The sequence below is a fragment of the Puma concolor genome, chromosome D1 (assembly GCF_028749965.1).
Source record: "Puma concolor isolate L17-30 chromosome D1, mPumCon1.1.hap2, whole genome shotgun sequence".
Taxonomy (NCBI): Eukaryota; Metazoa; Chordata; class Mammalia; order Carnivora; family Felidae; genus Puma; species Puma concolor.
The window spans coordinates 14826885-14892401 of record NC_141676.1 but is presented as its reverse complement, the minus strand read 5'-3'; the positions used below and the strand labels follow the sequence as shown (position 1 = coordinate 14892401).

The following is a 65517-nucleotide window of genomic DNA, read 5'->3' as shown; positions in this document are numbered from 1 at the left end:
GCAAAGCCACATGAAGAAGGTGACCCATCATCCTCATGGCTGCAACTGAATTGGGAAGTGGGAAATGCTGAGTAAGTTAAAATTCCACAATGTTTTCTTCCCAAAGCGTATCAGCTTCTTTCTTCATGAATCATTCCACTGGATGTGGTAGCTTTTAAATAGGTTTAATAGTTCCTAAACTTTGGGAAATCCTAGGCAGTGATTTAAATAGCTAAACAGACACCTAACATGTGGCCCAGACAGTCCGCTGGTATTTATGCAAGAATAACAAAAACGTATGTGCATACAAAGACTTTAACTTGGGCTATTTGTAATAGCCCAAAATTGTAAATAATCCCAAAATTTACTAGTAGATGAATGAGCAAATTGTGACATAGCCAAACAACAGAATACTAAACAACAAATTAAAGAAAATCTTAGTTGCTTGATATTTCATTATCTAATACAAGTGTAAATCATGTCTATTTTAATTACATGTCTTATTGTTTATGGATGGCAAATAGACATGTATTTGAATATTGTATATTAATCTTATGGTTGGCACTATGCAGCTCTGCTATTTCTAATCATATCTATAAAATTTTTGGATTTTGATGTGAATGATCATGTCATCTGCAAATAATATCAACTTTATTTCCTCCTTCCCATTACCTGCATATCAGATTTCTGTCTTACTGCGCTGCATTATAGTGTTGACTAGAAATCGCGATAGAAATGAACATTTTTGTCTCATTCGTTTTTTTCTACGTTTATTTGTTTATTGTGAGACAGAGAGCACAAGAAGGGGAGAGGCGGACAGAGAGGGAGAGAGAGGATCCCAAGCAGGCCCCGCGCTGCCAACATAGAGCCCAGTGTGGGGCTAGAACTCACAAACTGTGAGATCATGACCTGAGCAGAAACCAAGAATCCGATGCTTAACTGGCTGAGCCACCCAGGCGCCCCATCGTTTTGTCTCATTCTTGATGTAGGGAGAATGTATCTAACTTAATCCCTTTAGGATAATGTTTTCAGTAGAGCTTTTAAAAATCATTATTTTTAGCGTCAAGAAAATTCCTTTATATCATTAATATACTTTTGAATTTAATACTGGTAAACATTTATATGATAAACACGTAACTTTATCACGTACTTTCTCTGCATCTGTTGAAATGACTATTTGGGTTTTCACTTTTAATTTCCACTTTTGTGGATATATTTATCAAGTTTCTAATAATAAACCTATTATAGAATGGATAAAACTTGGTAATGGAATGTTAATTTTTATACACAGTTAAAGTAATTTAATATTTTGTTAAGACTTTTACAGTCTTAATTTCAGGAGGAAAAGCACCAGTGAACAATTGTATTTCCTTGAAACCTAGTCTTTCACAATGAATGGATGAAAGTTTGATTTTTACTCATCTATGAGAAACTCTGTAAAAGAGTGGAGTAATCTATTTTGATAAAATGTTGTAAATCCATTTGTGACTGGTACTTCTTTTATGGGATTAATTTTAATGAATTCTGTTCTTTCCTAGTTATAGACTAGCCATCTTTTGTAATTCCTCTGAAGTTAGTTTGGGTATAATTTTTTGTAGAAACATGTTTGTTTGTTTGTTTGTTTGTGTATGCCTTCAAAATTATTGGCATTTAGTTGTTGATAATATTTTATAGTTTTCATCTCCAGTTTTATCAGTAGTTATGTTATCCTTCATTAACATTATATATTTATCTTTTTTATTTTATACTGATCCATATTGATAAAAGCTGAACTATTTTGAAAGGCTTTTCCCAAGACCCCACATTAAAATTTGTTGCTCTTTCTTTTGTATTTTTTGTTTCCTTTTAATTTCTACTATGATTTGCCTTATGTTTTTTCTTATTACTTTTTAAAAATGTCTTATATTTATATTTCATTTAGTTAACATACAGTACAATATTGGTTTCAGGAATAGAATTCAGTGATTCATCACTTCCATGCAGCACCCAATCCTCATCACAGCAAGAGCCCTTTTTAATACCCATCACCCATCTAGCCCCTCTCGCACCTACCTCCCTCTACCAACTCTTATTAGTTTATTCTCTATCATTAAGGGTATGTGGTTTGTTTCCCTCTCTTCTCTTCCCCCCTTCCCGTATGTTTATCTGTTTTGTTGCTTAAATTCCACACATGAGTGAAATAATATGGCATTTGCCTTATTACTTTTTTATGTGCTCCTGTCTTCTAAAGATAGCATCCTTTTCAGATTTTCTTTGTTTCTAATGAAAATGTTAAGGTTATAATTTTCTTCAAAAGCACCACTATCCCTGCATCCTATAAACCTGGAGAGGTAGTAGGTTCCTTATAGTTTAAGTCTAGGTAGTTTTTTTAATTTTCCAGTATTATTTATTTTTTAACATGTTAGCTATTTTGCAGAATATAGATGTAATTTCCTAATAGCATATATGTGTGTGTGTTTATATTCGGAACCACCTATATCTAAATCTAGGACTACTTTTACTATTTATTGTGCTCAGAACGTTGTATTGTTTCCTTCTTTACAATATGGTGAGACTTTTAAAAATAATCTAATAACCAATTTTATGCATATTCTATCTATGCATGCAAAAATATATACTCCTTGCTAGATGTGTAATTTTACATACATTTCTATATATTTTAAGTTCTGTTGTTCAGATCTTTCAGACCCTCTGAACTTCCTGCCTTCTGTCCTCACCAATAATTGAAAAAGGAACATTGCCATCTTCCACTGTGAAGGTGGATTCATATTTTTCCTCATGTGGATTTCTCTACCCGTGTTGTCTGCATTTAGAGGCTACATTATTAAGTGCATGCATGAAGCAGGGTCTGCAGCCGGAAGACAGAGGCAACTACCATTATTTAAGGAGTGTTGCGAGAGGTTATTTTTACGACGTGGACAATTAGAGGAAAATCACAAGGAATGTGCAAGGTCCTGGGGCTCATGGAGTTGACTATGATTGAGTACAGTGGGGGCACAGAAGTGGCAGGCAGACGTGGAAATGAGCAATGCAGAAAAAATAAAATAAAATTAGACCTTAGATGGACCTAGCGTGAACTAAGGGCTTCAATTTATTAAACCTGATTTACTCAAAGTAAAACAAAAATAAACTAATATAAGGAAAATAACTAACGATGCATTGTGGCACTTTCCAAGTCCTAACTTGTACCCTAATATGATACCTGGTAACACAAAACAATGTGCATGACTTCTAAGTTTCCAATGGGTGTAATTAACCATTGAGGATAATTTCAAAATCTTCATGCTAATGGCAATGATTCCATGTTGATGAGTAAAATATTACTACTCTTCTATACTCTCTTTGCATATCTACCTCATTAGATGATATGAACAATTTAAAATCTATATGTGTATGTAATACATATCTCCAGGCTTTGATGAAATTATTCTAGGAGAAGGGGGAGAGAAAAATAGATGCCCATATTACATCAGTATTACAACATTCAGAAGTATTGAATTACTAGAGATAAATGAAGTAAGCCTCAAGGTCGTCTATATGACCGCTATAATAACATGGGCTGTATTTTTAAAATTCTAATCACACACACATCGGCTCCTGTAAAATGCCTGTGGGAGATTTCCCCTCAGGACCCTCTCATGCTTTAACTCAAGGTATTCCCAACAATGTTTTCGTGAAAGGCTCTTTGGATGGAAGATTCACAGGAGAGTTGGAGATGCTCCATGTCTGCTGTAGTATAACACAGACACAGAGAGTAAAGGGAACCGCCAGAAGGATCACCTTGACATTTATATACAATATTACATATAAAAATACGTATAATATATAAAGATGAAATCATTATGATTTCCACAAGTCTTCGTTTAATACAAAATTTGATGTCATAATTAAAATTTTTAATTTCTTCTGTAATTTCATTGGTGTTTTTTAAAGTTTATTTATTTATTTTGAGAGGGTTGGGGGACAGAGAGAATCCCGAGCAGGCTCCTCACTTTTAGCACAGAGCCCGACACAGGACTCGAACTCACAAACTGGGAGATACTGACTTGAGCTGAAATCAAGAGGCAGATGCTTAACTGACTGAGCGACCCAGGCTCCCCTTCTTGGTGGCAATTTTGAGAGGGCATTCAGGAGAATGCTGGAGTGCAACTGATGAGGGTTTTAAGCCTTTATTTTCACTTCGGAGAAGACACCTAAGCATAGATGAGAAAAAGCATCAGCTTCCAAATCATACAGAAATGGTTTAGATGGAGATCTCCCCCTTAGGATTTATGTAACCTTGGATGCAAGTTCCCTTATTTGCAAAACAGGGGCAATAATACAGCAGTCCTCTTTACCCATGGTTCATGTTCCATGGTTTCGGCGACCTTCTGTCAACCACGGTCTGGAGGCAGACGATCTCTATCTGATGTACTGTGAGAAGGTCAATAGTAGCCTAACCCTACTTCCCTGTGCCTATCTCATCCACCTCACTTCCTCTCATCGTGTAGGCATTTTATCATCTCCTATCATCACAAGAAGAAGGGTAGGTACACTAAGGGTGAGTATAGTTGATATTTTGAGAGTGAGAAGGAGAGAGAAAATGGGAAGGGAAAGGAAAGAAACAGGCACAGGGAGATTTTGCGAATTCGTTTTTTTTTTTTTTTTTTTTTTCCCCAGAAGATTCCTGGCACAGAGTTTATGGGAGCTGCTTGGAAGGATCTTTTTCTATACCGATCTCTATTTTTACAATTGATATTTAAGCATTGTAGGTTGAGAAGCACTGGACCATCTGTTAGATGTTGAGGCTTATGCCAATGTCGGCAAACATTCTAAACCAAAAGTTGCATTTTCTATGGTTTTGATTCTCTAGTTCTTATTCTACAACTTTAATGAAAACCTACTCTGGGATTTCTATATGTCCTTTAACTGATCATATTCTTCCATATAAACAAACATTCATCTTGGATATTCTCAATTTATACATAAAAGTACTTTGCTAAGCCCTATGTGGAAATCAGAACAAACTTACACCGACAGAATGTTTTTTCCTTAACCTCAATGTATGTCGAATATAAGTTCTTCAATCCGTCCCGTTGTGGCAGAAAACAAAATCCACAGGTAAAGGCAATCAGCTGATGAAAATGCTGGTATGTATCTTCTTATATAACCATTTGTTCCTCTTCAAACATTGTTGGGGGTACTCTTCTGTGGACCTGACAAGTTGGAATGATAAGGCCTTCTACTGTATATTCTTAAATGGACTTCATTTTGCTCTTGGATCCAGAAGTTTTAGTCCCATGTACCAGCTGAAGGGGGAGGATCAGGGAGAATGGATTGCTCAGTGTGAACAAAAACTAGTTAACAAGACATGGGAGCCTGGATGCTCACCTTCATGATCATTAGATGAGGGATCTGTCCACTACATCATATTGTTCCGCCGTTGGTACCATTAAAGTAATTCCGAGACGTCAGTAGTCTTTTAGGCAAATCATGATTTTGCTGTGGAGGACGCTTGGTTATGGGTAAAAGGTGATGTTTCCACATATTCACTCTCTGCTCCTGGGTCTACTGCGTCTAAGTGGTTGCACTGTTCTAAACGCATCGCTAAATATGCAGGACATTCTTTAATCACACTGGGTTCTTCAGTATGTACCAGACAACAACTACCTGTCCTCAGTGTTTCTAACATGTTAACAGCAACCTCTAACATGTGTATTTAGAATGATTAGGAAAAAGGGAAAGCTTTTATATAACAAGAACCCGTGTTCCTGTTTTCAGATGCCCAAATAGTGTTTCCAAATACCTATATTCTGTATCTCCATGTCCTGACTCTTGACCAAACTGCCAAGAAGCAGAGTCACTGGGTTTGTTCTCAATGAATTCAGGTTATTTATCTGCTACAATTAAGAACCTTGATTTTGCTTTCATTTGAAGAAATATTAATTCCACTCAATGCACAGAATGTGGTGTTAGGTTGGGATTTTATAAATTATTATATGTGGCATAGAGAAGGGGAGGGGATTACTTACAGTTATTTGTGTGTTAATGCTAGAGATGAAAAAAAATCATACTATTTAAGGAAGTGGAAAATAGACGGAAGTCCATTTGGTCAGTGGATAATGTAGCATAGCTCTCAAGAGCATACAACTTAGCATCAGATACAAGATCATATCTTAGGTTGCTACTTATATCTGAAAGAATTTGTATTATTATCCAAACCCACCCATTTTTGTTCCCCCACTTGTCAAATGAGTATCAGAATAGTAACTATTTGGATATTATGAATTAAATGCATGCAAAATGTTTGTAAAACCTCCCAGCATAAAGTATGCTCTCATTAAGTATCATTTGAAATATAATAATGGCATCAAACCAGAGGGATTTAAAAGATTAAATGCAATAGTTCCTTTGTGACCTACATATTTTTCAGTGTAAATATCCTCCAAAAAAGCAAAAAGTACTCTTAAACGTGTCGTATGTTCTGTATCATTTCAGATGAATTAAATTTCTATTGTGTCCCTGGACTCACCTCAACCTCATGGAAAATCAGAACAATGTCACAGAATTTGTTTTCATGGGTCTGTGGGGAAATAAGCAAATGGAGCTCCTGTTCTTTTTCTGGTTCCTGCTCTGTTACCTGGCTGTCTTAATGGGCAACGTCATCATCTTGCTCACGATCACCTGCAGCCATCTAATCGAACAGCCGATGTACTACTTTCTCTGTCACCTTTCCCTCATGGATCTCTGCTACACCTCCACCGTGGTCCCCAGACTACTCAGGGACTTAGGCGCCGCAAGAAGAAACATCTCCTATAACAATTGTATGACCCAGCTCTTCGCTGCCCACTTGCTGGCGGGTGTGGAGATATTCATCTTGGTGTCCATGGCTTTTGACCGCTATGTTGCCATTGTCAAGCCCCTGCACTACACGGTCCTCATGAACCGGCAGAGGTGTAACATGTTGATCTTCACGGCCTGGGCTGTGGGTTTTTGGCACTCCGTTGCTCTGTTGCTCATGGTACTCAACTTACCTTTCTGTGGTCCTAATCAGATAGATCACTACATATGTGATGTGAAGCCTCTTTTGAAACTGGTGTGCAGAGACATTCGTGTTGTTAGTATCTTAGCGATTGCTAATTCAGGGATGGTGGTGGTTGTCGTTTTTCTTGTCCTGTTGGCTTCTTACATACTCATATTATATAACCTTAGGACCCGCTCCTCCGCAGGGCGACGCAAAGCTCTCTCCACCTGCAGCTCTCACGTGATGGTGGTGGTTTTATTCTTTGTGCCTTGTATCTATATCTATGTTCTACCTGCGGGGAGCGAGAACAAGGATAAGGAAATCTCCGTGTTTTACACTGTGATTGCCCCCATGCTGAATCCTCTCATCTATACCCTGAGAAACACGGAGATGAAAACCGCCATGCAGAAGGTGTGGTCTAAAATGGCACATTCAAATTTCCAGTAAAGGTGGTATTGACTGCACTTCGACTTTGTGTCCCCAGAGCATATTATTTCAGGTGTTATAGAAAACATATAACTTTTGGGGGGAAGCTGGACCAAATGGCCTCTAACATAGTAGAGCCAAAGAAGGAAGTCGCTGCAGTTCAGATTGTAGTCTGCACTCTAAACTTTCCAACTGGTTCCAGATATGGTTGCATGGGTTTGAGGAATGCTAGAAATGCCTTTCTAAAACACATGCCCAATCATATCACTACTCTCTCCAAAGATATGCAAGGAACCCTATATTCCTTGGAACAAAATCCAAACTTCTCGCTGCTGTGAAAATTTCTCCTGGCCAAACTTGCTAATGTTGAAGTCACTACATTGGTATAAAGCATGGTGTCACAATGACAGATATTGGGGCCAGGGAGAGGTGGGTGATTATTGACTCTGGTGTGTTTTTATCTCTGTGTCTTGTTAATTTGCTTCATATATGCATCCTCCCCACTTTTTAAATATTTAGTTAATTTTGAGAGAGAGTGAGAGATAGAGAGAGAGAGAGAGAGAGGTAGTGCAAGCGAGGGAGGGGCAGAGAGAGAGGAAGACACAGAATCCGAAGTAGGCTCCAGGTCTGAGCTGTCAGCACAGAGCCAGACATGGGCCTGGAACTCATGAACTGTGAGATTATGACCTGAGCTAAAGTCCAACGCTTTACCGACCGAGCCACCCAAGTGCCCCATATGCCTCCCCTTTTCTCAAATATCTACGAAGTGAGTACTATTGTAATATTACTTTGACTAACACATGTGAAGATTTAGCAGGCCATATGGCTGCTGGAAACGTTACATATTTTCGTTCTTTCTCTACCTTTCTTCCTTTATTCCCTGTGCTTGGATGCTTTCAACCAGCTGCACTGGACTTCTCCACATTCTCCAAACATACTCTAAAGTCTGTCAGCGCTATGACTATTTCTTCTCTCTTCTCTGCTTATAATGTTGCCCCCACTATGCCTTAGTGTTCATGTCTTACCTATAAGTCAGACTCTTGATGTTTCTTATTCCAGAAGATTTTGCTGACTCATGGACAGACCAGAAGCATTTCTGATTTCTTCCCTGTTCTTTTGTTGATATGAAACTGTACATCTACTCCTTTTAAAATAATCCGGTGCCCCATATCAATGTTTCTTATGTGTTTTTCCAGTTTGATTGAGGCAACTCAAAGAAGTGGTATATATTTATTTTCTGTTATCTGTTTTCTAGCAATAACCCCGTGCAAATTAAGAAGTTAACAGGAAGTGAATTACTTTCAAAGATCCTATCTTCTCTTTTTATTGGCCTTTATCCATTGTTCTCACATATCCAGCACCTCCCCTTATGTTATGAGCTATCACGCATTAATAATAAAATGTGTAATGTCAGAAAGGTTAGAACTTCAACATACATTCCCTGTAGCAATCAGGGATGAAGTCCAACAGAATGTCAGCCCCCTATAATATCTTTTTTCTTATTTTCTGCATTTTGAGGTACTACTCTTTTAATTTTCATTTATTCCTTGCCCTCTGAATCACATAGCCTGGGTCTTGGTTCCCATTTGTGTAGACATTTCTCTCTGTGAAAGTATTTGCCTTTCTCAGCACAACGATTGCATCCTTTTCACAGTTTCCTCGATTGAATTACTCCTGCCCAGAGCCAAGGAGAAGTCCAGGACAAAACATAAATGAGATAGTGTTTGCTCTAATGTCAGGAAATCTTCCTTTGATAGTTCTACTCTTAGGACTTTTCACACATTGAATTACTTTTTTTTTCTTCATGGATCCAGGAAAACCTGTGGATTATCAAAGATAAACATTCTATTTCATAGGAAATCAAGTCTGTCTAGTCATAGTTTGGTTTGAACTGGCTTAATATAGTAATTCTCCAAAGAATATTTGGATTATTTTTAATATAGAAATGTAGTGTGTATATTTGTTCCTGTGTATGTGTGATAATTCTGTGTGTGTGTGTGTGTGTGTGTGTGTAGTAGGGGGCAGGTTGATGGTCTTGAGGACGGGTCAGAGGAAATACGCGACCCATCAGAAAGAATACTACACAGCAAAACCAAAACATTTTCTTATTTGTTTTTTTCTCAAGAATTCATAAGATTTTATTGGCAAAAAATCATGACTATTTTATATAGTAAGCCCATCAAAAATATACTGAGCTAAGATTAGTTATCCAGTTGTAAGTTGTTCTTTCTAGAATTCTCTTTCCAGTCTATAGAACAATACTTAATAACTTCAAAAATACCTGGAATCTCGTTTTTTTAAATCTTTTTTTTAAATGTTTATTTATTTTTGAGAGAGGGACAGTGTGAGTAGGAGAGGGGCAGAGAAAGAGGGAGACACAGAATCTAGAGCAGGCTCCAGGATCTGAGCTGTCAGCACAGAGCCCAACGTGGGGCTCGAACTCATTAACTATGAGATCATGACCCGAGCTGAAGTCAGACACTTAAGCAACTGAACCACACAAGCACTCCTAAAATCTCGGTTTTATAAATAAATCCATGTACTCCCTAAAACAGAAGGTTTTAGAAGGTGATTAGAAAAGAAGGATAAAAAGAACAAAATCAATTCTCAGCAGAGAACTGAGACAAAATCAGGGATTGGGGTTGTAAGTGAGTCACTTATACACATGTCTAATAAGGATGATCCTGTGTTTTTGTGTTATGGGTAGAGATATGACTAGCTACCTCCTTCTGTGTGGTGACACAAGCCAGCTTGAGTGAAGCTTGGTCAACAAGATGCCTTATACTGAAATGGACAACCAGTAAAACATGAGCTCTGATATCCATCATTCTGACATGCTAGAATCTCTCATTTCCTCAGGGTTACTCTACTGTAAAAGGCTGGAAGCCAGCAGTAAACACATAAAAACCTGTTTCTTTCACACACAGAAGGCACAGCGTTCTTTTCCTTATGTGCATTTGGTAGCTCTTTGAGTGAATCTTTTTAACCTCTGGAAGCTCGTGTTCTTATTGGAACCACAGAACTAACTCTATTTATCTCACAATATGTTCAGTCGTGAGATAAAACGATACAAGGAAGTTAAAGCACAAAATAAACTCTCAGTAAGTTCTAGCTATTTTTGTTGTTTTGTACCAGATAATTTCCTAGAAAAGTTGATCTCCTAAAGTTTTACATGTATTAAGGAAATTTTTCATATATGAAATTGTGTGTGAGGGAGGAGAATTGGTTCACCTCGTGTCAGTGTGCACATTTTGGACTGAGCCAACTAACCTGCAGAAATGAAGTAACACAGGACTCAGCCAAATGGTAACCAGAATAAAAGTTGGGCTATATATTGAGACTGGATGTCCCTTCATATTTTATTATACTCTCACTTAATGATTTTATATATATATATATATATATATATATATATATATATATAAAGATATATATATATATATATAAAGGATATATATATACATATGTATAAACATATATATATAAAATATATATATACACACACACACACACACACACATATATATATATATATATATACACATATATATATATATATATATATATATATATATACACATATATATAAAGGATAGATTGTTTCTTCTTGAATCTTTCCTTTTCTTCTGTTCTCTATTCCCCAACCATCTATTTCATCATTATTGGTCCCTGGAAACAAATACCTTGGGTTCCAGTCCTGATATTACAGGTCACTAACTTTATTCATCTGTCTGCTCTACCCACATACGTTACTCTGGATAACGATGCATATTGGACGGTACCGCGTGTGTTTGGTTCTGTGTGTCCCTCCCCAAGTCAGATCTTTCTGAAGCTACTATTAAAGGAAAATTCCAAAATGGAGCAAGCAAGCCTACTTAACATAGTCTCTTTTTACAAATAGGATCAGGAGGCCATAAGTAAGGAAGCGTTTAGGCACATCTGCATTGGAGAAACCATGAAGATTTTTGAACTTTTCAGAGAGCTGGCAGCCTTTAGCCTGGACTTAACTTCCTTCCTCCTCATGACACCTGAGTCATCAGCATTCTTTGCTTCTAAAAGTGTTCCAATCCTTCATTTGCATATTAACCCAACCAATCCCAGTTACCCTAATTCCAATCTCTGTTTTGCAGAAGGGACCTGAATGAGAATTACACTCATAGCCTTTTGCCTCTATAACTCTGCCTCTCTTTGTCTTCCTGGGAACGCAGTTTAGGTTCCTACCAGAATCTGTGCCTCCCCAATTACAAGTGCAATTGCCCAAATAAATGTTTCTATGTTTTAACTTTCAGTGAATTTTTTCTTAGTCAATACTAGCTTAATACTATTCCACGCTATATTATTTTTCTTTGGAAAGTAAGACGAACACAAGGCAGGCAGAGCTTCTGAATTGCTCTGTCTGATTGGAGCATTGGGGAACCTTCAGGGAAACTGCTGGACACAGGCTAACACAAAGATAAGAAGTAAAGGGGTACTAGGGTGCCTTTCTCAGTTAAGAGTCCAACTCTTTTTTTTTTTTAATTTATATATGAAATTTATTGTCAAATTGGTTTCCATACAACACCCAGTGCTCATCCCAAAAGGTGCCCTCCTCAATACCCATCACCCACCCTCTCCTCCCTCCCACCCCCCATCAACCCTTAGTTTGTTCTCAGTTCTCAACAGTCTCTTATGCTTTGGCTCTCTCCCACTCTAACCTCTTTTTTTTTTTTTTCCCTTCCCCTCCCCCATGGGTTCCTGTTAAGTTTCTCAGGATCCACATAAGAGTGAAACCATATGGTATCTGTCTTTCTCTGTATGGCTTATTTCACTTAGCATCACACTCTCCAGTTCCATCCATGTTGCTACAAAAGGCCATATTTCATTCTTTCTCATTGCCACGTAGTATTCCATTGTGTATATAAACCACAATTTCTTTATCCATTCATCAGTTGATGGACATTTAGGCTCTTTCCATAATTTGGCTATTGTTGAGAGTGCTGCTATGAACATTGGGGTACAAGTGCCCCTATGCATCAGTACTCCTGTGTCCCTTGGATAAATTCCTAGCAGTGCTATTGCTGGGTCATAGGGTAGGTCTATTTTTAATTTTCTGAGGAACCTCCACACTGCTTTCCAGAGCGGCTGCACCAATTTGCATTCCCACCAACAGTGCAAGAGGGTTCCCGTTTCTCCACATCCTCTCCAGCATCTATAGTCTCCTGATTTGTTCATTTTGGCCACTCTGACTGGCATGAGGTGATACCTGAGTGTGGTTTTGATTTGTATTTCCCTGATAAGAGTGACGCTGAACATCTTTTCATGTGCCTGTTGGCCATCTGGATGTCTTCTTTAGAGAAGTGTCTATTCATGTTTTCTGCCCATTTCTTCACTGGGTTATTTGCTTTTCGGGTGTGGAGTTTGGTGAGCTCTTTATAGATTTTGGATACTAGCCCTTTGTCCGATATGTCATTTGCAAATATCTTTTCCCATTCAGTTGGTTGCCTTTTAGTTTTGTTGGTTGTTTCCTTTGCTGTGCAGAAGCTTTTTATCTTCATAAGGTCCCAGGAATTCACTTTTGCTTTTAATTCCCTTGCCTTTGGGGATGTGTCGAGTAAGAGATTGCTACGGCTGAGGTCAGAGAGGTCTTTTCCTGCTTTCTCCTCTAAGGTTTTGATGGTTTCCTGTCTCACATTCAGGTCCTTTATCCATTTTGAGTTTATTTTTGTGAATGGTGTGAGAAAGTGGTCTAGTTTCAACCTTCTGCATGTTGCTGTCCACTTCTCCCAGCACCATTTGTTAAAGAGACTGTCTTTTTTCCATTGGATGTTCTTTCCTGCTTTGTCAAAGATTAGTTGGCCATACGTTTGCGGGTCTAGTTCTGGGGTTTCTATTCTATTCCATTGGTCTATGTGTCTGTTTTTGTGCCAATACCATGCTGTCTTGATGATGACAGCTTTGTAGTAGAGGCTAAAGTCTGGGATTGTGATGCCTCCTGCTTTGGTCTTCTTCTTCAAAATTACTTTGGCTATTCGGGGCCTTTTGTGGTTCCATATGAATTTTAGGATTGCTTGTTCTAGTTTCGAGAAGAATGCTGGTGCAATTTTGATTGGGATTGCATTGAATGTGTAGATAGCTTTGGGTAGTATTGACATTTTGACAATATTTATTCTTCCAATCCATGAGCAGGGAATGTCTTTCCATTTCTTTAAATCTTCTTCAATTACCTTCATAAGCTTTCTATAGTTTTCAGCATACAGATCCTTTACATCTTTGGTTAGATTTATTCCTAGGTATTTTATGCTTCTTGGTGCAATTGTGAATGGGATCAGTTTCTTTATTTGTCTTTCTGTTGCTTCATTGTTAGTGTATAAGAATGCAACTGATTTCTGTACATTGATTTTTGTATCCTGCAACTTTGCTGAATTCATGTATCAGTTCTAGCAGACTTTTGGTGGAGTCTATCGGATTTTCCATGTATAATATCATGTCATCTGCAAAAAGCGAAAGCTTGACTTCATCTTTGCCAATTTTGATGCCTTTGATTTCCTTTTGTTGTCTGATTGCTGATGCTAGAACTTCCAGCACTATGTTAAACAACAGTGGTGAGAGTGGGCATCCCTGTCGTGTTCCTGATCTCAGGGAAAAAGCTCTCAGTTTTTCCCCGTTGAGGATGATGTTAGCTGTGGGCTTTTCATAAATGGCTTTTATGATCTTTAAGTATGTTCCTTCTATCCCGACTTTCTCAAGGGTTTTTATTAAGAAAGGGTGCTGGATTTTGTCAAAGGCCTTTTCTGCATCGATTGACAGGATCATATGGTTCTTCTCTTTTTTTTTGTTAATGTGATGTATCACGTTGATTGATTTGCGAATGTTGAACCAGCCCTGCATCCCAGGAATGAATCCCACTTGATCATGGTGAATAATTCTTTTTATATGCCATTGAATTCGATTTGCTAGTATCTTATTGAGAATTTTTGCATCCATATTCATCAGGGATATTGGCCTGTAGTTCTCTTTTTTTACTGGGTCTCTGTCTGGTTTAGGAATCAAAGTAATACTGGCTTCATAGAATGAGTCTGGAAGTTTTCCTTCCCTTTCTATTTCTTGGAATAGCTTGAGAAGGATAGGTATTATCTCTGCTTTAAACGTCTGGTAGAACTCCCCTGGGAAGCCATCTGGTCCTGGACTCTTATTTGTTGGGAGATTTTTGATAACCGATTCAATTTCTTCGCTGGTGATGGGTCTGTTCAAGCTTTCTATTTCCTCCTGATTGAGTTTTGGAAGAGTGTGGGTGTTCAGGAATTTGTCCATTTCTTCCAGGTTGTCCAACTTGTTGGCATATAATTTTTCATAGTATTCCCTGATAATTGTTTGTATCTCTGAGGGATTGGTTGTAATCATTCCATTTTCATTCATGATTTTATCTATTTGGGTCATCTCCCTTTTCTTTTTGAGAAGCCTGGCTAGAGGTTTGTCAATTTTGTTTATTTTTTCAAAAAACCAACTCTTGGTTTCGTTGATCTACTCTACAGTTTTTTTAGATTCTATATTGTTTATTTCTGCTCTGATCTTTATTATTTCTCTTCTTCTGCTGGGTTTAGGCTGCCTTTGCTGTTCTGCTTCTAGTTCCTTTAGGTGTGCTGTTAGATTTTGTATTTGGGATTTTTCTTGTTTCTTGAGATAGGCCTGGATTGCAATGTATTTTCCTCTCAGGACTGCCTTCGCTGCGTCCCAAAGCGTTTGGATTGTTGTATTTTCATTTTCGTTTGTCTCCATATATTTTTTAATTTCTTCTCTAATTGCCTGGTTGACCCACTCATTCGTTAGTAGGGTGTTCTTTAACCTCCATGCTTTTGGAGGTTTTCCAGACTTTTTTCTGTGGTTGATTTCAAGCTTCATAGCATTGTGGTCTGAAAGTATGCATGGTATGATGTCAATTCTTGTATACTTATGAAGGGCTGCTTTGTGACCCAGTATGTGATCTATCTTGGAGAATGTTCCATGTGCACTCAAGAAGAAAGTATATTCCGTTGTTTTGGGATGCAGAGTTCTAAATATATCTGTCAAGTCCATCTGATCCAATGTCTCATTCAGGGCCCTTGTTTCTTTATTGACCGTGTGTCTAGATGATCTATCCATTTCTGTAAGTGGGGTGTTAAAGTCCCCTGCAATTACCACATTCTTATCAATAAGGTTACTTATGTTTATGAGTAATTGTTTTATATATTTGGGTGCTCCGGTATTCAGCGCATAGACATTTATAATTGTTAGCTCTTCCTGATGGATAGACCCTGTCACTATTATATAATGTCCTTCTTCATCTCTTGTTACAGCCTTTAATTTAAAGTCTAGTTTGTCTGATAGAAGTATGGCTACTCCAGCTTTCTTTTGGCTTCCAGTAGCATGATAAATACTTCTCCATCCCCTCACTCTCAATCTAAAGGTGTCCTCAGGTCTAAAATGAGTCTCTTGTAGACAGCAAATAGATGGGTCTTGTTTTTTTATCCATTCTGATACCCTATGTCTTTTGGTTGGCGCATTTAATCCATTTACATTCAGTGTTATTATAGAAAGATATGGGTTTAGAGTCATTGTGATGTCTGTATGTTTTATGCTTGTAGTGATGTCTCTGGTACTTTGTCTCACAGGGTCCCCCTTAGGATCTCTTGTAGGGCTGGTTTAGTGGTGACAAATTCCTTCAGTTTTTGTTTGTTTGGGAAGACCTTTATCTCTCCTTCTATTCTAAATGACAGACTTGCTGGATAAAGGATTCTCAGCTGCATATTTTTTCTGTCTAGCACACTGAAAATCTCGTGCCAATTCTTTCTGGCCTGCCAAGTTTCAAAAGAGAGATCAGTCACGAGTCTTATAGGTCTCCCTTTATATGTGAGGGCACGTTTACCCCTTGCTGCTTTCAGAATTTTCTCTTTATCCTTGTATTTTGCCAGTTTCACTATGATATGTCGTGCAGAAGATCGATTCAAGTTACGTCTGAAGGGAGTTCTCTGTGCCTCTTGGATTTCAATGCCTTTTTCCTTCCCCAGTTCAGGGAAGTTCTCAGCTATTATTTCTTCAAGTACCCCTTCAGCACCTTTCCCTCTCTCTTCCTCCTCTGGGATACCAATTATGCGTAGATTATTTCTTTTTAGTGTATCACTTAGTTCTCTAATTTTCCCCTCATACTCCTGGATTTTTTTATCTCTCTTTTTCTCAGCTTCCTCTTTTTCCATAACTTTATCTTCTAGTTCACCTATTCTCTCCTCTGCCTCTTCAATCCGAGCCGTGGTGGTTTCCATTTTGTTATGCATTTCGTTTAAAGCGTTTTTCAGCTCCTCGTGACTGTTCCTTAGTACCTTGATCTCTGTAGCAAGAGATTCTCTGCTGTCAGCTATACTGTTTTCAAGCCCAGCGATTAATTTTATGACTATTATTCTAAATTCACTTTCTGTTATATTATTTAAATCCTTTTTGATCAGCTCATTAGCTGTTGTTATTTCCTGGAGATTCTTCTGAGGGGAATTCTTCCGCTTGGTCATTTTGGATAGTCCCTGGCGTGGTGAGGACCTGCAGGGCACTTCCCCTGTGTTGTGGTGTATAACTGGAGTTGGTGGGCGGAGCCGCAGTCAGACCTGATGTCTCCCCCCAGCCCACCGCTGTGTCCACAGTCAGACTGGTGTGTGCCTTCTCTTCCCCTCTCCTAGGGGTGGGATTCACTGTGGGGTGGGGTGGCCTGTCTGGGCTATTTGCACACTGCCAGGCTTGTGATGCTGGGGATCTGGCGTCTTAGCTGGGGTGGGTAGGCAAGGTGCACAGGGGCAGGAGGGGCAGGCTTAGCTTGCTTCTCCTTAGGTGATCCACTTCAGGAGGGGCCCTGTGGCAGCAGGAGGGAGTCAGATCCGCTGCCGGAGGTTTGGCTCCGCAGAAGCGCAGAGTTGGGTGTTTGCGAGGAGCGAGCAAGTTCCCTGGCAGGAACTGGTTCTCTTTGGGATTTTGGCTGGGGGATGGGCGGGGGAGATGGCGCTGGCGAGCGCCTTTGTTCCCCACCAAACTGAGCTCTGTCGTCCGGGGGCTCAGCAGCTCTCCTTCCCTTTGTCCTCCAGCCTTCCCGCTTTCTGAGCAGAGCTGTTAACTTATGACCTCCCAGACGCTAAGTCGTGCTTGCTGTGGGAACACAGTCCGTCAGGCCCCTCCGCTTTTTGCAAGCCAGACTCGGGGGCTCTGCTTGGCCGGCGAGCCGCCCCTCCGCCCCGGCTCCCTCCCGCCAGTCCGTGGAGCGCGCACCGCCTCGCCGCCCTTCCTACCCTCTTCCGTGGGCCTCTCGTCTGCGCTTGGCCCTGGCGACTCCGTTCTGCTAATCCTCTGGCGGTTTTCTGGGTTATTTAGGCAGGTGTAGGAGGAATCTAAGTGATCAGCAGGACGCGCTGTGAGCCCAGCGTCCTCCTACGCCGCCATCTTCCCTCTCCTCAAGAGTCCAACTCTTGATTTTGGCTCAGGTCATGAGATCAAGCCTCACTTTAGGCTCTGCACTAGGCCTGGAACCTGCTTAAGATTCTCTCTCTCCCTCTCCCTCTGCCCACTCCCCACCTCCCCACCCCCTCACTCTCTTTATCTCTAAAAAAAAAAAAAAGATAGATGTAAAAAGGATAAGATGTAAAGTTATATCCAGAAAATGCCCAAATGCCCACAGGCACCAGGGCCAGTCTCATGGAGAGCAATACAGAGGTCTTTGGTGAAGATCTGTTCAGGAATGCCTCTGGGAATGTAATTTCTTAAGACTTTCAAAGACCTATAAATTCTTGTGTTGTCATATGTTATATTCTGCTTTTCCAAATCAGCTTTCCTCTAGGGATAGGCATACAATTAATGACATTCTAAAACTTAAAATGTGTGTTTGTTTTTGTAAGAATTTCAAATTACTTCATGTTTTTCTTTTCTTTTCTTTTCTTTTTTTTTTTTGTAGTCTGAAGGTCCATTTCTTTTTGTTTTTTTTTTTTTAATTTTTTGTTTTCAACGTTTATTTATTTTTGGGACAGAGAGAGACAGAGCATGAATGGGGGAGGGGCAGAGAGAGAGGGAGACACAGAATCGGAAACAGGCTCCAGGCTCTGAGCCATCAGCCCAAAGCCTGACGCGGGGCTCGAACTCACAGATCGCGAGATCGTGACCTGGCTGAAGTCAGACACTTAACCGACTGCGCCACCCAGGCGCCCCTGAAGGTCCATTTCTTACATCCCTGATGGTTAATGAATACTTAAACTCCACCCCCCTCCCCTTGCAGATGTATAAAATGTTCTAAGACATGCTGAGATTCTCAAGATAATTTTGGAGAATTGACCTACACATGTTTGCGTGACTGGTGTATAAATCTCTGCCTTTTTCTTTCAGCTTTAGACACTGGAGAAGAATCAGTAGAGTGAGTACCTCAGGAGGGGGCTCTCCTGATTTGGTCTAAAACTAATCTTACAGCTCCTGAGATCTAATGATCAGTGAATTAACCATGCCGCTTCCTTTGGAGAGGCTCCACCATCTGCTTCAAGGTGGTTCTATGCTATTTAAGTTTATTCCATTTAATTTCATTCTTACACTGTATTTTCTGTGGCAGCACAAGATAATTGGATTACTATAAAAATAATGTAGCTAACTTTAGTCTTATTGTACATTATTCGCTGGCAGAATTCCACGGGTGAACAAGAATAGGTGAGTCGAAGTTAAGGAAATCTTCAAGTTTCAGCAAAATGTATTGAGTCCTTTTCTGGTGCTTTTATATATTTCCCCCATATTCTTATGAAGGAATAGCCCAGCTTTTATGACTGCATATCCCAATGATGAGTTATTTTCTAACTTTCAAAAATTTTGCTACCCTAAAATGGACTAGATTTGTTTGATTGAATTAAGTTAGCTTTATAGCGGGCCATATTCTGGTATCATTAGGAGGAAATATGAACTTACAGTGGAAACTACTTTGAGAGCAATAATTCTTGTTGTTTTAATAGCACAGTCAAAATGCAGCATTTTTATGCAATACGACCAAACTAATAAAGTAATAATCTGACTGGATTTTTAGAGTACAGGAAAATTGCATGCTAATGGTTAGCATTAAGAAATGACCAAAGACCAGAAGCTTTAATGTTGATGGATTCCAATTTACCAACTTTATCTTTAATGGATTGTGTTTTTTGGGTCATTCAGATTTATATATTACATACTTTTCTATACTTTGATAAAAAGTTTTAAACACCGAAAAAAGAAATGACTAAAGACAACTAATTGTTTAGAGTAATTTTGTTTCTTTTTACTAAAAGATTGCTCCAAACTGAAATTTATCATGGTCATCCTCATTAACATATAGTGATAGTTTCAGGTTTCTTGTTTCCTTGTTAGACTGGTTATATATGTATGCATGGCAATTTCAGAAACTCCTCACTCAAAAAAAGAGAAAAAGTATAAGGAAGATAATGTGTAGTTTTGAACCACGTATGACCCTGGCGTATTTCATATTATTTTTTATTCCTCATTATATTTTTGCCTTATGTAATAGTTTATCGATTCTATAAATGTGGGCCGTGAAGCTTTAAGAGGTTAGCAATAACTTCAATGTTCATAAATGACATGGAAGGGGAGAAAGTGAATTCTGCTTATGAGTTCTTATTAAAAGTTATTGGTCTATAAGAAAGGAAGACATTAATAAAGTTAGTAAGAAAAATGTTTGCATAGTGTCCTTACTCAAATGGGGTGATCGAGTTCTCACAGAACAAGGGCCAGATTACCCAGATTTTAAACTCTACGCTTCAATTCTAAATAACTATATTTAAAGTGAAATAAGGCAAATATAAGGGCATATTTCACTTCATATTGTAGACATATTTAGGTAATTGGTTTTCTTTTTACATTCAAATTATTACTGTATAGAAGCACAATTTGAATCAAAACAGTTCACCATTCAGTAATTATACTTCTCCATGTTTCTACATCTTTCTTGTTCTGTGATTCCAACCACCTTTAGAAGGAGTGCATAATATTTCTTCCTCTCATCACTTATGATTTCAATTATTTGACAAATTGGAAGATGTGGTCAAGAATCTACTGCATGTTTCAACGACAATAATCCTCTCACTGGGCTGCATCCATATGTCCCTTTTACTTCAACTAATAGCAGTGATTATAATAGCACGTTCCCCAGATTTCAGGATCAGAGTTTATGAGCTTGTGGATGAAACATCTGTGATAATCTAGAAAACAAGCCAAAATCCTATCTGAAGGAATACACATTTTGCTAAAAACGACCTAAAATTATTTCAAAATGATTTGGAATCAAGAAGGCTAGACCCCATGTTTATATCCCCCCAAATATTCACAAACATAGACTGGGTGATTGGTAATCTGTGACCTTGCATACTTTTTAAAATTGGGACGCGATTCAAAGTGTTTCCCCTCACTGCTGGCCTCTGGGACACCCCGTTGTCTTGCTCTGCTCACAAGCGTGGGATACAGCCCCCGACTGACTGGGAATCCAGATATCTGTCCTCCACAGAATATTACTTTCTGCTGTTAATAAATTACTTAGAATATCTTTTTTTTTTTTTTTTAATTTTTTTTCAACGTTTTTATTTATTTTTGGGACAGAGAGAGACAGAGCATGAATGGGGGAGGGGCAGAGAGAGAGGGAGACACAGAATCGGAAACAGGCTCCAGGCTCCGAGCCATCAGCCCAGAGCCTGACGCGGGGCTCGAACTCACGGACCGCGAGATCGTGACCTGGCTGAAGTCGGACGCTTAACCGACTGCGCCACCCAGGCGCCCCAAATTACTTAGAATATCTTGATCTGAGTCTCTTTTATTGAAAATCAGGGGTTTGGATACGTCAAGTGATATCCATTTTACGTTGTTGACCAACCGACTTATCTCACAATTAACTTTAAGTCAATTTGTTTTAGGCAAACATATCTATCTGTTAAGTACACAGCATGTCATCTCCTACATTAGGAATCAGCATTAACTATAATAAGGTAAGGAGAAAATTGATCAATAAATCATAAAATTATGAACCTCTACTTAAGAACAGGTCACTATTGAACACTATGAACTTGATAATTATTTTTGGTTTGTTAAGAACAATACAGAGGTTAGGAAGCCTTGTAGCAATAATAAGTCATCGCAGGAAGAGACTGAGTTTTTTTCTTCTTGATGAAATGAGGTTGCATGGTAATTTAAAATAGAATTCGTTTCTCATAGTATAGACCATTTTAAATGCTACACCAATTACCCACTCACCATCTAAACTGATCTTAAGGACAAAAGTTTGAATTTGTGTGTCATGGGATTTGATGGCTTCTAAATAGTTTTGCTTACAGTAGCATTTGGTGGTTTTTTAAAAATGTTGATTTATTTTTGAGAGAAAGAGAGAATGACAGAGCGAGCAGGGGAGGGGAAGAGAGAGGGGGGACAGAGGATCTGAAGTGGGCTCTACCCTGACAGCAGAGAGCCAGACCCCGAGTTCACACTCGTGAACCGTGAGATCGTGTCCTGAGCCCAAGTCAGACACTTAACCAACTGAGCCACCCAGGTGCCCCTATAGTCTCTGTTTTTTTAATAGTCACCCAGAGTGCCAAGATAAGGTGGCTACATCGGGTCAGACAAAGGTGGAAAGTGTGGAATAGTGTTTGCATCTCATGGAGTGTCAGTTCAGTCCTCAGCACTGGAGAAAACGGCTCCCGGAGCGCATTCTCTCTATCCTACACACTATTTCCCTCTACATAAATAATATCTCAAGGTTGTCCAAAAGATGCAAATTGGTGAATCTTTGATCCATTCATTAATACAACATCTAGTTGCTGAGTGCTGAAACAAATCTCTCTTGGGGCTACCTTCTGTATCATCTCCTTTTGTTGAATTTTATCGCCGAGAGTGAAAATCTTAGGAAAAGTCATGAAATATGAACAATGTACGTATGCTTGGGCAATTTCTTTTTACCTTTCATGTATCACTTGCCATCACAAATTTAGATTAATTTTAACCATTTTTTAAATTTTAACTTGTAAACTGTAAGTTGGATAAATGAATAAATTGGCTTTATTTCTTACAACTTTAATCCATTGTCAGTCTATTTGCTGCTTAGTGTTCAACCATTCTTTGCTTTTAATGTACCTAAAACTATTTTAGTATAAGGTGTGCAACTGGTATGTTTATTAACAGGACAAGGAAGTTCATCCTTTAAACAAATTAAACAATTCAAGCTGATGTATTTCTTTCCTTTTTTTTCAAGCTTTTTATCAAATTCTAATTAGTTGACACACAGTGTAATGTTAGTTGCAGGAGTAGAAGGTAGCAATTCAACATTTACATACAACACCCTGTGCTCATCACAGCAAGTGCCGTCCTTAATCCCCATATGTGGAATTTAAGAAACAAAACAGATGAACACAGGGGAGGAAAAAGAGAAAACCAAGAAGCAGACTCTTAACTATAGAGAACAAACTGACATATTTTTGATAAATTTTTATTCCCAAGGATACTCCGAAATCAAACAGGAAATTTGTCCAGATCATTCTGAAAAAAAAAAAAAAAAAAAAAAAAGTTGACTCTATGGATAAAAGCATGCATTTTAAAATGTGCACAATTTTGGGGGCGCCTGGGTGGCACATCCGGTTAAGCGTCCGACTTCAGCCAGGTCACGATCTCGCGGGCCAGGAGTTCGAGCCCCGCGTAGGGTCTGGGCTGATGGCTCAGAGCCTGGAGCCTGTTTCCGATTCTGTGTCTCCCTCTCTCTCTGCCCCTCCCCCGTTCATGCTCTGTCTCTCTCTGTCCCAAAAATAAATAAATGTTGAAAAAAAAAATTAAAAAAAAATAAAATAAAATGTGCACAATTTTTTTAAAGGACGTAAATTATACTCTTTTTGTTATCTAATTTACAAAATTAACAATAGCTAATTTTTTAACATCAAACTAACATTTAAATGTTCCATAATCATTATTGTTAATGTTGAAAAGTTAACATCATTTTCCCCATTATACAATTATTTACAATAGATTTCTAAAATGAGAGAAATAGGGGTGCCTCGGTGGCTCAGTCAGTTATCGTCTGGCTTTCGCTCAGGTCATGATCTCACAGTTTGTGAGTTCAAGCCCCACGTTGGGCTCTGTGCGGACAGCTCAGAGCCTGGAGCCTGCTTCGGATTCTGTGTCTCCCTCTCTGTCTCTCTGCCCCTCCCTTGCTTGTGTTCTCATCCTCTCTCTCTCAGAAATATTAAATGAATAAACTTAAACTAAACTAAACTAAACTAGACTAGACTAAAATAAAAGAAAAAGAAGTGTAAATCTATGTATCAGGAAAAATTAATTTTACTCATTCAATGGCGCCGATTTACTTTTTTAGTGAATTTTAATTATTGTTGCCATGCTGCTAATTTTTTTAATAAAGATTCATGTTTTCTTTCTTTTCAGGTATTTAACCCATTCGTCTATAATATACGCGAGTCTGAAACAGATGGAGAGTCAGAGGAATGTCTCAGAATTCATTCTTTTGGGACTTTCATATGACCATCGCACACAAATATTTTGCTTTGTGTTCTTCTTATTCTGTTATGCTGCTCTCTTGGTAGGAAACCTTCTGATCCTTATCTCTATTCGATGCAGCCCTCTTTTCCACCAACCAATGTACTATTTCCTCAGCCACTTATCCTGTATGGACATCTGCTTCACCTCTAGCATTACACCCAAATTCATTGCTGACCTCCTAGTGGGAAGAAAAGCCATCTCCTATGGTAACTGTATGTTACAGGTCTTTACCATGCACTTCTTCGGAATGACTGAAGTCTTAATCCTCACCGTCATGGCCTTTGATCGCTACGCTGCCATCTGCAAACCTCTCCACTACCTGCTTGTCATGAACAGAGCAAGGTGCAATCTCCTCGTCTTAGCTGCTTGGGCTGGTGGGGCCGCGCACTCCTTTCCTCAATTTTTTCTGGTAATCAGGTTGCCCTTCTGTGGTCCTAATGAGATTGACCACTATTTTTGTGACATTTTTCCTTTGCTAAAAGTTGCCTGTGCTGACACCTATGTCACCGGTGTCCTTTTGGTTGCCAATTCAGGAATGGTTACCTTAGTGGCATTTGTGGTCTTGTTTTTTTCTTATGTCATTATATTATTCACTTTAAGAAATCATTCAGCCAAAGGAAGGCGCAAAGCCCTCTCTACCTGTGGGTCGCATATCACTGTGATAGTTTTATTTTTTGGGCCTTCGGTCTTTGCCTACCTTCGGCCTCCAACCACTTTCCCTGAGGATAAGGTATTTGCTCTGTTTTACACCATCATCGCTCCGATGTTCAACCCCTTCATCTACACTCTGAGGAACTCAGAGATGAAAAACGCCATGAGAAATGTCTGGAATCAAACATTGGAACTCAATATCTTTTATACAAAACAGAGGGACAGCTAGGTACGGATAGGGGAGAGAGGAAACCATCTCACAGAGTAATTTTCCATTGGTTACATTTTATGAGTGACAGAAATAGGACGTGGAGTTTCATAGTGACTAAAAAGAAATAGTAAGTCATCCATACAAAATATAAGCTTAAAACTTAGTTCATCTTGCGGGTTTTGAGATGTTATTAACAGGTTGATATGCACAAAATCAGTTATATGCATAGTTAAGACAATGTTATAGGAGCCGAGAATTGTGATGTGAAAAAGAAAATTGGAGTTATCTTGCGTTAGAAAATGCAGGTTTGGTGGCCAGACCACATGATGAGCCATTCTGTATGGCAAAGAGACGGTTAAAGTCCATGATTTTAAGACCAAATTTTGGTTTATGATAGGATCGTCACCTAAATGAACTCCAGAGGCATTTAGAAATTAATTACATAGCAAGAAGTGGGCATAATGAAATATGATTTAAAGTGATTCTGTGGTTTTAACTCTGGACTTCACATTGGAAATAAAAATAAACTAGTAAAGGGCCACCTGAGTGGTGCAGTCAGTTTGGTGTCTGACTCTTGGTCTCAGCTCTTGTTGTGGTCTTGCCGTTTATGGGTTTGGGCCCCGTGTTGAGCTCTGGGCTGGTGGTGTGGAGCCTGCTGGGGATTCTGTCTCTCCTCTCTGCCCCCCCCTCAACCCACCCCGCCACTGTGCTCACTCTCTCTCTTTCTCTCTCTCAAAATAAATAAATACACTTAAATTTTTTTTTAATGATAAGAAATAAACTAGTAAACATAGAGTGAAATCAATTACTCAAGATACTAAAAACACACTCACTGATTTTCTACATATTGGTCCATTAAAAAAATCCATACAGGAACTGAATCATAAAATGCCAGAAATTAGGAGGACGGACACTGTTTATAAGATCCAGAGTCTTTCTTATTTACACAAGAAGTGAGTTCAAACAAACAAACTTCAATCAAAAAACCCTCTGATACAAATCATGGAAATGAGTGGAAATGGCAGATCATCTTTGAAACGAACATGAGGATTCTCTAGCAAAACCTGAAACAAATTTGATGAAATGTGTTCATTTGTATCTCTAATAAGATGCAAAAATAAATGCTTTCTTTGAAAACAGGAAATATCACAAAACGGAAGAGATTGTGTAACCAGATTATATGAACAGAATGACAATGAAAATACACGAATAGTTTTAGCCTATGTAAATGCAATACTAAAATTACAATGATTATAAAGGCCTTATATACAGAAGGATAGAAAAGTGGAAAAGTTTATGAGGAAGATGTAATTCAATAGAGTTTTTATAACAGAGAAATTGGACAGATAATCAGTTTGTCAAGTTACTAATAAAACAAAAATATTGCCAGATTGAAAAGTTCAAGCTTTACCCTTTATTTAATGTGTTGCTTTTAACCAAATTTACTCAACTTACCTTTCGGGGGTCCTAACCAGGTAGATCACCACATCTGTGATGTGAAGCCCCTTTTGAAACAGGTATGCAAAGATATTTGTGTGGTTAGTGTCTACGCGATTGTTAATTCTGGGATGTTGGTGGCAGACATATTGTTGCCCTGCTGGCTTCTTACCTACTCGTGTGCTTTAACCTTAAGACCCGCTCCTCTTCAGGGTACTGCAAAGCTCCACCTGCAACTCTCACATAACGGTGGTAGTTTTGTCCTTTGCCCCCTGTGTCTATCCTTATGTTCTACATGTGGGGTTTTACACAGTGATTGCCTCCATGCTGAATCGTCTCATCTCTACCCTGAGAAACATGGAGATGAAAACCAGCATGCGGAAGGCGTGGTCTAAAATGGCCCATTCAGAATTCATGTACATGAGTGATATTCATCGTGCTTTTGATCCTGTGTAGCAAAGGCATTTAACATTTGAGGTGATGTAGAAAGTACATAAGCTTTGCCTGGACACTTGGGCTAAATTACCCATGACTGCTGTCACATGAGTCAAAGAAACAAGTTACTGGGAATCAGATTACAATCTGCACCTTGAAAGATCCAGCTGGTTCCACGTGTGCCCACTTGCATGTGAGGAAGCTAAAAATGTCCTGAAGCATCTCTCTGATCCTATGACTCCCCTCTCCAAAAGTTTGTAAGAAATCCCATTTTCCTTGGAATGAAATCCAACCTTCCTGCTTGTTAGAAATCTTCCATAAGTTATCTGAGTCTAATTTGCCGATCTCAGAAATCACTACGTTGGTAGAAAGTGTGGTATTACAATGATAGGCTTTAGGGTCAGGGAGAGCTGGGTGATTCCTGACAGCTTTTATCTCTGGGTCTTGACATTGTGCTCTAATTATATTAGTCTCTCTTTTAAAAAGATATTGTACTTCGCAAAGATGTAATATTACTTTGGCTAACATGTGTGAAGTTTTAGCATGGCACATGGCTACCAGAACCTCATGTGAGTTATTTTTCTTTTGTTTGCTTTTCTCTCTGTGTGTCCCTAAGCTCAGAAGCTTTCATCCAGGTACACTGGGTCCACGTCCATTCTCCAAACATATTCTAGAACCTATCAGCTCTGTGGCTTTACTTCAGCCATTCTTCTGCTTGGGATTCCTCACCCTCAGGCTCGAGGGTCCATGTCTTACATGTAATTCACACTCGTGGTGTCATGTCATTCAGGAAGACTAGATGTATGAATGCAATATGAATGTTATATGAAATGTAAAGGTATAAGACATGTGGAGTAACACGTAGAAGATCTCTGTGACCTTGAATTGGAGACGCAAATTTTCTAAACGTGTGGAGCAAAAGTGTCTGTAAAAAAAGATGATTTGTGCTTCATCAATATTAAGACTATGCAGGAGAACTACTATATAAAGAAAGATGAACTAAATAGTGGCAGATGTAAATGCAATTAGTAGCTGTGTCTGAAGGTGTGTACAGGGCAAGGTTAGAGATACGACTGGCTATCTCCTGCTGTAGATTGCTACAGGCTAGCTCTTGAGAACAGCTCGGTCAACACTGGGCATAACGTTGAGGTGGACTAGTTGGAAATCACTGGGCCCTGATGTCCTTGATGCCAAAGTTGTAGAATCTTTCATTTACTCAGGGTTCTTAACCTTTTAAAGCCTGGAAGCAAGCACTAAACTTAGAACAACACGTTTTCTTGCTTCAGATCTTTCCTGGCTAGTTGAGCTAGTTACTTAACCTCCAGGACCCTCCGTGTTTTTATCTACCAGTAAAGCTAATAATACTTGTGTCAAAATATGTGTTATTATAAGCATTGAATAATATGATGAACCCGATCTGCCCAATCATCTCTCAGTGTATTTTTGCTACTGTTTGGCTAAGTTGTTTGATCTGAAACAGATTAAACATTATAAAATTTGATTTTCTGACATTTTTTGTGTGAGAAAACTTTACATGAATGGTAGAGAGAGACTGTCTGGTTTCAGTGCCTGCAGATGAGACTGAGTCTGAATGACTTGTGAAGAGTCAGTGAGCACAGAAAGAACCGGATGTTAAACACAATAAAAGCTCTGTGGTTCTTTGCTCCCTTCCTCTGATTTTTCCATATCATGTTTGTTTTTCCTCCTTGCCAAGTTATGAGGAAGAGATGTTTACTCTTATCTTTTCTTTTGTCTTCCATTTTTCAACATGTATGTTATCAATGGTAACCTCATACCAAGTATGATATCACAAGTCATTGATTTTATTTATCTATCTGCTCCGCACACCAAGGATCTTGATGATCCCGCAAAAGGACTGTAAGCGGCCATCTTTGATTCTCCTTGTCCTACCTCATCTCAGATTTTCCAGAAAGGGAACCTGACCCTATTACAGCTTAAAATTTCCCTCCTATTCCTCAGAAATTTGGAAGAACACAGGGCAGCCAGGGTTTCACGAATTGCTTTGACTGTAGCCTTTTTGGGCCTGTGGGGGAAACGGGCCAAATTGTTTTCCAAAGAGGCAAATATGGAAAGTTCATACCCAAGAGCACCAAGCACATTACTATCGACGGTGGCTTTGGCAGCACTTGGGCTAAGATGTGTCTAGAAATGCCTTTGGGAATATAATTACACAGAGCTTTCAAAGACCTATTAATTCTTGGCACGTCAGTTTGTATTCTGTTCCTCTGAACCAAACTGTCCTCGGGTGTAGACATAAAATAAATGCACGATTCCTGGGACCTAAATACTTGTGTTAGCTTTTGCAGGAATATAAAAATACATGTTGCTTATTTTTTCTTCTGAGCTCTTACTAAGAAGTTAAATCAGCCTTCAATATTCCTGCTTTTCTGGGGGCTGAAGATCCACTTCTTCATCACTTCGTCTTAGTGAATATTTGAAGTCCGCTTCCCTGGTAAACTGTAGAGGGTTTGAGACATGTTGAAATTTTCCAGATATTTGCAGAGAATTAACCTGAACGTGTTCAAATTATGGGTTTGTAAACTCTCTGCAACGTATTCCAGATTTCGGTGCTAGAGACGAACTGGCAGAGTGAGTGTCCGAGGACGGAATGCTTCCTGATGCATGCCCAAGCTAACCCGACAGCCACTCGATCTCATGGTTAGTGAATTACCCTTGTCACCTTGGTTTGGGAAGGGTCCCACAACACATGTGCTAGGCTAATTGTGTGTGCGTATGTGTGTGTGAGACAGAGAGAGAGAGAGAGAGAGAGAGAGAGAGAGTTTTTAAGTATTTTGTTTATTTCTTTCGTTTTTTGAGAAAGAGGGAGTGGGGGCATTGGAGAGGCAGAGAGAGAGGGAGAATCTCAAGCTGACAGCACAGAGCCCAACGCGGGGCTCGAACTCACGACACTGAGATCATGACCTGAGCTGAAATCAAGAGTCAGACACTTAACTGACTGAGCCACCCAGGTGCCCCGATTATGTGTACTTTGTATTTATTCTATATAATTTCATTTGAGGTCTATAACTTCTTTTGCAGCATAGGATAATTAGATTACGATAACAATGTTTTGGCATCCTTTAGTTTCAATTGCGCATTACCTACAAGCAAAATTCCCTTTCTGGGGAACAGGAGTAGAGCTAGATAAAGCATTTTCAAGTGGGCGGTGAATTTCATCGTGTCCCCAACTCTTGTTTAATGGCATCCTTCATATTACTATTAAGAAACAGACCAGCTTATACTTGAATATGTACAATAACAAATTGTTTTCTTTTATTTCAAAACATCTGCCCTCCTAAAATAGTTTTATCTGAGTCAAGTATGGTGAGTTTATCTACATTCTGTTACACTAAGAGAAGATTTGAACGTATGATAGTAACTTGTAGTTACGTATAAGACCTTCTATTCCTTTATGGACAGCATGATCCAAAAAGTACACATAATTTGGATTCAATAATACCAAAAAATAAAGTAATCATTTGCGTACACTTTGTAGACAAACATGCTAATTGTAACATGCTAATAATGTAACAAACAAATTGTTGTTTACCTGATCATACTTGTCAAATCCATGTTATGTATCTTCTTCTTTATTTCCTCAGTTTTTCTGCTGGTTGAATGTGTGTGTATGACAAACTGTGGTTCTAACCTAATCGCTCGGAGAGGAAAACAGTGAGAGAAAAATGTTTTGAACCACACGTGTCTTGGGCTATTTCATATCACCTCATGTATTCCTCATCAGAATTCTGAATTTTGTAATGATACGTCAGTTGTAAAATGACTGTGATGATGCTTAAAGAGATTAAAGAATTCACTCAAGGATTGCCCTGGTCAGTTTGAGATTCCAACTCTTTCTATGTTGCTACTGTTTCGGCCACTTGTTCAGTGGTTGCCTGAAGTCCTTTATTGACCCATTGTGATTTCAGTTTTCCCATAAGAGGGTTCCTTAGTATCGCTATATTGTTTGATGATAGTAATTCTCCTCAACTGATTTTTTCCCCTCTTCGCTTTCACCCCTGCTAACAGCATTGATCATACAGCATGGGCAGGGTTGTGAGCTATTATAGACTAAATTCCAATAATGATCTAGAAAACACGCAGGCATTTTTTTTTAGTTTATTTATTTATTTAGAGAGCCTGCACAAGTAGAGGAGGGAGAGAGAGAGAGAGGGAGAGAGAGAGAGAAAGAGAGAATCTGAAGCAAGCTCCAGGTTCCCAGCTGTCAGCACAGAGCCTGATGTGGGGCTCGAACTCACAAACCATGAGATCACGACCTGAGCTGAAGTCAGACACTTAACTGACTGAGCCACTCAGGTGCCCCAGAAAACAAGGAGGAATCTTGACGAGGAATTTGCATTTTTGTAAGGCTGAAGGCAAAGAATTTCAAATGCTTTAGAATCAGAGGATTCTAGAATACATATCTATCTTAAATATTCCCTATCTCTTTACTTACAGAAATACTTGAAAGACACATGGGGTATCTGTGAACCCATCATATTGCATATTTTTTTCTACTCCGATGAGGAATCAAAACAGTCTTTTCACTGCTGCCCTTCATGGCATCTGTCAGCACTCTGCCTTGGAACATAGCCCCAGATTGAGGAAGAAACAGGATTTCTGCCTCTTAACATTCATAGTGTATTACTTTTCAAACCTGAGAAATTACTCAGATTCTCTCGATATGTTTCTTCTATCTAGAATCAGAGATTTGAATCGGTCAAGTGATTTCCACATGTATATTGCTCACAGTCTACTGAAATAATGGTTGCCTGTAAATCAGTTTGTTTTATATCAAGAAGTGTATCTGAAAATTAACATTCTTTCCACCTAGTATCAGAGGCAACAGGTAGAAGGTGGGCCAATGCCCCTCACACTCCTAAAACTTTTCAGTGCTCCTTAGTGACTGCTAACTTCCGGACACTGTCACAATAATTATTTTACTTTGTTAATATCAAGGGGGATGGAGAATCCTTGTTAGCGATTCTGAAAGCAAAGTAGGAACAAACCGAAAATTTATACTTTTAGGAATGCAGAATTTTGACTGGTAATTTAAAATAGAATGGATGTCTTACAGTACGGCCATTTTAAAAATGCCGTAACTGTCAACCGTTGGCCATCTAAAATCTTCTCAAAGACTATGAATAACATAGATATTAAATTTGTGAGTCCCTAGAGATGATAGTTTCTTTTTTTAATGTTTATTTATTTTTGAGAGAGTGACAGAGCATGAGCAGAGGAGGGGCAGAGAAAGAGGGAGACACAAAATCCGAAGCAGGCTCCAGGCTCTGAGCTGTCAGCACAGACCCTGATGTGGGGCTCGAACTCACTAACTGTGAGATCATGACCCCAGCCGAAGTCAGAAGCTTAACCGACTGAACCACCCAGGCACCCCGAGAGATGATGGTTTCTAAGTAATATTACAACAAAACCTTTTTCTGTGTGTGTGTGTTTTTTTTTTTTTAATATTAAATAGGCATCTGGGGGCCAGATAGAACTGTCACTCCAGATCCAGACTAAGGTGGAAGGTGTGCTAGCTTTTGTAAACCCACGAGAAGCACATATTTCCTCGTCAGTGGGTAAAATAGCTCTTGGAAATGCTTTCTCTCTATTCTACACTCGTTTTGCACTAACTAAAGAATGTTTAAGATACATATTAGATACAAAGATGCAAATTCCTGAATTTTTCATTAACATATACCACTGAGTGCTAATTCACCACAAAGTTTGTCTTCAAGTTGCTTTCTGTATTACCTCCTTTTATTGACATTTGATCTTCAGATTATAATTAAAACGTGAGATTTTTCATGTAAGTCATGGAATATTCATAATTCAAATATACTTGGATAATTTAACATGCTTATCTTTTCTTTAACAATTGCTATCACAAACTTCAATCTCTCTCTCTATATATATATCCATATGTATATACATATCACTATACATATATAGTATATGTAGTATATATATATATATATATATATATATATATATATATATATGGGAGGAGCAGAGAGAGAGAGACATGTAGAATCTGAAGCAGGCTCCAAGCTCTGAGCTGTCAGCACAGAGCCCGATGCAGGGCTCAAACTCATGAACTGTGAGGTTATGACCTGAGCTGAAGCCAGACACATAATTGACTGAGCCACCCAGGCGCCCCAAGAGAGACAGAATTTTAAGCAGGCTCCACACTCAGCATGGAGCCCGCTGTGGGGCTTGATCCCATGACCCTGGGATCATGACCTTAGTTGAAATCAAGAGTTGGGTGCTCAACCCACTGAGCCATGCGGATGATATGACAGTATGTATTTTTGAAATTGTATTTAACTCATAAAATATAAAAATGATAAATGAATAGATTTCCTGAGTATTTTTCACAATTCCAGTCATTAATTGACATCTTCCTTTTGCTGTATAGTGTTCAAACACTCTTTGTTTTTTAATGTAAGAGCAATTCCATTTGTTTAACATGACCCATTGACAATGTTTGGCCAAAAAACAATGTGTAGTATGCTTTACACAAATTAACGTTCAGGAGGTCAAACTGGATGTTTAAACAAATGTGAATCTCTTTGGGATTCATTTCCAGAAAATTAAGGAAATGTACTCAGATAATTTTTAAAGAAGGAAAGTTGATTTTATCCGTAAGTTACGAGAATTCAGAAATATGGGAGATTTTTTTTTGTTTTAGGTCATTGAGACTAAATAATATAATTAGCAGTTCTTTATCTAAATATATAATTAATGGTATTAATGCTTTATTTTCCAAAAACCATTTTAATATTTTAGACAACTGCTAGTGATATTGAGTAAAGTATATAATTATTCTCATTACAAAATTATTTCATGACACGTTTATAAAAGACAGCATTAAAAAGTTAGCCTAATTCAAGAAATCAATTGTTATCAACTCCATTTATGTCAGCATGTATTTTAATAAATTTTGTATTATTGTGTTCATACAGTTAATTCTCACCTCCAATTATGTTCTCGTTCTTTCAGAAACAGAAGTCCTTGTGAAAGCATACACCAAACTCAAATATATGAAAAGCCACAGAAACATGTCAGAATTCATTCTTCTGGGACTTTCCTACGACCAGAACATACAAGTATTTTGCTTTGTCCTCTTCTTAGTCTGTTACGTCGCCTTGTTGGCAGGAAACCTGCTGATTCTCGTCTCCATTCGATGCAGCCCTCTTTTTCACCAACCCATGTACTATTTCCTCAGCCACTTATCCTTAATAGACATCTGCTATACCTCTACTGTTACACCCAAGTTAATTGCTGACCTGCTGGTGGAAAGAAAAACCATTTCCTATAGTAACTGCATGTTACAGGTGTTTACAATGCACTTCTTTGGAGGCACCGAGATCTTCGTGCTTACCGCCATGGCCTTTGATCGCTATGCTGCCATCTGCAAACCTCTCCACTACGTGATTGTCATGAACAGGACAAGATGCAATCTGCTAGTCGTAGCTGCTTGGGCTGGTGGGGCCGTCCATGCCTTCCCTCTCTTTTCTACCGCGATTGGTTTGCCCTTCTGTGGTCCTAATGAAATTGATCACTACTTTTGTGATATTTTTCCTTTGCTAAAAGTTGCCTGCACCGACACCTACGTCACTGGTATCCTTGTGATTGCCTTTTCAGGTCTGGTCGCCTTAGTTACCTTTCTTGTCTTATTTGTTTCTTATGGTATTATCTTATTCACTTTAAGAAATCTCTCAGCTGAGGGAAGACGCAAAGCCCTCTCCACCTGTTGGTCTCATATCACTGTGGTCGTCTTATTTTTTGGACCAGTAATCTTTATCTACCTTAGGCCACCTACTACTTTTCCTGAGGACAAAATATTTGCTCTATTTTACACGATCATTGCTCCTATGTTCAATCCCTTAATCTACACTCTGAGAAACTCAGAGATGAAAACCATGATGAGGAAAGTTTGGTGTCACACATTATTTGCAAAGGAAACACACAACTAATGTGAAGAAGCTTATTGGCTACGCAACTTTGAGAAACTTTGTGAATGAAAAAGGTGGGGACTATCTCATAGATTTTGTAAACCATCACTCTTGTGAATGGAATGAATGAAAGCAATGGGACTAAAGTTTAAAGTAATCACTAAGCAACTATTAATTCTTGCAAGCCAAAATTAATTGGCAACTAAGTTAGTTTTATGGTGTATATGTAGGGTAACCTACGTGAAAAAAACAATTGGGTCAAAGCAAATAAACCAGTGGTATATTGATTAGTGAATTATAATGGAAAATATTTTAATGATAATTTTATTAAAACTTCAGAGGTAGAAGCCAGACCACACAATGACAGACATTCTTGGGTAGCTCAGAAGTTGAAATCCAAAAAAGAAGGTTATAATCTAAAATTAAATGAATTAACTTAAATTTCACGTACAACATGCGTATATACAGCCTCTAGTTCATGTAGAAATCAGTTGTGCAAACAAATAAATATTTAGAGTAGAATCTGCTTTTAAGTGGTTCCTGGGGGTCAGCTCTCCTCATGTCCCATTGAAATCAATAAGAAGTAGTGACGACAGAATGAGAGTCTAGAATTCAGAATGCTGAAACACACGTACTGGTATTCCACCTACTGGGCAGAGTTTAACAACATTTGCCATTAACTTCAGAAACTATATCTATTAAACTTTAAGTGTTGACTCACTGCTATTTGCCTAAAATTGGTAAGTACATGGTTGGTCACTGGATCCACAACTTAAGACTTTTCCTACTGAAATGACAGAGAGAGAGAGAATAGCAAAAGATAAATAAGATGTGATCTAACCACAAAGTACATGAAGAAACAAAATGCATTTTGGGTGCACACGGGTACTCACTGCAGGTTTATTCATAATCACTAGACGTTGGGAGCAACAACGATATCCTTAAGTAGGTGAATAAATCAACTATTGGAAATATGGAGAATGGAATATAATTCAGCACTAAAAACTGAGCTATTAAGATAAGAAGATATACGCAGGAAACATAAATGCATATTTCAAAGTGAAAGAAGCCAATGTAACGTGGCTATCTTTTGTTTGATTTCAACTACAGGTCTTCCTTGACTTACAACGGGGTAATGTCCCAATAAACCCATCATCTGTTGAAAAAATTTTAAGTCAAAAATGCATATAATACACCCAACCTACCAAACTTCATAGCTTGGCCTAGCCTACCTTAACTGTGGTCAGAACACTTACATTAGCCTACAGTAGGGGCAAAGTCATCAAATACAAGGCTTATTTATAATAAAGTATTGAATGTCTCATGTAACTTGTTGAATACTGTACTGAAAGCAGAAACCAGAATGATTGTACGGACACAGACCTGTTACAGGTGTGTTTATGGTTGACCCTCGCGATCGATTGGTTGACTGGGAGATGCAGTTCTCTGCCCCTGTCCAGCATCATGAGAAGATATCATAATTCACATCACTGGCCCAGGAAAAGATTCAAATTCAAAGTTCAAAGTACAGTTTCTACTGCATGTGTATCACTTTCGCACCATGGGAAATTTAGAAAAGTAGAAGTCCAACCATTGTAAGTGGGGACCACCTATACATGACATTCTGGGAAAGGCAAAACTATGGAAACGGCAAAAAGACCAGTCAGCGGATGCCAAGGATGAGGGAAGGGAGAGGGGTAAATAGGTAGGCCACAAAGGATCTTTAGGGTAGTGAAACTGTTCTGTATGTTACCTCATTTGGATATTGTCATTATACATGTCAAAAGCCACAGAATGTAAAACATCAAGGACGAACTCTAATGTAAACTGAATTTGGGGTGGGGGATAATGACGTGTCGATGTAAGTTCATTTACTTACAACAAATGTAACGCTTTGCAGGGAGAGATTCTCCCAGTAAGGGGGAGAATAGCGGCACTTTTATTAATTAAAAGTACCTTGTGGCACAATACCTAAACGAAGTCATCTTGTCACTAAATGAAGAAGAGTCTTCTGAAAAAGATTTTCTACTGCGACCAGATAAAGCTTTTCAACTTTAGTGTAAAGTCTTTTCCTCATGCTTAACAGTTTTACACTTAAGATTGCCTAAGAAACACAGCAATGATAACAGAGAAGGGACTGGATAGTGGAATTTTCGGAAAAGGAAGATAGTTACCGTACTGAAAGAGTTTTAGGTTGGGCAAGTGCGATGCGGGAGGTACAATCGTTTTGGGAGAACTGTGCAAAGAAACATAAAGAGCAGGCAAAAGTGATGAGGGAGATAAAATTAGAGTTTTTATAGCAAAGAGAAATTGGGTGAATTGCTATCACAGCAGCTACTAAGGGAAGAAAGAAAACATTGCAAGATTTGATGTTATCTCTTAAAAAGACATCACAAAAACATTTGTCAGTCGAAAGGTTGAGGGGGTATGTGCTTAAAATGACCAATTTCAAGGACACCTGGGTGGCTAGGTCACTTAAGCATCAGACCCTTGATTTTAGCACAGGCCATGAGTTCAGTCATGATCTCATGGTCCTGAGATTGAGCCCTGCATTGGGCTCTGTGCTGGGTCTGGAGACTGCTTAAGATTCTCTCCCTCTCCCTCTCCCAACAAAACAAAGCAAAACCAATTTCATTACTAGAAGAAAAATGATTTTCATGTTTAGAGTAGGTAGATCATTCAAATGAGCAGTATCATGTAATCAGCAATCAGATTCAGTCACAAGTTACCAGTAGACCACACCACAAGTCTTCTTTGTACTTCTGTGAAATCCTCACCTTCTGAAAGTAATCACTACCTTCACCTCTAACGTTGACTAAAATTACCTACTGTTTGATTCTGTAGAGAAAGAGCAGTGCATACTGTGCTCCTAAAGGTCTCTTTTCTCATTATCAAGTTTTTGAGATTCAGTCTTCATGCTTTATCTATATTCTGGTCGTTTTCATTAATTTATTGTCGCTCACTGCATGGACATGTGACAGCTGATCCATTCTCTTGTTGCTAGACATTGAGGCCATTTCTAATTTACGGATAGTATGAGTTGACCTGCTTTGAACATTTTGAAACATGTTTTGGTGACTCTCTATCATCTGCTGATATGTACTTTTTACAAAAGATACACCTAATCCCTAGGCCATGAAAAGATTGAAAATAAAAGCTGAAAATGTTAGAGTAGTCAAAATGCTGTTGGCATTTGAAGAAATTTTATATATGATATTATCATATTATACAAATATACACGTATATATATAAAACCAAACAGACTTTCAGATAAGAGCCATTGTCAATTCTTCAAATTCTTAAACATTGATAGAATTTGCAACGTTGAAGCATTTACAAATCCGAATGTGTGTGCATGCGGAAAGATATAGAGGATTTGATCCAAACCAATAAGCAGCCAGCTCTGGGTATATATAAAAATGCTACACTCATCAGCTTGTGACTGAATATAAGTTATTTAAAAGAACTCACCTAATTTGATGCCACAGATTTATTCTCCACAAGTGTCAAATTCTCTGCACCACCAGAGCAACTTATCTGATGATAATTCACTTAAAATAGGAAACAAAAAATAAAGGCAACTTTCAATCTCAAACAAATGGTAATTTAAAAACTGTTTGCAATGAAAAGTGAAAATAAATCATAAGAGAAATTAAAGAATAACTAAAAATAAAACTATAAAAATAGGATTTATCAAAGAAAGTATACCAATGCTTAGAGGTAAATTTCTAGCACAAAACCATACATTATGGCATCCATAGATGATTTGTTTCCACTTAACTGTAACTACACTTGATCTTAGCCAAAGTAGTGGGTGTTGTATGTAAGTGTTGGACCACTAAACTCTACACCTGCAACTACTACTACACTGCATGTTAACTAACTGGGATTGAAATAAAAACTTGAAAATAAACCTAATTGAATCTTAATCCCCAAAGTGTTCCCTATAAATATTTAAAATAATTATCTACAATTGTTGTAATGTTTATTTATTTTGGGAGAGAGAGAAAGAGCGAGCAAGCTGGGGAGTGGCAGAGAGAGGGAGACAGGATCCAAAGCAGGCTCTGAACTGTCCACTCAGAGCCCCGTGTGGGACTTGAACCTACAAACCATGAGATCATTACCTGAGCCAAAGTTGGATGCTTAACCAACTGAGCCACCAAGGTGCCTCACCTAAAATCTTTTAGAACAAACAACATATTGAACTGCGAAATACTAAAACTTATTCCTTTGAAATCAGGAAGAAGTGACACTTAGTATCACCAGTTTAAACTTAACACATTTTTTTAAGTTTATTTATTTTCAGAGAGAGAGAGTGGGGGGAGGGGAAGAGAGAGAGAGAGAGAGGGAGAGAGAGAGAGAATCCCAAGCAGGCTCTGCACCATCAGTGCAAAGCCTAATGTGGGGCTCAAACTCACGAACCCTGAGATCCAGACCTGCGCCAAAGCCAGACACTACTGAGCCACCCAAATGCCCCTTAGTATCAACAATTTAAATTGACATTATTCAATATTATACTGAACGTCCTAGCCAAGCAATAAGTCAAACAAAGAAACAAACAAAAGAATGGAAATAAGAATTGTATCAAAAATGAGTGGGATACTCTTTGTGTAGACCTACAGAAATTATGAGCCATAAGAGAATATTTTGAACAATTTTTGCTAAATTTAAAAAGACAGACAATGCCAAGTGTTGGTGAGGTTGTGGAGAAACAGGGAGCTCTCAGACATTGCTCATGAAAAATGTAACATAGCGCCACCACTTTTAAAATGCTAATATGCAGTTAACATAAAACCCAGCAATTCAACTCATAAGTATCAGTCCAAGAGAAACGATAATACATCTCCATACTAAGACTTGTACATGAATGTTCACAGCGGCATCATTCATCGTAGCCATTGACTGTACACAATTCAAATGTCCACCAACTGGTGAATAAGTCTACAAAATATGGCGGAGCCATGCAGTGAATACTATTCGGTAATGAAGAGGAATTACCATAATACGACGTGATAAACCTCTAAAACATTATGGTAAATGAAGAAGGTAACAAAATTACACACTACGTCGTTTTTTTAAGGAAGTCCATTTCTCTCCTGGTTGTGTTATATGGTTTCAAAATTTCACATACGAATCGAGGGAAAAACTGGTGTATCTTTGAGGTTCTCTAGTCTCTGACCAAAGCTCTGCTGATTCCTATATGTCTCAGCAGTAGCTGTAAATGTGTATAAAAATGTAGAACCTTGGGGTGCTTGGGTGGCTCAGTCAGTTAAGCATCTGACCCTTGACTTCAGCTCAGGTCATGATCTTGTTATAGGTAAGTTGGAACCCCAGGTTCCACTCAACTCACCTGCTTGGGACTCACTGTCTCCTTTCTCTTTTCTCCTCCAATATTAGTGTTCTGTCTCTCTCTTTCTCTCTCTCGCAAAAATAAACTAAAAAAATAAAAAAAAAACCACACACTTGGTTCCTCAGTTCCATCCTGTACCCAGAAACGAAAATTCTCAGGGTAAATGTGATTGTCGCTGTTCACCTCAGCTCTGTGTTTACCACCTCCCCCCCATTATTCATCTCATTCCTTCTAGTTCTTCTTCCCTTCGTAGCTCTCCAGTCTCTTTGGAGACGATTCTCTGTTTCCATCTTTTCCACCTTTTCATGTGGGAATGTGTGTCTGCTGTCAGTCACTCCATCCCACCCAGAAATCTGACATTCATATTTGAATCTGAACTGTAAAGGGTCTGCCTGTAAAATGTGAGTCTGTAGAGTTGCAGAATGAGTGAAACAGCATTCTAACAGACAAATATGATCCTATTGCTCCCTTCTCGGAAAATGTGGGCAATATCCCATTGCCCCTGGGATAAACTCTTACTTTGTATAAGAGCAGTGTTGTAAGTAGAATTCAACATAAGTTGACCAAAACACACTAATTTGATCTGAGAATTCACAATGACGGATGGGGCTGGGGTTTATGTCAAGTCAAACATGGCATAGATTCTGACCCTGTCATATTTTAATTGTGAGGCTTCGCCCAATTAGTTTCAACTTCCTGAGCTTTCTTTTATTAATTCATCTGCACCTTTTGGATAAGTGGGTGACTCACGTATGTTTTCCCACAATACACCTATTAGATTGGCCAAAATGTGGGACACTGCCACCAATGCAGCTGATGGGAATGTGGAACAATGGGAACTCTCATTCATGGCTGGTGCGAAGGCAAATTGGTGCAGCCATTTGGGAAGACAGTTCGTCAGTTTCTTCCCAAACCATCATATTCTTACTGCACAGTCCAGCAACCTCACTCTTTGGTATTTACCCAAAGGAGTTGAAAACTTATGTCCACATAAAAAACTTGCACACAGATCTTTATTCATAAAGCTTTATTCATAGCTGTCAAAATAATTGGAGGCAGCCAAGATGTCCTTCAGTAGGTTAGAAGAGATAAACTGTGTGACATCAGACAATGGAGTATTATTCAGTGCAAAAAGAAATGAGCTATCAGGCCATGAAAAGATGTGGAAGAACATCGCAATGTCTTCCCCGTGTGCAGACATTCAACTTTAACACACAAGGTTCTTCTTGATCTTCTCTGTCGCTAATTTGCCAGTTTCACATCTTACTAATTAGACTTTTACAAGCGCAGTGTCCAGCTTATAACCTGACACACAGGAGGGGCTCAGTAATTCATTATTGAATAAATAGATGAATTAATAGTCACAACCATATTGAAATGATAAGGTTTTCTGCTTATTCTTTTTCACCCAGTGGCCTTGGTTATGGGTCCTCTCCTAGAATACTCTCATCCCAACACATGCCTCTTCACACTGATGATTTCCTTTCATGCTTTGTATCCCATTTTAGTTGTGTTTTCATCTAGGAAGTCTCCTCGAACCCCCAAGTCTTTGTCGTGTGTCCCCCAAACATGCTTTCATAGCACCCTGTGCTGCCACTCTCTTACCATTTATAACATGGTGTTGTCATTTTCTGCTCCCTTCTGGATGTCTGTCAGTGGATCCTAAGCCCTGTGAAGGCAAGATCTGGGTTCCTCTCTATTCACCACTGAAGTTCCAGCAATTATCAATGTGTCTGATGTACCTTTGGGCTCAAGAAATTACTGTTGACTAATGAGTGAAGGATGGAAGGATCAAATGGAATATATTTATCCTAAAGTTGTTTTGTGTGTAAATGGAGCCACATATTTTTAAAAACACCTTTTCATAATGAGATGTTACCAAGAAGTAAACTAATTATCAGAGAAGAATAACATAAACAGCCCACAATCGTAAGATAATGAAATCTTGCTGAGAGCAGGGAGAATATCAAGGTAAGCTATTTTCTCCTTCACTGAGAATCAGAGTTTCAAATTCTTTCTCATTACACAGGCCAAGCAGGAGTTAAAAGAAATTGTGGTTTCTCTAAGAGATCTAGCTAGGATTTATCAGATAAAAGTTTTTATCAGATAAAAGTAGGAAAAAGTCCCTTATCTCCAGTACTATTTATTGGTTCAACATTTTATTGACTTCATTCATCTTCCTTTATACCATTATTCATTCATTCAATATCTATTGTGCACTAGACATTAAACCTTAGTGTAGAAACTATTTTTAGCAAGTAGTTAAGTACCATAGGGAGAGTGACTTAATTTAATAAATAGAAATTCCTGTCAAATAATAAATGTTCATTTATTTGAATCATCATTCTTTACGATGGGTTAGACTTCAACAACGGGTGACACAAACAATTCAAAATGGCTCTGAAGTCTACAAGGAAATTGGAAACTTGGGGTAATTTTTGTTACCCCTCAGGGGTTAAGTGGCCCTTTGCTTTTACAGCCCTATAGTAGTTTTTTTGCCATAATTTTATAGACAAGGCATTACTGTCAACCCTGAAGTATAAAAAGGAGCAGAATTATTAATAAGAATATGTTGTAATTTAAAGATAATGATTATAATTCATATAATTAATGATAATATATATGATACATATGATAATATATATGATATAGTTTGCAGCATAGTCCATGTTTATGTTTGCTTTCTCTTGCACACATTTCTGCTCCACTCACTGCAGAATCTATAATTAATAGTAGTTTATTTTTTTCCTTATTTGGTAAGTATTCCTCTCTGAGATCATCCAAAATGTCCTTTTGACCGTTGCCTCAGTTGAAACAAAGTGGGTGTCCAGGCATGTTTATTTCTCCCCTGAAATAGCTTTCCTACTACACAATTTCCTAATGGCATTTTTCATCTGGTCATTTCTCAAGGTATAGATTAAGGGATTTAACATGGGAGTTATCATAGTATAGAACACTGCCACTGCTTTATCAATAGGTAAAGTAGCTACAGGTCTCATGTACGCAAAAATGCAGGGCACAAAGAATAAAACGACCACCGTGATGTGGGAGGCACAGGTGGAGAGGGCTTTGCGCCTTGCGTCCAAGCTGTGGTTCCTGAGGGAGCGCAGAATGACCACATAGGAGACTATCAAGAGGAGGAAGTTTAAGACACAGATGAAACCACTGTTGGCAGCGACGAAGAGCCCTAGAGTGTGCGTATCAGTGCAGGCAAGTTTCAGCAAAGGGTTCAGATCACACATAAAGTGGTCTATGATGTTAGGACCACAGAAGGGTAATGGGATGATAAAGAGGATCTGTACGGTTGCATGAAGAAAGCCTCCCACCCACACCACTCCCATTAGCAGGCCACATACCCGCCGATTCATGATGGTCATGTAGTACAATGGCTTGCAGATGGCCACATAGCGGTCATAGGCCATCACCGTAAGCAGGATGACATCAGCACCTCCAAAGAAGTGTTCCCCAAAGATTTGGGTCATACATGCATTGAATCGGGTGGTCTTCTTTTCACGGAGTGAATCTACGATCAATTTGGGGTTATTGACCGAGGAATAGCAGGCATCAATGAAGGAGAGATAGGCCAAGAAAAAGTACATGGGGGACCCCAATAATGGGCTGGCAGTGATAGTGACCAGAGTGAGCACATTTCCTACCATAGAGACGATGTAGATGGCCAAAAACACAACAAATATGACTTTCTGCATCTTTGGATTCTCTGTGAGCCCCAGTAGAACAAACTCTGTCACATTGTTCCTATTCTCCATTATTTCATATTATGGTTAATTATATTACCTGAAAAGAAAAAGCCTTTGTGATTAATGCAGCCTTGAATTTATTAAGCTTCTTCCTCTAGTAAATAATAAATTCCTAGATTCTACCAAGTCATGAATTCTTATGAGGTTGTTGAGATAAGTTCTGAGTTCTTGAATACCACTTACATTATCTCCTGGGTGAAGATTCTGTTGCATGTAGACATGAGAAACTTTTGTAAACAAATAGGTAGAAGACCATATTTGTGCACATAATCACCCGAGATGACAAAGCCTAACAGAAAGTAGTGCATCATATACAGAGTGGCAGCTAAGTAAGAAAAGGGAGATGGAACATGATGTAAAGTCTATGAATGCAAAGTTAAGGAGCTTTCCCTTTACTCTTAGGAAATGGGGAATCATTGGCACAAATTGAAAATACAAGTGGAAAAATGAAGAAGAATTTGAGGAAGGGGGAATAAGGGATATGATTTCAGTAAAGATCTTACTGTGCCTTGGATGAAGTGGGGTGAGGTTCAGTAAGGAGACAGAAGGCAGAGACAGAAAGCCCAGTTAGGAGATTATTTATAACAGTTGACATAGGAGGAACAGGGCATTGGTGGTGGGTATGTAAAGAGAGTATACCAAAGCTGCTATAAATATAATTCATAATGCTTGTTGTCTAAATACAATAACATTACAATTGCTAACAATTTTTATATACCTCAATAACTGATTTCTATGTCCGTGGCATTCTAACGAGTGCTCTGTACATAGGATCCTACTTAATATTGGTAACATCCTGTGTGGCTGGTATTATCTCATACATTTTGCGATGAGGGAACAGTCTCAGAGACTTATGTTGATGGTAATAATAACAGTAATATTAACTAAAATTAAATGTTTAGTGGATCTAAATATTTTGTAGACATCTGTTGATTTAATCCCCACTACAACCTTGTAAGATAATTACTGCTATTTTTTAAATACTTGTCTTATACATTATGTAAGAGAATCATAGAGAAGTTAAAGATCCTGCCAATATCAATATTCTAAATAAGGGCAGAGCCAGGATTAGTTCAGATTATATTTGTTAATTTTTTCCTTAAAATTCTTACCCATGCCCTATTTTCTTATAATTAACAACATTGAACTAGTAATTTCCTCTTTATATGACCACAATAATTATAATTGCTTTATTACTACTTTGGAGGCAAGGGTACATAAAATGGTTTCATTAATAGACACACACACACACACACACACACACACACACACACACACACTGACATGTTTAAATTCCCAATTATCAAATGTGGTATTACATTCACTGAAAAATCTTTTTATCTGGACTTCTCCCTCAGACCTAGTTCTCCCTACTATAATCCACTTCCAAAGCAAAACACCTGCAAAATGTTGAAAAGGATTTCCATGTGGTTAAGTGTTTTGGTTTCAAAATCAAAAAGACCAGATTAGAATCCTGATTCTTCTACTTGCATCTCCTTTGATCTGGAGTATATTTCTAGCACGTCACATCTTTGTTTCCTCACCTATAAAGCAAGATTAGTAATATCCATCTTACAGATTTTTAGGAGAATTGATTATGGAAATATATTTGAGCATATTACCACAGTGTTGCACACACAGAGGGCTCTCATCTATTTTTCAACGTTTATGCATCTAGGATAATGGAATGGTTGACATGTTGAGTGATAATTACGCAATAATTTAATTATTCAAGCATTCAGGAAAAATCAACTCCAATTTTACTTTTAAAGAAGGCATACAGACTCCATTATCCATAGCCTTTGTTACCAAGAAGAATTCTCCACTCATGCTTGGATTAAATGGCTGATGATATATGTCATTTGTATTCATACTTCAGTCTTTTCTATGTGAGAAGTATATTTATATTTTTTTCTCTCTCGTGATTAATCTAGATTATTAAACTAGATACCTCACTGCAATTGTAAGTGGTCTGGTGACAGAGAGCTGGGTTCTACAATTGGCTTAAATTCCATGAAGTTCAAAGTTTTCTTCTGTCAACTTAGGTAAATGATATTTACGAAGTATCTTTTGAAGAAATGGGGTGAGGATAAAATACTCCATTAGTATGTTTGAAGGGACAGAAACAATGTTTAATACATGTGGGAAGTAACAATCTTTACGACACATCAGCAATATTGAACACTTACCTTACAGACATAGATCTTCCTGATGTTTGGAGAGTTTTGGAAATAATCCCATCTTCAAAGTAACCTTCTCTAGATAAGTAACTTTCAATATGAAAGATATGACATGCTTGGAAAGAGACTCTTCAAATAATCCCATATCAAATTATCAGTTTTTAATGAAGTGTTTTTATAAGTCAAAAGCTTCCCTTCTAGCCCAAAGCCTCAAAAATTTTTTACAGAAGACCTGGGATTTGAATTTAGAATGGATTCTTTTAAAACACTTTGGAGAAAAGATCTACAGATGGCTTTGGTCCCATAGGCAAGAGGCAAGAAGTATGGAGGAAACACATTCACATGGGTCATTCCAACCATAATGAATCTTGCTCTGGAAAATGTGATCAACAGAAACCATTTTCAACTTGCACTGCATGGATATTTAAAGAGGTTTCCATAAAGGTTCAAGGACCTTGTCTTGTAGCTACTACTGTCTCTCCCAGGAATTAATTATCTCCTCAGATGGAAAGACCTTGTGTTAAAGCCATGTTAAAGAGACATGTTTGACAAATATCCAATTGTGAATAGGGAATTGCATTCCTTGTACTTGGAACCTAACCATGTGAGAGTTCCCTTCTCTATGTGAAACTTGGTGTCTACGAAAGCTACATGTCCTGTGAATGGAAAAATGCCATCATTCCAGTGTGGGGGCTTGTGATGTAATTTATCCGTTGACTCACGTCACATACAGAACTTCTGTCTCCTTGGCAATAATAAAACTTTTTTGGAACCTGCTAAGGATTGCTTGAGAGCTAGATCGATGAGGGCATAAGATCATGCAGCCCCTTTAAAGTCAAGACTCCAAAAGCTGGTTTTCACATGTATCAGGAAGCTACGGAAGTGAATAAAAACTCTATAAGGCTCCCAGTGAGTTATCTTAGGGACTTATGGTCTGGCCAGTACAGAATGCTAGGCAACATTGAAATTGTGGCGAGACAGCAGAACACGAGTGGAGAGTCCTAGTTGCTCCACACCTTTGTCACTTGGTACTGTTAGATTTTCCTTCGAGTCATTCTAGGAGACGTGTGGTGATGGATGGCTGTGGTTTTAATTTTCTTTTCCTGATGGCTAATGATGAGATTTTTTTTCATATTGTTGACCATTTGTAACCCTTGTTTTGTGTAATTTTGTTCAAGTCCTTTGCATAATTCAAAAATAACGGTTCTGGTTTCCTTATCACTGTTACAATTGTTCTTTATATATATAGTACAGGTCTTTGTCATACATATGTTATGTATATATACAAAATTTTCTCCTAGTCCTTAGATTGTTCATTTAAAAAATGGTGTTACTTGAATAGCAGCAGTTTTAAAACTTTGATGAATACTAATTTTTAATTTTTTTCTTATGATTAATGTTTATTATTTTGTATCTAATAAATATTGGTGTACTGCTTAGGTCAAAATGGTTTCTTCTGGAATTTCTATGGATTTAACTATGAATATTTAACTTTGACATGTAGGTCTCTGTCTCATTTTGAGTTAATTTTTGTGCATGGTATGTGGTTAAGATTAATTTTTTTTCTCATGTGGATATACAATTGATCCAGTATAATTTGTGGAAAATCTTATACTTTCCCCATTTTATTACTTGACACTTTGTAAAAAGTCACATAATTAGGCCTATTTCTGGGCATTCTATTGGTTTCAAGGTCTCAATGTTTACCTCTTCGTCAATACCAAACAGCATTGATCATGGAGCTTCATAACAATTCTTGAATTTATGTTTATGTGCCCTGGGAAACCAAAATAGCCACTGACTCACTTTGTTGCAATATTCACTTTATTGCGGTGATCTGGACTTGAGTCAACAATACCTGAAGTATGCCTGTACTTTGCCAGGCTGTTTAAAACTCTGCCTTAGCCTTCACTTCTTGCTTTCATGAGTGGTGAATATTTTAGTGTCTTCTTGAACATTTCTCAGCACCCATCCAGCCCTGAGCATCTACGGATGGTTTTCTAGATTCCCTGGTATATACATAGGTGGTTCTCATAGCCCTTATTCTCACATGTATCTACTTTCCAAACCTCATTCTTCCTCAATTTTTCAGTCGATGTACTGCTTTCCTTATCTTATACTTTGCCTCAGGCAGTTGTAGCCAGTACATTTGCTCAAATGCTTTTTTTTTTCAATGTTTATTTATTTCTGAGGCAGAGACAGAGCATGAGTGGGAGAGGGGCAGAGAGAGAGGGGGACACAGAATCCGAAGCAGGCTCCAGGCTCTGAGCTGTCAGCACAGAGCCCGATGCAGGGCTGGAACTCACAGACTGCGAGATCATGACCTGAGCTGAAGCCGGACGCTCAACCGACTGAGCCACCCAGGCTCCCCCAAATGCTTTTGATAAAATCTGCCCTGCAGGTCTTTCCAGCCTCTAGAAGTCTCTAAGGTAGATGAAACAAAATCAAGCTAGTGAGCCAATTCTTCAGGGCGCCACCAAAAGTGCAAAACATACCATCCCAAGTTTTCGAGGTCAAGTTGTGGCACCAGCAAAGCCACATGAAGAAGGTGACCCATCATCCTCATGGCTGCAACTGAATTGGGAAGTGGGAAATGCTGAGTAAGTTAAAATTCCACAATGTTTTCTTCCCAAAGCGTATCAGCTTCTTTCTTCATGAATCATTCCACTGGATGTGGTAGCTTTTAAATAGGTTTAATAGTTCCTAAACTTTGGGAAATCCTAGGCAGTGATTTAAATAGCTAAACAGACACCTAACATGTGGCCCAAACAGTCCGCTGGTATTTATGCAAGAATAACAAAAACGTATGTGCATACAAAGACTTTAACTTGGGCTATTTGTAATAGCCCAAAATTGTAAATAATCCCAAAATTTACTAGTAGATGAATGAGCAAATTGTGACATAGCCAAACAACAGAATACTACACAACAAATTAAAGAAAATCTTAGTTGCTTGATATTTCATTATCTAATACAAGTGTAAATCATGTCTATTTTAATTACATGTCTTATTGTTTATGGATGGCAAATAGACATGTATTTGAATATTGTATATTAATCTTATGGTTGGCACTATGCAGCTCTGCTATTTCTAATCATATCTATAAAATTTTTGGATTTTGATGTGAATGATCATGTCATCTGCAAATAATATCAACTTTATTTCCTCCTTCCCATTACCTGCATATCAGATTTCTGTCTTACTGCGCTGCATTATAGTGTTGACTAGAAATCGCGATAGAAATGAACATTTTTGTCTCATTCGTTTTTTTCTACGTTTATTTGTTTATTGTGAGACAGAGAGCACAAGAAGGGGAGAGGCGGACAGAGAGGGAGAGAGAGGATCCCAAGCAGGCCCCGCGCTGCCAACATAGAGCCCAGTGTGGGGCTAGAACTCACAAACTGTGAGATCATGACCTGAGCAGAAACCAAGAATCCGATGCTTAACTGGCTGAGCCAGCCAGGCGCCCCATCGTTTTGTCTCATTCTTGATGTAGGGAGAATGTATCTAACTTAATCCCTTTAGGATAATGTTTTCAGTAGAGCTTGTAAGAACCATTATTTTTAGCGTCAAGAAAATTCCTTTATATCATTAATATACTTTTGAATTTAATACTGGTAAACATTTATATGATAAACACGTAACTTTATCACGTACTTTCTCTGCATCTGTTGAAATGACTATTTGGGTTTTCACTTTTAATTTCCACTTTTGTGGATATATTTATCAAGTTTCTAATAATAAACCTATTATAGAATGGATAAAACTTGGTAATGGAATGTTAATTTTTATACAGAGTTAAAGTAATTTAATATTTTGTTAAGACTTTTACAGTCTTAATTTCAGGAGGAAAAGCACCAGTGAACAATTGTATTTCCTTGAAACCTAGTCTTTCACAATGAATGGATGAAAGTTTGATTTTTACTCATCTATGAGAAACTCTGTAAAAGAGTGGAGTAATCTATTTTGATAAAATGTTGTAAATCCATTTGTGACTGGTACTTCTTTTATGGGATTAATTTTAATGAATTCTGTTCTTTCCTAGTTATAGACTAGCCATCTTTTGTAATTCCTCTGAAGTTAGTTTGGGTATAATTTTTTGTAGAAACATGTTTGTTTGTTTGTTTGTTTGTTTGTGTATGCCTTCAAAATTATTGGCATTTAGTTGTTGATAATATTTTATATTTTTCATCTCCAGTTTTATCAGTAGTTAAGTTATCCTTCATTAACATTATATATTTATCTTTTTTATTTTATACTGATCCATATTGATAAAAGCTGAACTATTTTGAAAGGCTTTTCCCAAGACCCCACATTAAAATTTGTTGCTCTTTCTTTTGTATTTTTTGTTTCCTTTTAATTTCTACTATGATTTGCCTTATGTTTTTTCTTATTACTTTTTAAAAATGTCTTATATTTATATTTCATTTAGTTAACATACAGTACAATATTGGTTTCAGGAATAGAATTCAGTGATTCATCACTTCCATGCAGCACCCAGTCCTCATCACAGCAAGAGCCCTTTTTAATACCCATCACCCATCTAGCCCCTCTCGCACCTACCTCCCTCTACCAACTCTTATTAGTTTATTCTCTATCATTAAGGGTATGTGGTTTGTTTCCCTCTCTTCTCTTCCCCCCTTCCCGTATGTTTATCTGTTTTGTTGCTTAAATTCCACACATGAGTGAAATAATATGGCATTTGCCTTATTACTTTTTTATGTGCTCCTGTCTTCTAAAGATAGCATCCTTTTCAGATTTTCTTTGTTTCTAATGAAAATGTTAAGGTTATAATTTTCTTCAAAAGCACCACTATCCCTGCATCCTATAAACCTGGAGAGGTAGTAGGTTCCTTACAGTTTAAGTCTAGGTAGTTTTTTTAATTTTCCAGTATTATTTATTTTTTAACATGTTAGCTATTTTGCAGAATATAGATGTAATTTCCTAATAGCATATATGTGTGTGTGTTTATATTCGGAACCACCTATATCTAAATCTAGGACTACTTTTACTATTTATTGTGCTCAGAACGTTGTATTGTTTCCTTCTTTACAATATGGTGAGACTTTTAAAAATAATCTAATAACCAATTTTATGCATATTCTATCTATGCATGCAAAAATATATACTCCTTGCTAGATGTGTAATTTTACATACATTTCTATATATTTTAAGTTCTGTTGTTCAGATCTTTCAGACCCTCTGAACTTCCTGCCTTCTGTCCTCACCAATAATTGAAAAAGGAACATTGCCATCTTCCACTGTGAAGGTGGATTCATATTTTTCCTCATGTGGATTTCTCTACCCGTGTTGTCTGCATTTAGAGGCTACATTATTAAGTGCATGCATGAAGCAGGGTCTGCAGCCAGAAGACAGAGGCAACTACCATTATTTAAGGAGTGTTGCGAGAGGTTATTTTTACGACGTGGACAATTAGAGGAAAATCACAAGGAATGTGCAAGGTCCTGGGGCTCATGGAGTTGAGTATGATTGAGTACAGTGGGGGCACAGAAGTGGCAGGCAGACGTGTAATGAGCAATGCAGAAAAAATAAAATAAAATTAGACCTTAGATGGACCTAGCGTGAACTAAGGGCTTCAATTTATTAAACCTGATTTACTCAAAGTAAAACAAAAATAAACTAAAATAAGGAAAATAACTAACGATGCATTGTGGCACTTTCCAAATCCTAACTTGTCCCTAATATTAGATGACACCTGGTAACACAAAACAATGTGCATGACTTCTAAGTTTCCAATGGGTGTAATTAACCATTGAGGATAATTTCAAAATCTTCATGCTAATGGCAATGATTCCATGTTGATGAGTAAAATATTACTACTCTTCTATACTCTCTTTGCATATCTACCTCATTAGATGATATGAACAATTTAAAATCTATATGTGTATGTAATACAGATCTCCAGGCTTTGATGAAATTATTCTAGGAGAAGGGGGAGAGAAAAATAGATGCCCATATTACATCAGTATTACAACATTCAGAAGTATTGAATTACTAGAGATAAATGAAGTAAGCCTCAAGGTCGTCTATATGACCGCTATAATAACATGGGCTGTATTTTTAAAATTCTAATCACACACACATCGGCTCCTGTAAAATGCCTGTGGGAGATTTCCCCTCAGGACCCTCTCATGCTTTATCTCAAGGTATTCCCAACAATGTTTTCGTGAAAGGCTCTTTGGATGGAAGATTCACAGGAGAGTTGGAGATGCTCCATGTCTGCTGTAGTATAACACAGACACAGAGAGTAAAGGGAACCGCCAGAAGGATCACCTTGACATTTATATACAATATTACATATAAAAATACGTATAATATATAAAGATGAAATCATTATGATTTCCACAAGTCTTCGTTTAATACAAAATTTGATGTCATAATTAAAATTTTTAATTTCTTCTGTAATTTCATTGGTGTTTTTTAAAGTTTATTTATTTATTTTGAGAGGGTTGGGGGACAGAGAGAATCCCGAGCAGGCTCCTCACTTTTAGCACAGAGCCCGACACAGGACTCGAACTCACAAACTGGGAGATACTGACTTGAGCTGAAATCAAGAGGCAGATGCTTAACTGACTGAGCGACCCAGGCTCCCCTTCTTGGTGGCAATTTTGAGAGGGCATTCAGGAGAATGCTGGAGTGCAACTGATGAGGGTTTTAAGCCTTTATTTTCACTTCGGAGAAGACACCTAAGCATAGATGAGAAAAAGCATCAGCTTCCAAATCATACAGAAATGGTTTAGATGGAGATCTCCCCCTTAGGATTTATGTAACCTTGGATGCAAGTTCCCTTATTTGCAAAACAGGGGCAATAATACAGCAGTCCTCTTTACCCATGGTTCATGTTCCATGGTTTCGGCGACCTTCTGTCAACCACGGTCTGGAGGCAGACGATCTCTATCTGATGTACTGTGAGAAGGTCAATAGTAGCCTAACCCTACTTCCCTGTGCCTATCTCATCCACCTCACTTCCTCTCATCGTGTAGGCATTTTATCATCTCCTATCATCACAAGAAGAAGGGTAGGTACACTAAGGGTGAGTATAGTTGATATTTTGAGAGTGAGAAGGAGAGAGAAAATGGGAAGGGAAAGGAAAGAAACAGGCACAGGGAGATTTTGCGAATTCGTTTTTTTTTTTTTTTTTTTTTTTCCCCAGAAGATTCCTGGCACAGAGTTTATGGGAGCTGCTTGGAAGGATCTTTTTCTATACCGATCTCTATTTTTACAATTGATATTTAAGCATTGTAGGTTGAGAAGCACTGGACCATCTGTTAGATGTTGAGGCTTATGCCAATGTCGGCAAACATTCTAAACCAAAAGTTGCATTTTCTATGGTTTTGATTCTCTAGTTCTTATTCTACAACTTTAATGAAAACCTACTCTGGGATTTCTATATGTCCTTTAACTGATCATATTCTTCCATATAAACAAACATTCATCTTGGATATTCTCAATTTATACATAAAAGTACTTTGCTAAGCCCTATGTGGAAATCAGAACAAACTTACACCGACAGAATGTTTTTTCCTTAACCTCAATGTATGTCGAATATAAGTTCTTCAATCCGTCCCGTTGTGGCAGAAAACAAAATCCACAGGTAAAGGCAATCAGCTGATGAAAATGCTGGTATGTATCTTCTTATATAACCATTTGTTCCTCTTCAAACATTGTTGGGGGTACTCTTCTGTGGACCTGACAAGTTGGAATGATAAGGCCTTCTACTGTATATTCTTAAATGGACTTCATTTTGCTCTTGGATCCAGAAGTTTTAGTCCCATGTACCAGCTGAAGGGGGAGGATCAGGGAGAATGGATTGCTCAGTGTGAACAAAAACTAGTTAACAAGACATGGGAGCCTGGATGCTCACCTTCATGATCATTAGATGAGGGATCTGTCCACTACATCATATTGTTCCGCCGTTGGTACCATTAAAGTAATTCCGAGACGTCAGTAGTCTTTTAGGCAAATCATGATTTTGCTGTGGAGGACGCTTGGTTATGGGTAAAAGGTGATGTTTCCACATATTCACTCTCTGCTCCTGGGTCTACTGCGTCTAAGTGGTTGCACTGTTCTAAACGCATCGCTAAATATGCAGGACATTCTTTAATCACACTGGGTTCTTCAGTATGTACCAGACAACAACTACCTGTCCTCAGTGTTTCTAACATGTTAACAGCAACCTCTAACATGTGTATTTAGAATGATTAGGAAAAAGGGAAAGCTTTTATATAACAAGAACCCGTGTTCCTGTTTTCAGATGCCCAAATAGTGTTTCCAAATACCTATATTCTGTATCTCCATGTCCTGACTCTTGACCAAACTGCCAAGAAGGAGAGTCACTGGGTTTGTTCTCAATGAATTCAGGTTATTTATCTGCTACAATTAAGAACCTTGATTTTGCTTTCATTTGAAGAAATATTAATTCCACTCAATGCACAGAATTTGGTGTTAGGTTGGGATTTTATAAATTATTATATGTGGCATAGAGAAGGGGAGGGGATTACTTACAGTTATTTGTGTGTTAATGCTAGAGATGAAAAAAAATCATACTATTTAAGGAAGTGGAAAATAGACGGAAGTCCATTTGGTCAGTGGATAATGTAGCATAGCTCTCAAGAGCATACAACTTAGCATCAGATACAAGATCATATCTTAGGTTGCTACTTATATCTGAAAGAATTTGTATTATTATCCAAACCCACCCATTTTTGTTCCCCCACTTGTCAAATGGGTATCAGAATAGTAACTATTTGGATATTATGAATTAAATGCATGCAAAATGTTTGTAAAACCTCCCAGCATAAAGTATGCTCTCATTAAGTATCATTTGAAATATAATAATGGCATCAAACCAGAGGGATTTAAAAGATTAAATGCAATAGTTCCTTTGTGACCTACATATTTTTCAGTGTAAATATCCTCCAAAAAAGCAAAAAGTACTCTTAAACGTGTCGTATGTTCTGTATCATTTCAGATGAATTAAATTTCTATTGTGTCCCTGGACTCACCTCAACCTCATGGAAAATCAGAACAATGTCACAGAATTTGTTTTCATGGGTCTGTGGGGAAATAAGCAAATGGAGCTCCTGTTCTTTTTCTGGTTCCTGCTCTGTTACCTGGCTGTCTTAATGGGCAACGTCATCATCTTGCTCACGATCACCTGCAGCCATCTAATCGAACAGCCAATGTACTACTTTCTCTGTCACCTTTCCCTCATGGATCTCTGCTACACCTCCACCGTGGTCCCCAGACTACTCAGGGACTTAGGCGCCGCAAGAAGAAACATCTCCTATAACAATTGTATGACCCAGCTCTTCGCTGCCCACTTGCTGGCGGGTGTGGAGATATTCATCTTGGTGTCCATGGCTTTTGACCGCTATGTTGCCATTGTCAAGCCCCTGCACTACACGGTCCTCATGAACCGGCAGAGGTGTAACATGTTGATCTTCATGGCCTGGGCTGTGGGTTTTTGGCACTCCGTTGCTCTGTTGCTCATGGTACTCAACTTACCTTTCTGTGGTCCTAATCAGATAGATCACTACATATGTGATGTGAAGCCTCTTTTGAAACTGGTGTGCAGAGACATTCGTGTTGTTAGTATCTTAGCGATTGCTAATTCAGGGATGGTGGTGGTTGTCGTTTTTCTTGTCCTGTTGGCTTCTTACATACTCATATTATATAACCTTAGGACCCGCTCCTCCGCAGGGCGACGCAAAGCTCTCTCCACCTGCAGCTCTCACGTGATGGTGGTGGTTTTATTCTTTGTGCCTTGTATCTATATCTATGTTCTACCTGCGGGGAGCGAGAACAAGGATAAGGAAATCTCCGTGTTTTACACTGTGATTGCCCCCATGCTGAATCCTCTCATCTATACCCTGAGAAACACGGAGATGAAAACCGCCATGCAGAAGGTGTGGTCTAAAATGGCACATTCAAATTTCCAGTAAAGGTGGTATTGACTGCACTTCGACTTTGTGTCCCCAGAGCATATTATTTCAGGTGTTATAGAAAACATATAACTTTTGGGGGGAAGCTGGACCAAATGGCCTCTAACATAGTAGAGCCAAAGAAGGAAGTCGCTGCAGTTCAGATTGTAGTCTGCACTCTAAACTTTCCAACTGGTTCCAGATATGGTTGCATGGGTTTGAGGAATGCTAGAAATGCCTTTCTAAAACACATGCCCAATCATATCACTACTCTCTCCAAAGATATGCAAGGAACCCTATATTCCTTGGAACAAAATCCAAACTTCTCGCTGCTGTGAAAATTTCTCCTGGCCAAACTTGCTAATGTCAGAAGTTACTACATTGGTATAAAGCATGGTGTCACAATGACAGATATTGGGGCCAGGGAGAGGTGGGTGATTATTGACTCTGTTGTGTTTTTATCTCTGTGTCTTGTTAATTTGCTTCATATATGCATCCTCCCCCCTTTTTAAATATTTAGTTAATTTTGAGAGAGAGGGAGAGATAATGAGAGAGAGAGAGAGGTAGTGCAAGCGAGGGAGGGGCAGAGAGAGAGGGAGACACAGAATCCGAAGCAGGCTCCAGGTCTGAGCTGTCAGCACAGAGCCAGACATGGGCCTGGAACTCATGAACTGTGAGATTATGACCTGAGCTAAAGTCCAACGCTTTACCGACCGAGCCACCCAAGTGCCCCATATGCCTCCCCTTTTCTCAAATATCTACGAAATGAGTACTATTGTAATATTACTTTCACTAACACATGTGAAGATTTAGCAGGCCATATGGCTGCTGGAAACGTTACATATTTTCGTTCTTTCTCTACCTTTCTTCCTTTATTCCCTGTGCTTGGATGCTTTCAACCAGCTGCACTGGACTTCTCTACATTCTCAAAACATACTCTAAAGTCTGTCAGCGCTATGACTATTTCTTCTCTCTTCTCTGCTTATAATGTTGCCCCCACTATGCCTTAGTGTTCATGTCTTACCTCTAAGTCAGACTCTTGATGTTTTCTTATTCCAGAAGATTTTGCTGACTCATGGACACAGCAGAAGCATTTCTGATTTCTTCCCTGTTCTTTTGTTGATACGAAACTGTACATCTACTCCTTTTAAAATAATCCGGTGCCCCATATTAGTGTTTCTTATGTGTTTTTCCAGTTTGATTGAGGCAACTCAAAGAAGTGGTATATATTTATTTTCTGTTATCTGTTTTCTAGCAATAACCCCGTGCAAATTAAGAAGTTAACAGGAAGTGAATTACTTTCAAAGATCCTATCTTCTCTTTTTATTGGCCTTTATCCATTGTTCTCACATATCCAGCACCTCCCCTTATGTTATGAGCTATCATGCATTAATAATAAAATGTGTAATGTCAGAAAGGTTAGAACTTCAACATACATTCCCTGTAGCAATCAGGGATGAAGTCCAACAGAATGTCAGCCCCCTATAATATCTTTTTTCTTATTTTCTGCATTTTGAGGTACTACTCTTTTAATTTTCATTTATTCCTTGCCCTCTGAATCACATAGCCTGGGTCTTGGTTCCTATTTGTGTAGACATTTCTCTCTGCGAAAGTATTTGCCTTTCTCAGCAGAATGATTGCATCGTTTTCACAGTTTCCTCGATTGAATTACTCCTGCCCCAGAGCCAAGGAGAAGTCCAGGACAAAACAAAAATGAGATAGTGTTTGCTCTAATGTCAGGAAATCTTCCTTTGATAGTTCTACTCTTAGAACTTTTAAGACATCGAATTACTTTTTTGTTCTTCATGGATCCAGGAAAACCTGTGGATTATCAAAGGTAAACATTCTATTTCATAGGAAATCAAGTCTGTCTAATCATAGTTTGGTTTGAAATGGCTTAATATAGTAATTCTCCAAAGAATATTTGGATTATTTTTAATACAGAAATGTAGTGTGTATATTTGTTCTTGTGTATGAGTGATAATTCTGTGTGTGTGTGTGTGTGTGTGTGTGTGTGTGTGTGTAGTAGGGGGCAGGTTGATGGTCTTGAGGATGGGTCAGAGGAAATACTCGACCCATCAGAAAGAATGCTACACAACAAAACCAAAACATTTTCTTATCATTTGTTTTTTTCTCAAGAATTCATAAGATTTTATTGGCAAAAAATTATGACTGTTTTATATAGCAAGCCCACCAAAAATATACTGAGCTATATTTTGTGTGTATATATATATATAAGTTATCCAGTGTATATATATATACACACTGGATAACTTAGTTATCCAGTGTGTGTGTGTATATATATACACACATACTGGATAACTTTGTTACCCAGTTATAAGCTGTTCTTTCTAGAATTCTCTTTCCTGTCTGTAGAACAATATTTAATAACTTCAAAAATACCTGGAATCTCGTTTTTTTAATCTTTTTTAAAATATTTATTTATTTTTGAGAGAGGGACAGCGTGAGTAGGAGAGGGGCAGAGAAAGAGGGAGACACAGAATCTAGAGCAGGCTCCAGGATCTGAGCTGTCAGCACAGAGCCCAACATGGGGCTCGAACTCATTAACTATGAGATCATGACCCGAGCTGGAGTCAGACACTTAAGCTACTGAACCACCCAGGCACCCCTAAAATCTCGGTTTTATAAATAAATCCATGTACTCCCTAAAACAGAAGGTTTTAGAAGGGGATTAGAAAAGAAGGATAAAAAGAACAAAATCAATTCTCAGCAGAGAACTGAGACAAATGCAGGGATTGGGGTTGTAAGTGAGTCACTTATACACATGTCTAATAAGGATGATCCTGTGTTTTTGTGTTATGGGTAGAGATATGACCAGCTACCTCCTTCTGTGTGGTGACACAAGCCAGCTTGAGTGAAGCTTGGTCAACAAGATGCATTATACTGAAATGGACAACCAGTAAAACATGAGCTCTGATATCCATCATTCTGACATGCTAGAATCTCTCATTTCCTCAGGGTTACTCTACTTTAAAAGGCTGGAAGCCAGCAGTAAACACATAAAAGCCCGTTTCTTTCACACACAGAAGGCACAGCGTTCTTTTTCATATGCGCATTTGGTAGCTCTTTGAGTGAATCTTTTTAACCTCTGGAAGCTCGTGTTCTTATTGGAACCACAGAACTAACTCTATTTATCTCACAATATGTTCAGTTGTGAGATAAAACGATACAAGAAGTTAAAGCACAAAATAAACTCTCAGTAAGTTCTAGCTATTTTTGTTGTTTTGTACCAGATAATTTCCTATAAAAGTTGATCTCCTAAAGTTTTACATGTATTAAGGAAATTTTTCATATATGAAATTGTGTGTGAGGGAGGAGAATTGGTTCACCTCGTGTCAGTGTGCACATTTTGGACTGAGCCAACTAACCTGCAGAAATGAAGTAACACAGGACTCAGCCAAATGGTAACCAGAATAAAAGTTGGGCTATATATTGAGACTGGATGTCCCTTCATATTTTATTATATTCTCACTTAACGATTATATATACATATATATATTTATATATATAGGATAGATTGTTTCTTCTTGAATCTTTCCTTTTCTTCTGGTCTCTAGTCCCCAACCATCTATTTCATCAGTATTGGTCCCTGGCAACAAATACTTTGGGTTCCAGTCCTGATATTACAGGTCACTAACTTTATTCATCTGTCTGCTCTACCCACGTATGTTACTCTGGATAACGATGCACATTGGACGGTACCGCGTGTGTTTGGTTCTGTGTGTCCCTCCCCAAGTCAGATCTTTCTGAAGCTACTATAAAAGGAAAATTCCAAAATGGAGCAAGCAAGCCTACTTAACATAGTCTCTTTTTACAAATAGGATCAGGAGGCCATAAGTAAGGAAGCGTTTAGGCACATCTGCATTGGAGAAACCATGAAGATTTTTGAACTTTTCAGAGAGCTGGCAGCCTTTAGCCTGGACTTAACTTCCTTCCTCCTCATGACACCTGAGTCATCAGCATTCTTTGCTTCTAAAAGTGTTCCAATCCTTCATTTGCATATTAACCCAACCAATCCCAGTTACCCTAATTCCAATCTCTGTTTTGCAGAAGGGACCTGAATGAGAATTACACTCATAGCCTTTTGCCTCTATAACTCTGCCTCTCTTTGTCTTCCTGGGAACGCAGTTTAGGTTCCTACCAGAATCTGTGCCTCCCCAGTTACAAGTGCAGTTGCCCAAATAAATGTTTCTATGTTTTAACTTTCAGTGAATTTTTTCTTAGTCAATACTAGCTTAATACTATTCCACGCTATATTATTTTTCTTTGCAAAGTAAGACGAACACAAGGCAGGCAGAGCTTCTGAATTGCTCTGTCTGAATAGAGCATTGGGGAACCTTCAGGGAAACTGCTGGACACAGGCTAACACAAAGATAAGAAGTAAGGGGGTACTAGGGTGCCTTTCTCAGTTAAGAGTCCAACTCTTGATTTTGGCTCAGGTCATGAGATCAAGCCTCACTTTAGGCTCTGCACTAGGCCTGGACCTGCCTAAGATTCTCTCTCTCCCTCTCCCTCGGCCCACTCCCCACCTCCCCACCCCCTCGCTCTCTTTATCTCTTGAAAAAAAAAAAAAGATAGATGTAAAAAGGATAAGATGTAAAGTTATATCCAGAAAATGCCCAAATGCCCACAGGCACCAGGGCCAGTCTCATGGAGAGCAATACAGAGGCCTTTGGTGAAGATGTGTTCAGGAATGCCTCTGGGAATGTAATTTCTTAAGACTTTCAAAGACCTATAAATTCTTGTGTTGTCATATGTTATATTCTGCTTTTCCAAATCAGCTTTCCTTTAGGGATAGGCATACAATAAATGACATTCTAAAACTTAAAATGTGTGTTTGTTTTTGTAAGAATTTCAAAATACTTCATGTTTTTCTTTTCTTTTTCTTTTTCTTTTTTTTGTAGTCTGAAGGTCCATTTCTTACATCCCTGATGGTTAATGAGTATTTAAACTCCACCCCCTCCCCTTGCAGATGTATAAAATGTTCTAAGACATGCTGAGGTTCTCAAGATAATTTTGGAGAATTGACCTACACATGTTTGCGTGACTGGTGTATAAATCTCTGCCTTTTTCTTTCAGCTTTAGACACTGGAGAAGAATCAGTAGAGTGAGTACCTCAGGAGGGGGCTCTCCTGATTTGGTCTAAAACTAATCTGACAGCCCCTGAGATCTAATGATCAGTGAATTAACCATGCCGCTTCCTTTGGAGATGCTCCACCATCTGCTTCGAGGTGGTTCTATGGTATTTAAGTTTATTCCATTTAATTTCATTCTTACACTGTATTTTCTGTGGCAGCACAAGATAATTGGATTACTATAAAAATAATGTAGCTAACTTTAGTCTTATTGTACATTATTCGCAGGCAGAATTCCACGGGTGAACAAGAATAGGTGAGTCGAAGTTAAGGAAATCTTCAAGTTTCAGCAAAATGTATTGAGTCCTTTTCTGGTGCTTTTACATATTTCCCCCATATTCTTATGAAGGAATAGCCCAGCTTTTATGACTGCATATCCCAATGATGAGTTATTTTCTAACTTTCAAAAATTTTGCTACCCTAAAATGGACTAGATTTGTTTGATTGAATTAAGTTAGCTTTATAGCAGGCCATATTCTGGTATCATTAGGAGGAAATATGAACTTACAGTGGAAACTACTTTGAGAGCAATAATTCTTGTTGTTTTAATAGCACAGTCAAAATGCAGCATTTTTATGCAATACGACCAAACTAATAAAGTAATAATCTGACTGGATTTTTAGAGTACAGGAAAATTGCATGCTAATGGTTAGCATTAAGAAATGACCAAAGACCAGAAGCTTTAATGTTGATGGATTCCAATTTACCAACTTTATCTTTAATGGATTGTGTTTTTTGGGTCATTCAGATTTATATATTACATACTTTTCTATACTTTGATAAAAAGTTTTAAACACCGAAAAAAGAAATGACTAAAGACAACTAATTGTTTAGAGTAATTTTGTTTCTTTTTACTAAAAGATTGCTCCAAACTGAAATTTATCATGGTCATCCTCATTAACATGTAGTGATAGTTTCAGGTTTCTTGTTTCCTTGTTAGACTGGTTATATATGTATGCATGGCAATTTCAGAAACTCCTCACTCAAAAAAAGAGAAAAAGTATACGGAAGATAATGTGTAGTTTTGAACCACGTATGACCCTGGCGTATTTCATATTATTTTTTATTCCTCATTATATTTTTGCCTTATGTAATAGTTTATCGATTCTATAAATGTGGGCCGTGAAGCTTTAAGAGGTTAGCAATAACTTCAATGTTCATAAATGACATGGAAGGGGAGAAAGTGAATTCTGCTTATGAGTTCTTATTAAAAGTTATTGGTCTATAAGAAAGGAAGACATTAATAAAGTTAGTAAGAAAAATGTTTGCATAGTGTCTTTACTCAAATGGGGTGATCGACTTCTCACAGAACATGGGCCAGATTACCCAGATTTTAAACTCTACGCTTCAATTCTAAATAACTATATTTAAAGTGAAATAAGGCAAATATAAGGGCATATTTCACTTCATATTGTAGACATATTTAGGTAATTGGTTTTCTTTTTACGTTCAAATTATTACTCTATAGAAACACAATTTGAATCAAAACAGTTCACCATTCAGTAATTATACTTCTCCATGTTTCTACATCTTTCTTGTTCTGTGATTCCAACCACCTTTAGAAGGAGTGCATAATATTTCTTCCTCTCATCACTTATGATTTCAATTATTTGACAAATTGGAAGATGTGGTCAAGAATCTACTGCATGTTTCAACGACAATAATCCTCTCACTGGGCTGCATCCATATGTCCCTTTTACTTCAACTAATAGCAGTGATTATAATAGCACTTTCCCCAGATTTCAGATCAGAGTTTCAGAGCTACTGAGGATGAAACATCTGTGATAATCTAGAAAACTGCCAAAATCTTATCTGAAGGAATACGCATTTTGCTAAAAATGACCTAAAAGTATTTCAAAATGATTTGGAATCAAGAAGGCTGGACCCCATGTTTATATCCCCCCAAATATTCACAAACATAGACTGGGTGATTGGTAATCTGTGACCTTGCATACTTTTTAAAATTGGGACGCGATTCAAAGTGTTTCCCCTCACTGCTGGCCTCTGGGACACCCCGTTGTCTTGCTCTGCTCACAAGCGTGGGATACAGCCCCCGACTGACTGGGAATCCAGATATCTGTCCTCCACAGAATATTACTTTCTGCTGTTAATAAATTACTTAGAATATCTTGATCTGAGTCTCTTTTATTGAAAATCAGGGGTTTGGATACGTCAAGTGATATCCATTTTACGTTGTTGACCAACTGACTTATCTCACAATTAACTTTAAGTCAATTTGTTTTAGGCAAACACATCTATCTGTTAAGTACACAGCATGCCATCTCCTACATTAGGAATCAGCATTAATTATAATAAGGTAAGGAGAAAATTGATCAATAAATCATAAAATTATGAACCTCTACTTAAGAACAGGTCACTACTGGGGCGCCTGGGTGGCGCAGTCGGTTAAGCGTCTGACTTCAGCCAGGTCACGATCTCGCGGTCCATGAGTTCGAGCCCCGCGTCAGGCTCTGGGCTGATGGCTCAGAGCCTGGAGCCTGTTTCCGATTCTGTGTCTCCCTCTCTCTCTGCCCCTCCCCCGTTCATGCTCTGTGTCTCTCTGTCCCAAAAATAAATAAACGTTGAAAAAAAAAATTAAAAAAAAGAAAAAAGAACAGGTCACTATTGAACACTATGAACTTGATAGTTATTTTTGATTTGTTAAGAACAATACAGAGGTTAGGAAGCCTTGTAGCAATAATAAGTCATCGCAGGAAGAGACTGAGTTTTTTTCTTCTTGATGAAATGAGGTTGAATGGTAATTTAAAATAGAATTCGTTTCTCATAGTATAGACCATTTTAAATGCTACACCAATTACCCACTCACCATCTAAACTGATCTTAAGGACAAAAGTTTGAATTTGTGTGTCATGGGATTTGATGGCTTCTAAATAGTTTTGCTACAGTAGCATTTGGTGGTTTTTTAAAAATGTTGATTTATTTTTGAGAGAAAGAGAGAGAGAGAATGACAGAGCGAGCAGGGGAGGGGCAGAGAGAGGGGGGACAGAGGATCTGAAGTGGGCTCTACGCTGACAGCAGAGAGCCAGACCCCGAGTTCACACTCGTGAACCGTGAGATCGTGTCCTGAGCCCAAGTCAGACACTTAACCAACTGAGCCACCCAGGTGCCCCTATAGTCTCTGTTTTTTTAATAGTCACCCAGAGTGCCAAGATAAGGTGGCTACATCGGGTCAGACAAAGGTGGAAAGTGTGGAATAGTGTTTGCATCTCATGGAGTGTCAGTTCAGTCCTCAGCACTGGAGAAAACGGCTCCCGGAGCGCATTCTCTCTATCCTACACACTATTTCCCTCTACATAAATAATATCTCAAGGTTGTCCAAAAGATGCAAATTGGCGAATCTTTGATCCATTCATTAATACAACATCTAGTTGCTGAGTGCTGAAACAAATCTCTCTTGGGGCTACCTTCTGTATCATCTCCTTTTGTTGAATTTTATCGCCGAGAGTGAAAATCTTAGGAAAAGTCATGAAATATGAACAATGTACGTATGCTTGGGCAATTTCTTTTTACCTTTCATGTATCACTTGCCATCACAAATTTAGATTAATTTTAACCACTTTTTAAATTTTAACTTGTAAACTGTAAGTTGGATAAATGAATAAATTGGCTTTATTTCTTACAACTTTAATCCATTGTCAGTCTATTTGCTGCTTAGTGTTCACCCATTCTTTGCTTTTAATGTACCTAAAACTATTTTAGTATAAGGTGTGCAACTGGTATGTTTATTGACAGGACAAGGAAGTTCATCCTTTAAACAAATTAAACAATTCAAGCTGATGTATTTCTTTCCTTTTTTTTCAAGCTTTTTATCAAATTCTAATTAGTTGACACACAGTGTAATGTTAGTTTCAGGAGTAGAGGGTAGCAATTCAACATTTACATACAACACCCTGTGCTCATCACAGCAAGTGCCGTCCTTAATCCCCATATGTGGAATTTAAGAAACAAAACAGATGAACACAGGGGAGGAAAAAGAGAAAACCAAGAAGCAGACTCTTAACTATAGAGAACAAACTGACATATTTTTGATAAATTTTTATTCCCAAGGATACTCCGAAATCAAACAGGAAATTTGTCCAGATCATTCTGAAAAAAAAAAAAAAAAAAAAAAAAAAAAAAAGTTGACTCTATGGATAAAAGCATGCATTTTAAAGTGTGCACAATTTTTTTAAAGGACGTAAATTATACTCTTTTTGTTATCTAATTTACAAAATTAACAATAGCTAATTTTTTTTTTTAATTTTTTTTTCAACGTTTTTATTTATTTTTGGGACAGAGAGAGACAGAGCATGAACGGGGGAGGGGCAGAGAGAGAGGGAGACACAGAATCGGAAACAGGCTCCAGGCTCTGAGCCATCAGCCCAGAGCCTGACGCGGGGCTCGAACTCACGGACCGCGAGATCGTGACCTGGCTGAAGTCGGACGCTTAACCGACTGCGCCACCCAGGCGCCCAAT

At 38.2% G+C, this 65517-nt stretch overlaps 5 protein-coding genes across 5 annotated transcripts; 4 read left to right on the top strand and 1 right to left on the bottom strand.

Moving 5' to 3' along the window:
- The first annotated feature begins 6499 nt into the window (after window positions 1–6499).
- LOC147576492 (olfactory receptor 4P4-like) lies at window positions 6500–7429 on the top strand. The gene has a single exon (XM_086679384.1). It carries the CDS (start codon window positions 6500–6502, stop codon window positions 7427–7429), a length of 930 nt encoding a protein of 309 aa, XP_086535510.1.
- Window positions 7430–23870: 16441 nt separating this feature from the next.
- On the top strand, window positions 23871–24821 carry LOC147576491 (olfactory receptor 4P4-like). The gene has a single exon (XM_086676394.1). The coding sequence runs from the start codon at window positions 23871–23873 to the stop codon at window positions 24819–24821; it is 951 nt and encodes a 316-aa protein (XP_086532520.1).
- Window positions 24822–33736: 8915 nt separating this feature from the next.
- On the top strand, window positions 33737–34677 carry LOC147576490 (olfactory receptor 4P4-like). The gene is given in 2 exon segments (XM_086679383.1): window positions 33737–34630; window positions 34633–34677. Coding segments are annotated over 2 exon segments (939 nt in total).
- Window positions 34678–42838: 8161 nt separating this feature from the next.
- Window positions 42839–44404, bottom strand: LOC112863075 (olfactory receptor 4C46-like). Its single transcript, XM_086679382.1, has 2 exons — window positions 44388–44404; window positions 42839–43775 (listed from the first exon to the last, which is right to left on the bottom strand). The coding sequence occupies exon 2, from the start codon at window positions 43766–43768 to the stop codon at window positions 42839–42841; it is 930 nt and encodes a 309-aa protein (XP_086535508.1). The 5' UTR covers window positions 43769–43775; window positions 44388–44404.
- A 10571-nt stretch (window positions 44405–54975) lies between these two features.
- Window positions 54976–55905, top strand: LOC147576489 (olfactory receptor 4P4-like). The gene has a single exon (XM_086679381.1). It carries the CDS (start codon window positions 54976–54978, stop codon window positions 55903–55905), a length of 930 nt encoding a protein of 309 aa, XP_086535507.1.
- Window positions 55906–65517: the final 9612 nt, after the last annotated feature.

Excerpts from the sequence above, each read along its gene's own strand:
- LOC147576492 (XM_086679384.1), top strand. The coding sequence starts at position 6,500 with ATGGAAAATCAGAACAATGTCACAGAATTTGTTTTCATGGGTCTGTGG.
- LOC147576491 (XM_086676394.1), top strand. The coding sequence starts at position 23,871 with ATGGAGAGTCAGAGGAATGTCTCAGAATTCATTCTTTTGGGACTTTCA.
- LOC112863075 (XM_086679382.1), bottom strand. The coding sequence starts at position 43,768 with ATGGAGAATAGGAACAATGTGACAGAGTTTGTTCTACTGGGGCTCACA.
- LOC147576489 (XM_086679381.1), top strand. The coding sequence starts at position 54,976 with ATGGAAAATCAGAACAATGTCACAGAATTTGTTTTCATGGGTCTGTGG.